At 38.1% G+C, this 72,089-nt stretch overlaps 1 long non-coding RNA gene and 1 pseudogene across 2 annotated transcripts; both read right to left on the reverse strand.

Annotated features, from left to right (window-relative positions):
- Window positions 1-3,590: 3,590 nt before the first annotated feature.
- LOC150027520 (uncharacterized) lies at window positions 3,591-20,361 on the reverse strand (annotated as a pseudogene).
- Window positions 20,362-21,719: 1,358 nt separating this feature from the next.
- LOC137835262 (uncharacterized) lies at window positions 21,720-23,514 on the reverse strand. 2 transcript variants are annotated; one of them, XR_016521082.1, is made up of 3 exons: window positions 23,210-23,489; window positions 22,586-23,104; window positions 21,720-21,938 (listed from the first exon to the last, which is right to left on the reverse strand). It is a non-coding gene; the product is annotated as an uncharacterized LOC137835262 (long non-coding RNA). The 2 variants fall into 2 exon arrangements; XR_011085057.2 differs by lacking the exon at window positions 21,720-21,938 and having other exon boundaries at window positions 22,372-23,104; window positions 23,210-23,514.
- Window positions 23,515-72,089: the final 48,575 nt, after the last annotated feature.

The raw sequence follows: 72,089 nt of genomic DNA on the forward strand, positions 1-72,089 counted from the left end.
TTGATAAAAACAATAACTCTAGGACCTATCAAATAAGATTGAAAAATTTCAAGTATACACTATAGCAAGTAATTATTTTTCTGTCGTAGTGTTATTGCTTGCATAATGTATGACTTGAAAATTATTTCTTTCCTTTTTCCTAACATTGATCCTACTGCATAATCACTAGCATCACACCTTATTTAAAAATTAAATTTTCAATTAGGAATAGTTATGATAGGTGCATTAATGAGTTTTTCTTTCAAAATTTTAAAAGCAGTTAAACAATCATCATCAATTTTTTTAAAAAATATCCTTATTGAGGAGGTTGCACATAGGCTTTACAGTCTTTGAGAAGTCCTTAATAAATCTTCTATAAAATACAACATGCCCTAAGAAACTTCTGATTCCTTTAATATTGATTGGTGGAGGTAGCTTCTCAATGACTTCAACTTTTGCTTTATCTACCTCAATCCCTTTCTAAGAAAATTTATGGCCTAAGATTATTCCTTTTGTGACCAAAAAATGACACTTCTCCCAATTGAACATAAGATTTGTATCCACACATCGCTACGATGTCAAGATTTGCTAAGCAGGAGTCTAAAGAACCCAAACACGAAAAAGTCATCCATGAATACTTCAATGCATTTCTCGATTATATTTGCAAAAATAACAAACATACACCTTTGGAAAGTTTATGGAGCATTACATAACCCAAATGGAATTTTCCGGTAAGAAAAATTCCAAATGGGCAAGTCAATGATGTCTTCTCTTGATCTTCTAGATTCACCACAATTTGAGTATAACCTCAGTAACCATCCAAAAAATAATAGTATGTCTTACCTGCCAATCTTTTGAACATTTATTCCATAAAAGGTAATGGATAATGATCCTTTCGCGTAGCGTGATTTAGTTTTCTATAATCAATACACATTCTCCATCCTGTAACAGTTCTTGTAGGAATTAACAATTTTTTTTCATTATGAATAACTTTCATACCTCCTTTCTTAGGCACCATCTGTACAAGAATAACCCAAGCACTGTCTGAAATGGGATAAATCATCATTGTCTCCAAAAGCTTTTGCACTTCCTTTCTAACAACATCCTTGATAGTAGGATTGAAACGCCTTGGAGGTTGAGCTACAGGTTTAAAATCTTGCTCCATATGAATTTTATTTTAGAATTAGAGGCCTTAACCAACCAATTGTTTATACCAACAGATTTGAAAAACAATGTTAAAACAATTTAATGAGTATAGGGATAGAGAGATTCACACAAGATGTTTATACGTTCACTCTTAACTAAGAACTACATCCATTCCTCAACTAACCACTAAAAATTCACTATGTAATCAAACCTAGATTACAAAATACACACTAAAAGTGATGATCTTGAACCCCTCAAGAACACACACTACTTTTAGCAAACAACAAAGTTTCCAGAAACATCTTCTAAAACTACACCACACTAGAACACACAAAAATACAATGTTCAAGGAAGAAAAGGAACAAAATACATCTGGGTAAATCAAAGCTTAAAGTTTAGAAGTACAAAACCCAATCCTATTCCACACACTTGAGATGATCCAAAGCTTTTGAAATCTTGAAAATTGTTTTTGATTAATATCTCTTTCTTAGTTAATGCAAAGGAGTGTATAACAACCTTTATATGCCTCAATCAAATGGTCAAAGCATATAAGTAAAAAACCAGAACATGTTGGAATCATTTAAAACAAATTAAAACCACTTAATAGAGTTCTGTTACGATTTTCACAAAAAAACAACAAATTGATTTACTGAAACAACTGGTTGAATTTGTTTGACAACAAAGCCAAAACAAAGCTAAGCTTTTCCAAACCATTTTAAAAACCACTAAGTGTCAAACAACAGGTTGAATCGATATTTCAACAGATGAAATTTCACACCCTTTTAGAAAACACATCTTTACAAAAAGATCAAGATTCAAATGAACTTGGATCATCTTAATGAGTGAACTAACAAGTTTCAAACAACTAAACAACACACACACACCCAGTAGAAAGGTCTTCAAGATTTCCCCTTGGATTTGGAGACATCAAAGCTTTTTGTTCAACATTTTATTCATACAATATGATGGGCTTATACCTTTCAAGTCAGTAAAAGTCCATCCTATAGCTTCTTTATTCACTTTCACTACTTTTATTACCTATTGCTCTTCTTTTTCTGATAAAAGATTACTTATGATGATTATTTTCTCCCTATTCTCTGCAATAAAAACATACCTCAGATGAGATGACAATTGTTTCAATTTTATTTTTTTATGAGGATTGGCTTTATTCAACTTTGATTCTTCAAAAACCTCCTGATACATTTTTTTTGCCTTCTCCGGGTATTGTAAGCAATCCTTGACTTCTTTTTCTTCCCAAGCCTCTAAATCTTCATTGTTATCAATGGGTCATCTTCAGATATCTGCTTCTAATTCTCCAAATACAGTTCATCAAATACATGCATTCTAAAACAATCTCTCTGGTCAATTGGATGTTTCATAGCTTCAAATACATAAGACCCAACTTCTTCATCTTGTATATGGACTTTTAACTGTCATTCATCCATATCAATCATAATTTTTGCAATTTTCATGAATGGGCATCCTAGAATGAGAGGCACTTCAACATCTTCCTTTATGTCCATGTTTAAAAAGTCAACTAGAAAATAAAAATTTTCTAACTTCACCAAAGATCTTCAACTATGCCATGTGGATACTTTATTTTTACCAAATCCTTCATAAATTTGGCATACGTGGGCATCTGTTCCAAAGCTTCAGTAAAAGGAATATTGATCTCCAACAACTTAAATTTCACAAAATCTAATAAACTGTTGTTCTATATTCTTCCTTGAGGGAGAATGAGGGTAAGGTAAATCTAGGATTGGAGCATGCTTCTTTATATTATCACTTTTTTCTCCTTTTTTTTTCTTATTGTACACTCTCTTTTTCTATTTCCTCTTCTTTTTCCACCTCACACTCAATTTTTCTTTCCTCTCTTTTTTCCTCCTCACCAACAATCAAATTGTCACCTATCCCCTCTCCTATAACTATTCGACTTCTGGTAGTGACTGACTTACATTGCTCCTTGGATTTTGTCTATGTGTTGCCTATAGATTGACCATTATGATAGTCCTCCATTTATTTTGCAATCGGCTCCATTTGTGTCTCCAAACTTTGAATAGAAGCATCAATATTCTTTTGGTTGGACAGTGTTGCTTGCATAAATTTCTCTAAGGCATCCTCCAATTTGCTTGTTCTCTCCTAAAATGAAGGATATAATGGTTGTTATTATTGAAAGGGCCTTGCTTACTCAATGGATTAGTATCTTATTTCCACCCAACAATTTGATCTTGATTGTTTCTCTAACCTTGAGGATAATAATTATTATTGGAGAACCCATCTTGCCTTCCTTGATTTCCCATATAATGAACCTTTTCTTCAGATAAATTATTTTGAAAAGAACAGAGACCATTTAGATGATGACCTCCACAAAAATCACATTTCATTGATTGAATTTGATTATGATAAGAATGCACAACTTCTAATTGTTGTGGTAGATTAGATATCTATTTCATCAATGCTTTTATCTACTGTGTCAGAATTTTGTTCTGAGCCAAAAGTGCATTTGAAGTATTATGACCCATCATCCCCTTCTTTGGCTCAATTAGTCTATCATTTTGGGCTTGATATTTTGTTGATGTCAATGCATCAGTAATCTTTGTTTCTTGCTCTGGATCAATCGTCATCATTGTATCACCAATTGTAGCGTCTAGAAGCATCTTGATATGAGATATGAGACCATTAAGATATTGATGAAATGTGATATGAGATATGAGATATTGATGAAAGATACTCAATTGAGCAATGTCTTCAAACCCATGAATTGGGAATTTTCTCAGCATCACTTTGAATCTCTGGAAGGATTCATTTGATTATTGTTTGAACATAGAAATATCAGAATTTTTTTGATGTAGCTTTCGATAGTGGAAAAAAATATTTGTAAATTATTTTTCTTCTACATCCTTCCAGTTGGTAAGACTCTGATTTGGATGTGACTTGAGTCATTCCTTAGCTTCTACTTCCAATTAAAAAGGAAACAAACGCAGATAAACAGTTTCAATATCACATGATTGAAAGCCCATTGTTCCCACAAATTCATAAAATGTAGACAAATGTGTATACAGATCCTCATGGTCCATTGTTGTAAATTGATGGGTACTAATCAGACTAAGGAATGCAGGTTTCATTTCCAAGGCCTTGGTCGTAGTAGGTATTGCAATACTAAAAAAAATGTTTTGGCCCTACTGCATAGCATAATCTCTAAGTGTTCTCCTAGGTTGCGGTGGTTGCTCTTCACTACTGCATGCTTTCTTCCTGAAAAATATTAATAGGAAGGGAAAAAGTGGTTGAGGATTCTTCTCTAGTGTCGACTTGTTTTTTTTTCTCTTCGTCTTCTTGTTTCTTCTAGTTGCCTTTTCAATCTGTGATTCAAATAGTAATTGGTCTTTGAGAACTTAAGCACTTAATTTCATATAAGACAACTCACTCAAGGATTAACACAAGGAGTAATTAGCAGTAAAAATAAATTTTTTACAAATTAAAATTGAAAACAAAATTTGAAAATAAAAAAAAAGTAAAAATTAAAAACAATAAAAAAATATTCACAATATTTAGAAATTTGTACTAAAAAATTAAAACTCTTCCCTCGCAACAACGCCAAAACTTGATGACTATTTTATGGCAAGTGTATCGTGTTAGAAGTAATAATTTGTCCGTAATGATGGATACCGAACCCACAAGGAACAATTAAATTCTCAAGTATAATATTCATTAAATAGAAAACAATATGTAAAAGTTGTTGGAAAGTTTGTTGTGTATGATGAAATTGTAAGAATATAAATAATGCAAACTAAAAGATTTGTTTGATTCAGTTGGGAAAATTAGGATTAGGATTCATCTTTTTACTCGTTTGTATTTCTACAAAAGGTTATAATATTCAGTCTTGATTGATATTGATGCACATATAAAAATCATTCATATTGATTCCTCGCATACAAAATTATTAAGAGAGTCTTCCAAATATCGATTCCTCGCATATTTATAAAAATTTCTTATCATTATGAACATATTGTAGAAAGAATTTAACATTTCAAATTTATTCCTTACATTCAAATATGTTAAGCATTATCATTTAGGTCAGAATCTTAGAAACACTTTCCAATCAGATCTAAGGATCAAAATCATGAATACTTCAAGCTTTGAAAATAAAATGATAATACCAATCATCTATCAAGAAATAAAATATTGTAGATAAATATCACCTCAATTCATAATATTTTGAACATATTACTCTCAATCCCAAAGGGAAAAATTAGTCACTCATGTTGGCCATTACAAGAATGGAAAGCCAGAAAAGAAGATCCAAGATGTTTCTCCTTGACAGTTGCCTCCTCTAGGGTATTCTATCTCCTTTTATTCTCCCAATGATCTCAATGATGTCCAGGGTTATGCCTTACGCCTCATATTTAACCTAGTTGGGCTTCAGCTAAGTGACTTCTTGCCTAGGTGAGTTATTATTTGATTGGGCGAGTTTGACGAGAAAAAGCCCAACTTCTCTGGAGTGAACTCGTCTTGGTGAGCCTTGGGCGAGTTTTGAATATTCCAACTTTCCCTTTCCAACTTGTTTATTCTTCTTTAGTTCTTAAATCTCTATTTTCTCCTATAATGTTGAAATTAACACAAATTTGGGAATAAATTGTTCTTATTCATTTTATAATCACAAAATATGTAAAAAGGTGTAAATTAAAAAAATAAGAGTTGAATTATAGTTATTTTATCAATAAATATTGATAAGTGTATGTTATAAAATATTACTGAAATATGACACTTATCACAAATCCATACAATTCTCATCACTCTCAACAACCATTTTCATACAACATACATCCTTTAAACAAAACCACATTCAATTAAATATGCAAATTAATATTTATTTTACATTTAAAATAAACATTAACACACAACCCATTAAAGAGACAAGATTGAGTGAAAATAGTTTAGATTGAGATAAGATTGGTTTGTTTTAGCAAAAAATTTCTCTCTTGAATGAAAATATGGTCAAAAGGGAGAGTAGTAATGCTATTTTTGCTTAGTGATAATTAACTCTCTTAAACAAAAATCCGGCCAAATCAGAGGTTGAGTTATAGTGCTATTTTCACTTTGAGTTAAATATCCTTCGCTTGAGTGAAAATGGCCCGAAAGTATGCTTGGATTTATGTTCTATTTTCGTTTGAACGAAAATCCTTCGCTTGGGCGAAAATATCATAGAATCAAGCTCATGCAACAAAACATATATAATCTTTTACTCATTTCAATTCAACCTTGGTCATTCAAACTCAATACACACACATATTCATCAACATCAAACTCATAAACTAATATATGAAAAACTATAGGAAATTAACTTTACTCATTCAAATATTGGTCTAATAAACTATGTACCTGTCAAAAGTCAAATAACACTCAATTTCAATATTCAAACAAAACACAATTCATGCATATAAACAAAAATCTTATTACCAGTCACCCTTACATCTAGATCATCTATTCTAAAGTTATATATATATATATATATATAAAAACACAAATAGCTCCTCTTACATGAAATTTCTTTCTTCAAAGCAACTTCAAATCCAAACAATAAAATTATTCAAAATTTAAGAACATATAACAAAGTATTCAAACACAACAAAATAAACTTAACTAAATTTAGATGATCAATTTTCTCAACTAACTCCACTAAGATTAATAATAAATTCATTAAAAATTAATTTTTTTAAAAAAAATTAAATAGTAACTTATTATATTTAAAAATATAATTGATTAAGAATAATTTCTAAGTTTCGAAATGTGACCAAATATGAAAGAGATGAAATTAAAGAGAAGTTAGAAGGATAGAAAAGACTTTAGAGTGCAAAAGAAGAAAAAAAGTAAAAGGAAAAGGGAATGAGAGTGAGAATGTTAAAGCTTTCATAAAATGGTATAAATAAATAAAAGTTACTCATTGTATTTTATTTTTATTTTATATCAAATCAATCAAATAATATAATTCAAGGCATTTTCTCTTTATTCTCAATTATTTCCACTTTATCAACTAATGAAATATTTTGTTTCATTTTTTTCAATTTCTTTTTTCTATATTTCCATCTTCTCAACTTGATGCATGAAAGTAAAAATAAAAATGGAATGAAAAGAAATAGGACTAACAGTCCACAACGTCTGGTCAAACACATTTTGTGGAAAGCAAGTGAGGGCCATACGGTAGGTTAGGTGTGCACAATTATAGCTGAAATGGTCCCACCCAACAACACAAATAACGTGGTACCATGGAATTGTGTTTTTCATGGGATATATATCCGTCTCAAGTTACGGGAACTTTATTTGAATTTACGACTTATTAATGTTTTTGACAGTTATTTAAAATATTGTTATAAATTACAATATTCTTTTTTTTATAATAAAATATCATTCATTACAGACATTTTTAATATTATTTTCTAGTTTATCTTTTGAAATTACATTTTCGCATTATTTTTATAATCATTAAAAAGAACAATTGAAAATGTAAAATCAAATAAATTTTTTATTCCACTTTTAACCATCTATATTTAAAATTAATAATAAATACTTCTTAGATAAACTTTAATAGTTAAAAATAATCTTATATAACAATTTATATTATGTACTGTAAATTCAAAAACATGATTCAGATATTTATATTAGTTTGTTGTGAATTTTATTTATAATATAATTTTTATAGTCTATAATATTCGACTATGTGAATTTTAATTATATAAAATTCAATATTAATTTTGTAAAATCTATTTTTTATTGTTTAGTAGTATAATTTTAAGGAAAGGGAAAATTTAAAATAGGTTTAATATGTAAATTGTAACTTTAATTAGTTAGTAATTAATTTTGCAAATCTAGTCGTTTCTCTAATTTTTTTTCATATTATTTCTACCTTATTTCTAAGATTCTAAAATTTCATATGATCTTTTATTCTATCAGAATGCACAACTTAAGAGTCAATAGAGTGTTGGATATTCAATAATCAAATATTTGAGTAAGTTTTCTTTTCCCTTAATTTTTTTTTTCTTTTCATTGATGTTTGCATGTGTGGATTTTTTTTTTCATGTAAGATTTCAGTTAATTAAATTCCTCTATAGTTTATGTATTTAGTAATCAAGTTGATTTTTGAATTAATATTTGAGATTTATATTGGTCGGGGTCGGACGATCTTATAGCTTTGGTATCGAATGTTGGTCGATCGACTTTTGTGAAATGCGTCAAGGTGAAAGTAAAAATGAATAGAAAATAAATTAGGTAACACTATTTTTATGGTTATACACATTAATTACGACCCATAAATAACAAGGTCATTATAACTGTATAAATAAGCACTCAAGACAAAGCAAAGATATGTCATCATTACAGCATAATACTCACTTGAGGGTTGAAGAACCTTTTGTCGGTGCAGTCCGACCAAGAGCTGAAACTCGAACATTACAGTAATGAGAGGAAGGAAAGTGCGATCGAAGGAGAGGAATCAATTGTTCAGTTGGTAGTAGTTACTTACTTAGCCTAGGGAATGAATATCATTGTACCCTTTAGTCCAGGGAAGGGGCAATTCAAGTTTCTTCTGGTGGGTGCTGATTATTTTACAAAGTGGATTGAGGTCGACATATGGAAAAATATAGTATGTCGGTTCGACATCCCACACACAATTGACACAGACAATGCTCAACATTTTATAGACCAAGGAATCGCAAATTTCTACAAAGAACTTGGTATCAAACATATTACCAGTTTGATAGAGCATCCCAAAACCAATGGACAGGCCGAGGCAGCAAACAAGGTCATGCTAATGAGTTAAAGAAACGACTAAGCATCACAAAGAGAAAGTAGACCGAAGAATTTATAGAAGTCTTATGGTGATGAATATCCACTAGGAGAGGATTTTATTAATGAAGGAAGAGGATTTTCACCTACACATTTGAAGTTCTTCCTTCTAGTCTTCTCACAAATTAAAAGAAGTCAAAGAGAAGATCAAGCCTAAAGATAAAGAAGTCTACAAACTCTCAAATAATAGGCTTCATATTAAATATCTCTCTTTATAGTTTCTTTTAAATTGTAAATAATATAGAATAATGTTTAGAAAGGTGCTTAGAGGGAAACATGAGACACCTCTTTTGTAAAAGCATCTTTAGGCTTTAGTTTAGCAAATTCTAGGAGCTTGGGGAGTGAGCTTAGTAAGGGGGGTGTGATCTTAGGAGTTTTTTGGGTAGCTTAGGGAATAAGCTATGTAAATGACCAGCCCTTACTCCTATAAAAGGAGGGCTTAGGTCCTTCACAATGCAGATTGGAATTTTATAGTAGAGAGACTATACTCAATTTGGGAGAGAATTTGTGAGTTTTGAGTCTTCCTCTTCTTTGCCTTATCTTGTGAGCTATGGTGAGCTTCAAGTGGTGGCACTCCATCACTTATCTTGGTTCAAGGTTCCAAGTGGCGTGAATGGCTTCTTCCAATTCTCAAAATCCAGCAAGCATCTTATTCTATAAGTGTTCTTCTTCCCTTTTCTTCAATTTTCCATTCGGTAGTTTTGATTCCTAGAGTTTACTTCTTTTTCTACCATTTATTTTGTGTTTCCAGCATTGTGTTCTTAATTCTGTTTTGGTTCAGTAGCTATCATTTAAATTCTGTCCAGTTTTAATTCTTGTTCTTCTTTCCTTTTGTTTTGATTCAATTTGACAATACATGGACTTCAATATGAGTCTTGGTTGGTGCTTAGTTTTGGTGAGTTCTTGAATTTAGAACATTGATCCAATTCTAAAGTAGAGTGCCTTTTAAATCCAGCTCAAGTTGTTCCTAAGAATGTCAAGAATCATGTGTTCTTGTAGTTACATTCACATCATGTGGTATCAGAGCCTAGGCTTGTTTTTGCTTAATTCTTGAGTTGTATTGCACTTTACTTTCAAGAGCTCTTTAATTCAAGTTGTTTACCATTCTGTTTTAGGATTTATTTTGAGTTTTCTTGCTGTTTTCTTTTGTTACACCATGTGTTTGTGAAAAGGACTCTAGCACTCATTGTTCATATGAGTATGGCTGCTCTTTTGGAATGGCATTCTCCTTCCTAGAGCTGACCTTAAGCTTCCTTTCACTTGTGGTTATACCTTGTTATATGTCTTTTAATTTTGTAATCATGTCAAGTTTTGTCTTAGTCATGTTATTCCATAATTGTCATTACTTCTTGTAGTACTTTTATTGCTTTGATTGTTTCTTGCTTTGGTATTACTTTCTGTTTTTTAGTTTATTGCTTGATCCTTTGTGCATTTTCATTTTTAGATTTGAGTTCATGCTTGTATCTTCATTCTATACAAGTTCTTTTACACAAATTCCATTATGTCTTTGCTAGTTCATCTTACTGTTTTTCTTTCCTGAATAGGATACTCTGTTTTCTTACAAACGTGCTACTGTTTTCAATTTACTGCAATTAATTGGCTCACTGAAAATTTGTGAAAATTTGGATTTACATACTTCAAAGTGTTACAAAAGCATAGAAAAAAGAATCACTCAAAAATTCCAAGTACACAAAAAATGATAAATAAAATACGAAAAGTGTACAATACTGCCGAAAAGAATACGGTAATTGGGCAGCAATTTTAAAAAAATTATTTCTCTCAATTGGCTTACTGTTTTTACCTCATTCCAGTGCCATTTTTGAGTTAAGACATTGAAGTTTCTGTGGTTAATTTTTCACAGTCCAGTTCGCTTTCAATCGGTACAGTTAAATCTGTAAACATAGCACAGTTTGCTTTAAAAAAAAAAACAATACATTTCCAGTAGCTGTTTTCTGTTTTCTTTAATCTACTCTAGCACTTTTCTTTAGGACTCTTTTTGTGTGCCTTCTTTATTCATTGAGTTCCTTATTTTTCTTGATTGTCTTTCATTCATATTCTTTCTAGTTTGTCATACATTACTCTCTGTTTTTGGTTTAGCTTTTATTGTTTACACCTTTTTCTTGCTTGTCTTTTTGTTCTTCTTAAAAGTTGTGTGGAGACTTGTTCTTAAGTAAGTTGGTTTGCTGTAACATATTTCACTTGAAGCTACTCCATTTCACAAGCAAGGCTTGGTTGAGGACAGAATTTTTTCTTGGAGTGGTTTGAGTGCTTTCTTGGGCATTTTTCCAGCAACCTATATCTCACTGTTTTTAATTGTTTAACAAGTTTCTTTCACTGTTTTGTTTTCTGTTTTTGTGTATTTTCTGCTCATGGCTCATTTCTCTAGTGGAGAGTCCTCCAAACCGTGCTCACCACAAAAGGCAGCCCTTTATGAGGACTTAAAGAATGCCAAGCAATCCAATGCTCACTATCTTGAGGTGATAAGGAAGATGGAAGCACGGCTCCAAAGTTTGGAGTTAAACCGAGAGGAAATGCATCAAAACCGTGAGAAAAGAACTCCTCCTCCTAGTCGGCATTCTTCAAGGCACTCCCATGGTTATTATGAAGACAATCCAAGGCCAAGACATCATCACCATGAAGAGAGGCGCCAACATGTGGCTGGCCCTTGTTCTCCAAATGTAAAACTTCCTAGTTTTAGTGGTGATAGTGATCCCAATGTATACTTAGGATGGGAGGCTAAGGTGGACCAAATTTTTGATGTAAATGGGGTTAGGGATGAGCATAGGGTTAAGTTAGCTTCTTTAGAATTTTTGGACTATGCCATGCAATGGTGGCATCAATACCTCATGGACATTGACCTACACAAGAGGCCGCCCGTGGTCTCTTGGAACGATTTGAAAGCATGTTTACGCGCTAGATTCGTACCCCCACACTTTAGGAAAGACCTTATGTTGAAACTCCAACGGTTTCATCAAGGCGCGCTAAGTGTGGATGATTACTTTAAACAACTAGACACGCTTTTAATTCGAGTTAATATGGATGAGAGTGAGGAGGCTAAGATAGCTAGGTTTGTGAGTGGACTTCGAAGGGATATTCAAGACGTGGTAGAGTTACAAGAATATTCTTCTTTGGAAAATGTGGTGCACCTTGCTAGCAAAATTGAAAATCAACTTGCAAGGAAAAATGCTTTCAAAAATTCTTCTAAGGATAACTACTACCACTCTTCTTGGAAAAATAAAAATAAATCTTTTTCAAATATCCCTTCTAAGGACTCTACTTTCAAACCTAGAGAGTCTAAGCCTTCCACTTCCAATTCTAGGCCTAAATCACCACCTAAAACGTCTAGTAAGAAGTGTTTTAAATGTTTAAGCTATGGACATATTGCTTCTAATTGCCCTTCTAAACGAGCTATGTATATGCATGATGGGGTAGATAGTAGTGAGCATAGGTCCGAATCTTCTAGACATTCCTCACCTTCTAGATCCCCAAGTGAGAGTGAAAGTGAAAGCCCACATGAGGGTGACCTATTAGTAATAAGACGCATGCTTGGACAAGTGTTAAAACCTTTTGATGAAACTCAAAGAGAAAATATATTTCATTCAAGGTGTCTTATTAGTGATAGAGTATGCTCTTTGATTGTAGATGGGGGGAGTTGTGCGAATGTGGCAAGCACAAGAGTGGTAGACAAACTTGGATTGCCTACCATCTCTCATGCCAAGCCCTACAAGTTACAATGGTTGAGTGAGGTGGGTGAGATAGTAGTGAACAAACAAGTCCTCATTACATTTTCCATTGGCAAATATAAAGATGAGGTCTTGTGTGATGTTGTTCCAATGGAAGCTACTCATATACTTTTAGGTAGGCCATGGCAATTTGATAGAAAAGTTTTTCATGATGGCTTTACCAACAAAATTTCTTTTCACTTCCATGGGCACAAAGTCACTCTTAAGTCTCTCTCTCCAAAGGAAGTACATGAGGACCAAGTTAAAATGAGAGAAAAAAGAGAGAAAGAAAATGATATAAAAAGTTCCAAGAGAAGCCTTCTCATGTCCACACAACAAGTTAAAAGGGTAATAGTTACTCAAAAGCCTATTTTTTTAGCTATTCCTAGGACTATTGACTGTGAGTCGGCTAAGGATAGTCCCACATGTTTGGACAATTTGGTAAAGGACAATGAAGATGTGATTCAAGATCCTCCTAAAGGCTTACCACCTCTAAGAGGGATTGAACACCAAATAGACTTAATGCCCAGGGTTTCTTTACCACATCGTCTAGCATATAGGACCAATCCCAAAGAAACTCAAAAAGAAAATGAAAAGGAAATTGAAGTACATGATAAACCGAGTCTTAATACCTTCTCAACTCAATCACTTTTGTTGACTCGTGCTACGCCTACAAGGTCTTCTTCTTCTTTGTCATTTTCATTACCTAAGGTTCCTACTTCCACACCATATTGGATAAAGAATGTTAAGGATGGTTTTTTCATATCTCCTATTTTACCAAATAATATCATTCCTAAACAATCTTTTCCAACATGGTCTGTGTATAGACCATCTTTTTTTGAACTCCCACCATTTCAAAGTGCTAAGTCATGTTTGCCCATTTCTTCTTGTCTTCTCTTATATAATAGCAAACTGACTTTGTTTTATGCAGGAGTACTGAATTCGTGGACAAATTCTCTCCAACTCGGGGAGTATGATGAATATCCACTAGGAGAGGATTTTATTAATGAAGGAAGAGGATTTTCACCTACACATTTGAAGTTCTTCCTTCTAGTCTTCTCACAAATTAAAAGAAGTCAAAGAGAAGATCAAGCCTAAAGATAAAGAAGTCTACAAACTCTCAAATAATAGGCTTCATATTAAATATCTCTCTTTATAGTTTCTTTTAAATTGTAAATAATATAGAATAATGTTTAGAAAGGTGCTTAGAGGGAAACATGAGACACCTCTTTTGTAAAAGCATCTTTAGGCTTTAGTTTAGCAAATTCTAGGAGCTTGGGGAGTGAGCTTAGTAAGGGGGGTGTGATCTTAGGAGTTTTTTGGGTAGCTTAGGGAATAAGCTATGTAAATGACCAGCCCTTACTCCTATAAAAGGAGGGCTTAGGTCCTTCACAATGCAGATTGGAATTTTATAGTAGAGAGACTATACTCAATTTGGGAGAGAATTTGTGAGTTTTGAGTCTTCCTCTTCTTTGCCTTATCTTGTGAGCTATGGTGAGCTTCAAGTGGTGGCACTCCATCACTTATCTTGGTTCAAGGTTCCAAGTGGCGTGAATGGCTTCTTCCAATTCTCAAAATCCAGCAAGCATCTTATTCTATAAGTGTTCTTCTTCCCTTTTCTTCAATTTTCCATTCGGTAGTTTTGATTCCTAGAGTTTACTTCTTTTTCTACCATTTATTTTGTGTTTCCAGCATTGTGTTCTTAATTCTGTTTTGGTTCAGTAGCTATCATTTAAATTCTGTCCAGTTTTAATTCTTGTTCTTCTTTCCTTTTGTTTTGATTCAATTTGACAATACATGGACTTCAATATGAGTCTTGGTTGGTGCTTAGTTTTGGTGAGTTCTTGAATTTAGAACATTGATCCAATTCTAAAGTAGAGTGCCTTTTAAATCCAGCTCAAGTTGTTCCTAAGAATGTCAAGAATCATGTGTTCTTGTAGTTACATTCACATCATATGGGCATATCGATGCACCCCACAATCAACCATGGTATCAAGATAATTATTCCAGTGGAAGTAGGGGAACCTTCTCTAAGAAGACAAATGTTCAACATTGATTTAAAGCAAGAAAGCTTGACGGTCGGTCTAGACCTAATTAATGAATTCAGAGACAGTAGTAGGATCATAAAGGAAGCGCGAAAACTAAGGGCAACAAGGAGATATAGTTCCAAGATAAAAACCAATAAGCTTTAAAAAAGGAGACTTAGTGTGGAGAATGCACAATGAAGTCAAGAAGACCAAAGGAAAGTTCTTAGTCATTTGGGAAGGACCCTTCCATATACGAGATGTAACTGCTGGCAGAGCTTACTACTTAGAATTTCTTTTAGGAAAATCTCTATCGAGGATGTCAAATGTCACCCACCTCAAGTATTACTACAGTTATTGAACATGAAACATGCACTATATCCTCGCTCGATTGTTTTATCCCTAAGAATAGTTTTCCATCGTGAAGGTTTTAACAAGGCACTTCTTTATAATTTACTTTACATTATTTCAACTAAGGAAGCTTCATTATGAATATGGTTGAGCATCAAGGTCATAATGATCCATCACGAAACTATCTCTTAGCTCGGCTCGGTCAAGGAAGGTTTGCTTGAAATGACAATTCTCCCAACACCTAAAATTCGCTATCAGCTCGATCAAGGAAGCTTTTCCTTAAATTTAAAATCCCCCTGATGCTCAAAATATCATCGGCTTCGTCAAGGAAGCTATGCGCCAAATGGAAATCCATCCCGACATCTAATTTTACTATCGTCTTAGGAAGTTTTGCCCAAAATGGTAATGCCTCCCAATTACTAAAACACAAAAGAACTTAAGGGTCGGTCGACCCACTCAAAAGAAAAGCAAGAGAAAACCGATCAACAATCTAACAAATTCTTACCAAATTTTGGAAGAACGCTTATTTCAAAGTGGTTATCGTGCAGTCAGCATTAACAAAGTTAAATAGCGCACAATTTGTTACGAATGTTTGGCCGACCATGATCATACTCAATTTTTACTAGAAAATGCAAATAAAAACTTGCACAAAATAAAAGACAAAATCCTTGTATTATATATTCAAAAGGTGGGACCCAAAACTTGGGGCTAGAGCCAGGGACAAGAAAAGAAAAAAGGAACATAAAAATGTCAAAGCTCAGATGCCTCTTCCTCTTCCTCCTCCTCTTCAGCCCGTCCATGACACTAGCTTCCTATCAACGACATCTTTGGTAATGTCAGATAGCTTGGTTGAAGCCTTCTTTGTTAACACGCACACTATAAGAAAATAATGAAATAGAAACTAATTTTAGTGACTAAAGTAATTAGTTATTATTTAACTAAATTAGAGACCATTTTTTTAAACTAAAAAATTATTGGTATATAAAGTAGTTTTTATAATTAATAAAAAATTATAAAATAGTGTCTAAATTGGTATCTAACTATTAAGTACCAAAGTTTTAGCTACTTACTACTTTATATTTTAAATTAATCTCTATTAAAGGGAAAGAAAGAATAGGGTAAATCTCTTATGTATATTGAACTCAAAAGGTTATGTTTATATAGGAAAATAAACATATGAGCTAAGCCCATTACATAAATATGAAATATCTAACAATACCTATAATATCTCATAATATCTAATAACATCTAATTATATCTAACACTCCCCCTTGAGCTGGTGCATATAGATCATATGTTCCTAGCTTGTTACAAATGTAATCAATCTTAGGCCCTCGTTAGGGTTTAGTAAAAGTATATGTTAATTGATTATTTGAATTAACAAACTCAGTCTTGATATCTCCCGATATAATCTTTTCTCGAATGAAATGACAATGAATCTCAATATCTTTGGTTCTTTCATGAAAAACTGGATTTCAGCTAATATGAAGAACAACCTGAGTATCACATATAAGGGTCATTTGAGTGACCTCTCCAAATTGCAATTCTTTAAGTAACTATTTAAGCCAAATAAGCTCACAAGTAGCCAAGGTCATAACTCTATATTCTGCTTCTCCACTAGATCTCGCCATAAGACTTTGTTTCTTCCTCTTCCAAGAGATCAAGTTATCACAAATGGAGACAAAATAACCAGAAGTTGATCTTCTATCAGATGGAGATCCTACCCAATCAACATCTGAATAACAAACGACTTTAGTATGGTTATTATGACCATATAACAAACCTTTTCCAGGAGATCCTTTAATGTACTGCAGTATAAGAATGACTGCATTCTAATGATCTTCACAAGGAGAATTAAGAAGTTGACTCACCACACTGACTGCAAAGGAAATATCAGGACGAGTAACAATGAGATAGTTCAATTTTTCAACTAATCTTTTGTACTTCTCGGGATCTAAAAGAGGCTCCCCCTAATTCGGTAGAAGTTTGACATTGGGATCCATGGGATGGGAGTATAAATTTTTTTTGAATTCATCAACCCAATTTTCTCCAAGATATCCAATGCATATTTTCTTTAAGAGATAACAATACCAGTATTGGATTGTGCACCTCAATCCCCAAGAAATATCTGAGTTTGCCAAGATCTTTGGTCTGAAAGTGTTGACAAAGATGTTGTTTTACTTGTGAGATGCCATGGTGATCACTTCTTGTAAGAACAATGTCATCAACATATACTACAAGATAGATACACCCAACACTCGTGTGACGATAAAAAACTAAATGGTCTGCTTCACTGCGAGTCATACCAAATTGTTGAACAACATTGCTAAATTTTCCAAACCAAGCCCTAGGAGACTGCTTGAGGCCATATAAGGATTTGTGAAGATGACATACCAATCAAGAAGTCTCCCCTTGAGCAAAAAAACTGGAAGGTTGCTCCATATAAATTTCTTCCTGCAAATCCCCATAAGTAAGGCATTTTTTACATCTTATTGATAAAAAGGCCATTGTTGATGAGTATTCATGGCTATGAACAAGCGAACATAAGCCATATTTGCCACTGAAGAAAAAGTATCATCATAGTCTAAATAAAAAATTTGGGTATAACCCTTAGCCATAAGACGAGCTTTGAGATGATCAATAGGACCATCAGGACCAACTTTGATAGCAAAAATCCACCTGCAACCAACAACAGTTTTCCTAAATGGGAAAGGAACAAGTTCTCAAGTTCCATTATTCTGAAGCGCATTCACTTCATCAAGCATGACCTGACGCCAACCAGGATGAGCTAAGGCATCTCCTACAGATTTTGGAATGGATATAGAAGAAATAGATGAAATGTAGGTATAAAAGGGTTGAGATAGTCTATGGTAACTCAACGCATTATAATGTGGAGAGGGATTCTGGGTAGAACGTATACCTTTACGAATAGCAATAGGAAGACCAGGTTGAACTATCGGAGGTTCAACTTTCGGAGCCGAAGGGGGATAAGGTGTTGGCACTAGAAGAGAGTCATCTGATGGACGATGAGACGTTTGACACGATTATACACCTGAAGAGTTGGTGACCGTGGTGAATCTTTAGGTGTACTAGGCACAACAAGAGGAATATTAACTTGATTAGATGAAGACATAGAAGGAGAAGGACAAGATTTAAAGTAAAGGGAAGATTCATTGAAGGTGACATCTACTTAAATAAAATAATGGTTTAAAGAAGGTGAGAAACATTTATATCCATTTTGTGATCTAGTGAACCTTAAAAAGACACATTTGTGTGACTTAGAAGATAATTTATTAAGACCAGAACTAAAATTGTGAACAAAGCATCTGGACACAAAAACTTTGGGAGGTAAAGAGTGTAGAGGGTATTGTGAAAATAAAATAGAATGAGGAATTTTGTCATCTAAAACTAAAGATGGCATGCGAGTAATGAGATAACATGCACTAAGAACAACGTCACCCCAAAAATGTTGAGCAACATCACCATGGATTAAAATAGCACGAGTTGTTTCAACAAGATGTCTATTCTTGCGCTCAACTACCCAATTTTGTTGAGGTGTATAACCACATGAAATTTGATGAAGAATACCATATGAAGCCATAAAATTTTGAAAAGAATGAGAAAGATACTCACGTCCATTATCATTTCGCAAAATCGAATGGAAATTCCAAATTGATTTTTAATTTCATTGTAAAATAATTAAAATATAGAAAACAACTCAACAATTTTTCATTAAAAACAACACCCAAGTACATCTTGAATAATCATCAATAAAATTAACAAAATATTGAAATCCTAAATTAGACTTAATACGACTTGGTCCACAAATGTCATAGTGAACTACGACAAAAGGAGATGAAGCATGTTGTGAGACACTACTAGGAAAAGAACTACAAATGTGCTTCCCTAACTAACATGACTCACACGATAAACTAGATACATTAGACAAACTTGGAACAAGTTGCTGCATCTTGCAAGACTAGGATGACCCAACCGAGCATGAATGAGAGATGGAGAATCCATAATTTCACCAACATGTGCAGAGATCTGTAGTTGATAAAGCCCTTGAGACTCACATCTAGTGCCAATCATCCGTCCCGAACTCCGGTCCTGTAAAGAAACATAATCTTTGGTAAAGAACATAAAGAACATTATCATAGATAAAGAAGGGAAAAGATTAATAGTACCAACACCATGTGATGGTACCCTATATCCATTAGCCATGGTAACCGAAGGTAAATAACCCATAGTAGATAGGGAAGACAAAAAAATATTTATTACCAGTAATGTGATCTATGGCACCTGAATCTAAAACCCAAGGGCCAAGGGAAGTAAAGTGAGTGAGGCCAACAAAAGATGTACCTGAATGTGCAACAGAAGCAGTGGAACCAGGGTTCTAACAATCCTCATACCATTTAAGAAATTCATTGAAAATAGCAGGTTGGCTCGGGTATCAAATGAAGGATGGTCCACAATAGAAGGTTGCACAGGAGCAGTTTTGGCAACCACAACAGATTTAGGAGGACGATTATGTAAGGCATAGCATTTGTCAAATTTTTGGCCAAGTTTCCCACAATGGTCACACTTGTGACGCCCTTTGCCCAACTTGTTAGGGTGAGTACGATCATTATACCGAGAGACTAAAGCAGAAGAGTCATCAACATATCAGTGGTGTGTTTACCTAGCACACGTACAAAGGTAGAACAAGTGGAAGTAAAATTGGGCACGATAAGAAATCCCAAAATTTGATCACGAACATGAGAATAATAATCACGAAGGCCATGTAAACCCAATAATATAAAGAACTTGGATCTTTGTTTTAGTTCTTGAGAAGAAGTAGGGGGCAGGAGGTAATAACTCGTTAAAATTATAAAGAAAAGCATGAAGTTTACCCATATATTTCGCTATTGTACCATCAAGACATTTGGGAGCAACAACTATGAGGAGATTTTGACACAAACCATAAAAACGTTAAGTATCATTGGTGTATAATAATTTTGCTTGTTCCCAAACTTCAGATCATGTATCATAGGTACGAAAAGTTGTTTCAAAGATGAGTGAATGGTAGGTTTGATAACAATGCATAATTGAGCATCAATTTTCAACCAACGGGAATCCTCATTTTCAACAACACTGGCTTGGGTAAGATGATAAACATAACCTTGACTCTTAAGCTATAGTTTAATATCTGAGGCCCAAGTGTCATAATTGATTCCATCCAATTTGTCAATGGAGAGATGAACATTGACATAATTAGTATGAATAGACGAATCCGGGATAATGGCAGCGGAAGCAGCCATAGCTGATAAGGACAAATCCAGTCACTGGTCAATTGGCGGCAACAACAATGATGAAGGCTCCGGCAGCGGTTCCAATAGCGTCTCCGATGGTAGTTCCGATGAGATTCTGACAACGGCTTCGACAAGATTCTGGCGAGGTGGCGACGATGGCGGCTCTGGCGAGGCGGTGGCTGGAAAATTCAGTGAACAGTGAGTTCACTAATAAAAATTGAATCCTAACCCTATGCTCTAGATACCATATTAAAGGGAAAAGAATAAGGTAAATCCCTTGTGTATATTGAACATATAGGGTTATGTTTATATAGGAAAACAAACATATGGGCTATGCCCATTACATAAATATGAAATATCAAAATATATCTATAATATCTCATAATATCTAATAATAGCTAACTGTCTCTATTAGTCTTTTAAAGACTAATTTAAAATATAAATTAGTAAGTAGATAAAACCTTGGTAGTTAATTTAGATAATAATTTAGAAACCAATTTATAAATTTTTATTAATATTAGAAACCACTTTAGATACCAATAATTTTTTAGTCTCTAAAATAGTATCTAATTTAGTCAATATAGTGACTAATTATTTTTTGTCTCCAAATTTTATTTTTATTTAATTATTTTATTGTATTGGCATGAGAAAGGATTGGTAGTTCGCCACTCCTCCTCAACCAACTTTTTCCCGATAGCCAACTCTTCTCAAGTATAAGTCATTTCAATATGACTTTTGATAGTTGCTGTTTTGCTGTCAAATTAAGATGATTCCAGCATAAACATGTCAAATACTAGAGAGATGATAGTATAATTGTGGTCAGATGATCCCAAGTTGTCTCCCAACTAATCCAATAGGGAAATCAGTAAATCAGTGTTTAGAATCTATCTGCACACTACAAAAAAAAGTGTATATTGTGGCGGTTATTTTCGTATAAACTGGCGTTTATAACCGCCACAATATACACTTGTGGCGGTTTCCCAAACCGCCATAGAACTGGCCACCACAAAGTTTAATGTGGCGGTTTTACGCTACCCGCTGCAACACCCGCTACTTTAAACATAGTGTAAGTAGTGACGGTTTTTATATGTAAGTAGTGTCAGTTATAACTGTCGCAATTTACATTCATTGAAGAAGATTCTGGCGCCATAATATATGTAAGTAGTGACATTTTTAACTGACGTAATTTTAATTCTGAATAAATAAAATTTAACCACTTTTTTAATCTATTTTATTTCAATTATAAAATTTAACCACCACTTTTTTATAATCTATTTTATACAATTATAAAATTTAACCACTACTTTTTCATAATAAAATAAAATAATGTATAAAGTTATAATCATCCATGAAAATTAAAGCACACATAATAATGTTCAAAAGTTTATATGTAATTGAAAATTAAAACGCATAAAAAGTTCATACATCCGTAATCAAGTTTAAAGTTACAACACATAATTGTTCAAAAGTTCATACATCCCTAATCAAGGTTAAAATTAAAATAAACATCCCTAATGAATTTTGCTTCCAGCACTTGATCCTATTACTTGATTAGGTGATGGAGCACCACTTCCATAATCCGATGTCTGAAATAAATAAGTTTAAGTTAATGAATTTGTATGTTTATAATTATAAAATAAAAGACATCAATAAATATTTAAATATATTAATACCTCATTGGTGGATGCATAAACCAAATTGTGCTATTTTATTTTAGCAATAAATAAAATGAATTAAAAGGGACTAGGGATGTCGCAATGCTTATAGAACAACTAAAAGATCTTCTTCAGTAATACCCAATCTTAACATTCCAGCACCTCATTAGTCATCTATAAAATTGCTGCTCTGTTATTTACATTATTAGGTTATTTATATATTGTTGTTCTATTATCAGTCTTAATCCTATGAAATTCTCTTTTTAAATATTTAATACAGTGACATATATATACTTACAACTCCGATTCAAGAATTCTATAATCATACTTAAACAACTCTATAACGATTAGTTTACGAGTTCACTGATAAACTAAATCTAACAAGTACATAGATACATACATGTATGAAAAATAGAATGGATAAACACCATAAAATGAGGGCATGGAGATAAATGATAAACTTAGTTTACATTATAGAGGTGGCAAATACTGAAATAAGAAAGAGAAGAGCACGTGATTAGATGAGGGTACTGGCGGAGGAAGAATGGGATACAACTAATGATATGTTGCAAACTTACACTTCTCAAGCTAGGAGTTTGCACCAAGGCTATTGAGCAAATTATCCAAAGTATTCTTTTTCAGCAAATTAAGCTCCCATTGAGCTCGTACTTCTTCCCTTGCAGCCCCAAGCAACAAATTATCATGTGATATAGAAGTCTTGGTACAACTCTATAGCAATATGCTTCCAGTTTCCAGATCAACTCCATAAAGCACCTGGAAATGATAGAAAATTAAATGTAAGCAGAACAACATATAATAAGGGCAACAAATAGTGCCATTATTCACCCCCATTCTGGAGAATCTTCTCCTATTCCTCTTCATATTACCTTGAACCCTTGACATTTTTCTCATTGAATCATGATTTTGAAGTTTGTTAATCCTCTGTACACGTGTAGAAAATTTAGAACCCTCCCATGTACTTTTTCCTTGAGAGGACAAGGGGGTTTCCAAGAAGATGATGGAACGATGCGGCAAATTTCATATGGCTCAGCCCTGGACCGAATTCTTGATATATATTTCAAAGTATCTTGAAACTCCTGGATAAAAATGAGAAGTTAGAGGTGTGATTTTCTGATAAAGCCAACTGAACTAAGCAGAACAATGGTATGGACAGAAGTGAATTCAAATGTACTGCACAAGACCTCTTTAGTAGGGTAGAAATCAGGAGCATCCTCAATATTTGGCCTATGAGCCTTTTCTGGTCACCAACTGGCAATAACTTGTCAGAAACTTCAACTGTCAATTACTCTTCACGCAAGAGAGATACCCAATAACACCTATTTTATAATGAAGTAACTCATATAATATATGATAAAATCATTAATTTAGTCATATAGTTAATGTAAACTAATTACTAATACTCAAATCACAGCTTGAAGTGTCACTACGATTTTGATCGTTTTATTACAATGTTATGTTAATTAGTTATTTGGAAATAAGTATTTAGAAGTAATGATGTGATTCCACTAGCCATATAGAGAATGATTCTTGACATTCTTAGGAATCACCTTGAGTTGGACATTATAGAGGCACTTTTCTTAGAGTTGGATCATTGTTCTAAGACAAGAACTCACCAAAAACTAGTACCAAATCCCAAACTCATTTGGATGTTCCACATATTGTCAAATTGAACCAACAAAAAGATGTAAAACTAAGAAGTACCGAACAGAATTGCATAAGAACACATTTGAACCGAACAAAGTGAAAATTAAAAGGCAAGAACAGAACATAGGTGCTGGAAAAACAGAATAGCCGAACCAAACAACAAGACAACAAGCTTAGACCAAAGAATTAACAAAGAAGAAAGGAAGGAGAGAAGAAATGTTCATGAAGATGGAAGGATGATGGATGATCTCGCCACTAGAAGTGTGGAATGCTCCTAGATGAGAGTGATGCCGCCACTTGAGGACTCCATTGATCCATCAAGATAAGACTAGAGAAGAAGGCTCAAAGCTCTCCAAAGTTCACTCAAAATTTGAGTAGAGTTTTCTTAGATTAATTCCAATTTGAATTTTACAAGGAGAGCACCTCTATTTATAGCCTAAGGTGCTGAAAAACAAAGCTAAGAGAATTCAAAATTCCCTCCTAAAACTATTCAAAATCGGCGCCTAATCCATGCATGAGGAAGGTGTGACTCTTTCCTTCACTTTGGCACCTCCTATTTTACTCCTACACCTATCTACTAATACACCCCCCTAAAGCTCCTAACTAAAGCCTAAAAGATGCTTTAACAATAGAGGTTTCTAATGTTTCCCTCTAAGCACCTTTCTAAACAATATTTATTTAATACTTGGCCTTGCCCTTCATGGGATGGACTTTGGGCTTTTGTGGGCTTTGGCCTTCTTGGGCTTGGGCTTGGGCTTTATCTTTTGCAAAGATTAACAAGAAAAACTTTAAATATGAAGGCGAATGATCTTGTTCTTCATTATAAAAAGCCACCTTTAGTTGATTCTCATCACGAGTGGTAACTAAGCGATACTTTATAAAAGGGGCTTGAGGTCCCAGGTGAAGGTACGCAATTCTGAATACACTTTTTGAATACTGAAACTAGTTGTTTCTTATTCTTTGATATACCCTTACTGACTTGAGCATCGGAGTGCGAACGGTCGTAAGGGCGCCCTTTGTCTCTACAGGTAAGGCCTCAAACAACCAAGAGAAGTGCAGATTCCATAGGAAACAAGCGGAGCCTAAGCTAGTCATCGGAGTCAACCGGTAACCAAGTCAACTGTTAAGAACAACAATTAAGGTAAGATGATGAACAACACGGAATAAGAAAGAACACAATAAAATAAAAGAAGATAAGGCACACTTAGCTCTTGAAGAACAATGGCTCTAGATACCAAATGATGGATTGTGCCTTCATGACCGAATTCTTTGATTCAATTTTGGAGAGGATTGGCGGAAGCTTCAATGCAGGAGGCGTGCAAGGAAGCTCACATAGAGCTTGTGGTTTCCTTGGAGGTGCATGCTAACTATGGAGACTGATAGGTGAGGCCTAATCACTTCAGCTAGGTGGAGAGTTGAAGACTAAAGTGTTTATCTTAAAGAGGCAAGACAAAAGTGAGAATTGGCTCAATATTTTGGCAACAATTTCACTCATTCATTAATCTTATAAAATGAGAGCCAAGCACCTCAATTTATAGGAGAGTGGACTAAACATTTTGGAGCTAAAATTTGAAAATTCAAAATAAAACTCTCCAATGAGAAGGTGACATGTGGAGTCATGCTTTCCATGTTTAGCTCACACCTTCCATGCTATATCCTCTACACTTCTAGGTTTCCTTGTGGACGTCCATGTGCTCCATGCCAAGGTGATTTTCATTCTCCAATATACCCTAGAAGTTTTAGGGTTACATTGGGATCAAAGAAGCCCAATTGTTACCCTAACTAATCACTTTTAACTCTAACTAGTCATATTTTACTATTGACACAAATACAAGCCCAAAAACCTATGCTACTTGGACCAATTATTCAATCCAATTATTTTATGCTACTAGGCCCAATACATAGCCCATGAAATCCTAAACAATTGTATACAATTTATTTAAGCTAAAGCTTGGCCCATAAATAATGTTGATCAATCAACAGAAACTCAGTCTTCTTGTGTTCTTCTGGCCAAAGCTCTAGTTTATGTTTTGATGACTTGGAGGTCTTCTTGGATATGTTTGCACATTCCTTCACCCTAGAGTTTTCCTCTTCATTGGGCCTACAAAAATAAACAAAAGCCCAATTAGACCCATATTTGCAATTAAATCAATAAACAACCTCCAGGTCTTCATCCTCCTTATTATAGGGTTGTGTGTGGCTGGACGATTTCCATCACTAGTAACATATTCCAATCTATCCAATTCCTACATTATTGATTAGCTATCCTAGAGTTATAGAAATTAAGGAAATATGGGGCCCAAGCATGTCTCACATATTCTATGGCAGGCAAATGTAGTGGGCTCTCGTTCGTAAAGAACTGCATTAAAAAATATTATTCACATTAATTAGTGTTAAGATACATATATGTTAAAGAATTATAAAGGATAATTTAAATATTATTATATCTGCTCCTAATCTCATGTAATGCCTGCACTTATAATAGTAATCATCCATTGCATAAAGCAATAGCCACACTCGTAGCCTCTCGGTTGTCTATTACACTATAATTCAATAGAAATTAAAAGTTAATATTGATAAACAATGAAAATAGAAAAACAAAAATTACAAACCTTTAGTGTCAACCACTTCTGATTTTGATAATTTGAATTGGATCGATCATTGAGGATGTTATATCCATGCCATGAACTTATTAATACAAAAAACTACGTAGTAGACGCAATTAAGTTTATAGTGTAATTACGTACACATCAATTATATTCTTCAAATGTGTGGATGGCTTCTTGTGTAGGGAAAAAAACCACACAACAATCTTATCAGCCGTGGATAAGACAAGTAAGTTTCAGTGACCCCTATATCATCCATGAAAAGAGTTAGTAAATATATAAAACATGAAATAGTAATAAGTGATGACTTATAATTGAACTTACTCATTAATATAAGGGCAAAGATATATTTGTTTTCCTCTTTTCCCAAGGTGTTAGTGATGTATGACTAGGTTTCAAATTTTCTTTGCTCTAATCATATTAATATAATAGGGATCCAAGAATCCATAAACATCTTGATTCCCTTCATTGATAGAAACTGCAGACAAATACCTACAAATTATTAGTTAAAGCAAAATCAATAATAATTACACATAAAGTAAATTGAAATATAGGTAAAGATACTTGCATCATAAAAAATTGAATTATATTTATATTGACCTTCTGGTCTCCAGCTACAAATTCTAACAAATCTAACATGTAGTGGCATGTAAGTGTCTCTTTCAAAACACGTATCATCCCACAAAATGTCCATAGGGTTTTGACCAATCTCTTTAGCGGTTGCAGCTAAGGAAGTTATAGGATCGTCAATGGGAACCTCATGCTTCTTTTTAGGACTTGGTTTCCGACGAGGTTTCTACAAAATATAGAACATTTGTATTAAATTAGATGTAATATATAAATATAAATTAATATAATAAAATGAAATTATTATCGGAGGTTCTGGTATAATTCGAATGAGGTGTCTAGGCAGGCTATGAATGTCTAAAATGTATCAGCCACAATTGTTACCTCATTTGAAGGTAGTGGAACATGAGCATCACCTATTTGTACTTTTTCACCGTTACCTTCACCACATCATGGGAGAGAGGAACGTTATGTAAGGTGGTGGCCTCTTGATAAACTTTTCCAATGGCCACCACTTGAGGAAAAATGTCGCCCTCTACCAAAAGCTCACATTGACTTATTTGGCCAATGACATCCCCCCCTGATGTTGTAGGAGTAGTCAACTCCCCTTTGTTCTCTTGGGAGCAAGACTAACATGCGACTCAGCACAATGTTTTTGATATGGAAACTCATGTCATAACTCTAGCTGCACGCGTTCAATCTCTTTTCTCATCTCCTCCATTAATTCTTGACGTATCTTACTCTTCAGTTTTGCTTTGATCTCTGAGGCGACGTAGAAGGATGAGTGTCGTGGTGCAGCTTCGAAATAATATTTAATTCCAACCCCTTTTCCAGCTGCACGTACACGGCCAGTGATACGACCCAAATCCATAAGAAGATGACCATGGATGCCAACCTTGAAGGGTCATCTCAACAAGCAAAAGAAGATACCGTTAATAGAAGGAATGGTCAAGGACCAAAACACTTGAAGTTCTTCCTATTAGTGTTCTTAACATTGAGGCCCAAGCCCAACAAAAGCCCAAACCCAAACTGAGGCCCAAGTCCAACACATAATTTCATAATCCATCATGCCTCAGAAGATTACTAAGAGCAAGGGCACAAGCATTAGTAGATGAGCTTCAATTGATGTCTCTATTTGTAATTTCTTTAGAGTAATTTTAATTAGAACATAAAAGGGAGGTGTAGATAGGAGTTTAGGGCTTATGAGAAGAAGTAGCAAAGTCACACCTTCCATGTGACTCACTTAGGCTCCAATTTCAAAGGCATTTCAATTGAATTTCCCACCCATTTTCATTTTGAAATCCGGCCTCTAAATGCTATAAATAGAGGTGCTTGGTTCATGTAAAAACACATTGAATTTGAAGTAAAGTTACTATACACAATTTGTGTGAGAGTAGTGAGAATTGTTCTCCTAACCTAGTCTTATCTTTTTCTTTTCTTTTTTTCTTTTTTCTTTTTTATCAGCAATAACCTAGTCTTATCTTGTGAGTACTTTGGGAACTCTCAAGTGGAGGCAACATCACTTATCTTGGAGTCTATTCATCTTCCAAGTGGTGTGAACCCCTTCCCTTGCTTCAACCACATAAGTTTTCCTATATCATTCATCTTCTAATTCCATTTCCATTCCATATCAAATTCTAAACATGTCTTGTTCATTTGTTTTTGTTTTCAATTGGTAGAATTGTGTTGTTTCTTGAATCTAATTGGTTGATTTGTGTTGTTTGATGATTTAAATCGGTTCATTGTCCTTTAATTGTGTTTCTATTCGGTTCATATTAATTGTGTTGTATTCTTGAATCCGCACCACTAATTGTCATACATTCATCACCTATACTTGTGTTTTTCCTTTGATCTTTGGAAATGAACCTTCACATATACTTAACACTTATTAAGTTAATGTTTAGTGGGGATTTTCCTTGGATTTCTCACCTTAATTTCTTAAGAATTCAGATCCTAATTCTAAAAAGTGTCACCTAATGAATCAACCTAAAATCAACTCACATCAACCAGGGTGCTTAGGTCGTCCAATTGCTTCAACCAGGATATCTTGACGACCTTGAGGTACAAAATTACCTTGCGAGTTTTGCTCAACATGGGAATTCTGCAAGATACCAAAATCATATAAGTTATTAATATAATTAATGTTTTAAAATAAATTTAAAAGAGGATAAAAATAACTTACAATTTTTTCTGAGACTATCTGTGATTGCTCATAACTATATGCACCCGACTTTTTAATTCAAGCCATCTTCTTTTTTTCGTGGCAGGAGGTGATGGAGGTTCACTAACCCCTGTATCAATCTCAAACGCAGTCCCCTATCTAGATTGCTCATTTTCCATCAGCAATGATTGTTCATTTTCCATCAGCAATGATTGCTCATTTTCCATCAACAATGATTGCTCAAACTTTCGATACCCCGAACGAGACATTAGGTGCGGGGTAACATTCTTTAATATTGTGACTTAAGCTTTCTTCTGACAATCCTGTCATCAATGAAAAAACAAAGTGAATCAAATAATATTAAGTTATTAATGTTATTTTCCATAAATAAAATAGTTAAGCAACTTCACTTACCAACCACACTTCAGATTCATGGTTTTGACAAAAAGACATCATGTATCTTCATCAATATTAATGTACTTTAAACAAGGATTTTGGCCTTTATAGATGCCAAAAACATATTTCATCGTCGGTGTTAACTTAAACTGATGGAAGTTAATGCATATATTAGATATAATCTTTGATCTCAACGGTTCCACATTATGGATCTCAAAATGAGTCTGCAAAATAATATCATGAAATTAAAATTGATCAATTAATATTAAAAAATATGATAATGATAATAATGTAAATCTTACAAGGACATGCTCCTAGAGCATGTTTCGATTGACCTCAGACACATCATCCCATGAATTAATCAATAGGACCAAAAGCCACGACAGTGTTGACGTCAATGTCGACAGGTGTCTTCTCACCACTAGCACGTCTCAATGAGAGACGCTTCAGTATAGTAGGTTCTCTGCTGGCTCGTCTTGAAGGAAGGATGGAAGACATCAAAGTTTGATCGTCAACCATATCTTTGTTAAAAAATTAGGTAACAAACATTAGTTAAATTGCATCGAAAGAAAATCATATAAAACAAATACATAAAGTTCTAAATTTGTATTATAAAAAATATTTCTCAATTTGTTACCATAATGGGTTGAATGTTCATATGTAAATTCCTTCACTGTGGTCTTTACGGGTTGCATATTCATCATCAACTATATCATCATCTTTATTCATTATCATTGGTGTGAATGAACGAGGGTCACCATTTTCAATATCATCAATAACCTTCCTTTGTTTTTTCCCGTGTAAAACGACATACCAATGTTCTGAAGTAAGTTCTTTGAAATAGAAAACCTGAGATGTTTGTTGAACCATTATAAATGGCTCATCTCGACAACCTATCTTTCGAAAGTCCACTAATGTGAATCTTGATTCATCAATTTTAACCTCACTCTTATTTAACCCATTTACACTCATTCTAGACTTAAAATTTTGCGAAAACCCTCTTTAAACCATTCACCCCCCCCTCTAGTTTAAAGCCATACATTCTAACATATACACCCTTCTTGCTTCCCGTCCTCTTGCTCGTCCTTCATCCTATCAACCTTCTTCTTGGCATTTTGTCAAACAGTTTTGCCAAATTTGTCATAAATCTGGTGTCACTACAGACGCATTTTGGCATCAGTATGATCCTCCTCCCACCACCTCCTTCAGTGTTAATGTTTCGGAACATACTCTGATCTTTGATAATGACTCGGCACCCTCCATTCTTGGTTCTCCTTCCACCATCGAAGACCCTTTGTCGTACCCCGGCACTAGTGCAACACACCATGTCACAAAAGACTCCAAGATCTTCATACACAAACAACCTTATCATGGTAATGACACCTCAAGCTAGGTAATGGCCAAGGTATGCATATTTTACATATTGGGTGTGCTTCATACATTGCTCCTCTCTCACACACTGTTTCAAACTTCATAATTTGCTACGTGTTCCGGCTATTACCAAAAATCTCATTAAATGTTGCTCAATTCGCCAAAGACAATAACGTTTTCTTTGAATTCTTTCTAACTTTTGCAACGTTAAACATCAGGTAACTCAACATATTTTACTTCGAGGAGTCATTAAAGATGGCCTTTATGTGTTCCCTCCCTCCACTAATCTCACTGCTTGCACTATTAAATATGCTTCCTACAAACCCACGATTCCTACTTTATAGCTTTGGCACAATAGATTTGGTCATTGTAATTTCTTTGTTGTTAAACACATTTTGAATAACTGTAATGTTGCTTATTCTTCTACCACACGATTTTCTGAACCCTGTATACATGGAAAGATTCATCAACTTCATTTTCATAACTCTGCTTCACAATACACTGCACCGTTACAATTGGTTTTCATTGATATATGGGGTCCTACTCCTGTATGTGCTTCCAATGGTGCTCGCTATTATATTTCCTTTTTAGATGCTCACACTAAATACACATGGTTATTTGAGACAACGCACAGCAACCAGTAGATGACTAAGGACACATCAAGCACTTCACAAAAAGGTCAGTCATCTCAGTATACAAAGTCGGACCCCACCAAACCATGAGAAAGCATCAGCAGAAGAAGAGCAAGCTATAAACTATAATATCAAAAGTTCTTCCTTCTTGTCTTTCCACAAAAGAAAAGTTATGTAAATAAATTGGGCTCACTTTAGGGGTCGAAATAGAAAATAGGCTAAGAATAGGTCCATATAGCATAATAGGGGGTATATTTATCAAATTGGGTCTATGACAAGTCCGTTAGGGTTAGAAGGTAGCCCTAACTTCTAGAAGGTAGGACTAAGGGGCGGCATTGACTTAGTCAATGACCTAGGTCACCCCCTTCTTCAAGACTTTTAAGTCCCTCCCCAACTTGCCCACCAAGACACCCATTCTTATAAATAAGGTGTCTTGCCTCATATATTAACACATTAGAGATTTGAAGAAAAGAAACTCTACTTGAGTGAATTTGTGAGTTTGAGTACTCTCGGTTTTATCCGGGTCTTATCTTGAGTAAGTGATATCTCAAGTGGTGACTCTTGCACCACTCATCTTGGAGTTCATCTGCTCCAAGTGGCGGCTCTTGCACCACTCATCTTGGAGTTCGTCTGCTCCAAGTGGCGTAACATCTTCCATTCCCTAAGTTTCCTTTGTCTCTTCATCTTTTCCGTTTTTAATTCCTTTTGCTTCCTTTTTGCGCCATCTTCATCTCATCTTCATTCTATTATCTTCTTTTAATTTTGGTCCATATCTTGTCATTTTCTTCTTGTTATCTTTTAATTTTTGCCCTCTTTGCATCATCCACACCATATATCTGTGTTTTTCTCTTTGACCTTCTGAAGTGAACCTTCACACTTACTTAACCACTTGGTTAAGTTCGTGTCCAGTGGGAATCTCTTAGGGTTCTCACCTTTAATTTGCTAAATCCCAAAATCATAAACAAAAGTGAAACCTTTAAAATGTGCAATCTAAAATCAACTCACGTCATTATTTCTCTTGCATAATAAATCTCAAGCGCTAAATTCTCTCCTTCGTTTCAAAATGTTTGCGGAAACTCAAACAGGTTTTAAACTTCGTTCTATTCAAATTGATAATGCAAAAGGTATTCATATGTTTTAAACATTTTACCGAAACATATGGTATTCTTCATCAGTTCACTTGTCCTCACACCCATGAGCAAAATGACTCTATCGAACGCAAGCATGGGCACATTTCTAATATGGGCTTAACCCTTTTTGCTTTTGCTTTGTTACCCGTCAATTTTTAGGGTGAAGCCTTCACCACTGCCATGCATATCATTAATATTCTGCCTTCCCCTATTCTACAAAACAAATCTCCATATGAATTGTTATTTCACAAACCTCCTATATATAATACATTAAAAACCTTTGGGTGTGCCTGCTGCTTTAACCCTATAACAAACACAAGTTTGACTACAACCTCCTATATATAATACATTAAAAACCTTTGGGTGTGCCTGCTCCTTTAACCCTATAACAAACACAAGTTTGACTACAAATCTACATGTTGTCTTTTTCTTGGCTACGACATTAATAACAAAGACTATATTTGTCTATCTAACATTGTTAAGGTTTATATCTCTAAGGATGTTAATTTTCATGAAGAATTATTCCCTTATGATCTACCTGAATATAAGTTTCATCCTTTTGTTTATGATAACATTGCTTCTGAATGTTTGACCAAGCTATCAATGTTATTCCCTCCCCTGCTATTAATTCTTCTCCCATTCCCAAACCTAGTCTTGATTCTACTGTGCCTACTAATCCTAATCCTTTTTTTCGCTTTGCTGCTTCCCTTTTCCACTGATGTTGGCACTGTCAATACTCATCGTATGACAACAAGATCCAAGGCAGGTATTTTCAAACCCAAAACTTTTCATACTCACTCTGTTTTACAGTCACCAATTCCAACGTCTGTCGTTGAAGCTCTCTCTTCTCCTTCTTCGTTTCAAGCAATGACTGATGAATACACTTCTCTTCTCAACAATCACACTTGGTCCTTAACACCTCTTCTTGAAGGAGCTAAAGTTGTTGGACGCAAATGGCTTTTTATAAACAAATATCATGCAGATGGTTCCTTTCACCAGCACAAAGCTCGCCTTGTTGCCAAGGGATTCAGTCAAATAAAAGGGTGTGATTACAATGATACATACAGTCATGTGGTTAATCCTTCCACCATTTGGTTCGTCCTATCTCATGCGGTTTCTGCTAATTGGCCTATCCATCAAATTGACGTAAACAATGCCTTTCCAAATGGAGATCTTCAAAAGGATGTCGATATGAATCAGCCACCGGGTTTTGTGTCCAATTCTCCACATCTAGTTTGCAAACTTCACAAAGCTTTATATACTTTAAAACAGGCTTCGCGATCCTGGTTTCAAAAGCTAAGTACCACTCTCTTCAAGCTTTTGGTTTTCACTCTATCAAAAGTCACTCATCTTTATTTGTTCAGCTTCATTCCTCATACATAATCTTTATCCCAATTTATGTTGATGATATTATCATCACAGGCTCTTCCTTACAAGAAGTTCAAAATCTCATATCCAAACTCAGCCTTGTTTCAAACTCAAGGATTTTGGCCCTCTTCATTACTTTCTAGTGTCTAGGTTAATCGTCTTCCTAATGGTGATTTTCACTTGTGTCAGCATAAATATATAAATGATCTCCTTATAGGTACAAACATGCATGTTTCTAAACCTCTACCCGTACCCATGCAAACTAACCTTCACATACGGAAAGATGTGTCATCGGCAATGCATGATCCATCCATGTCTCGATTAGTTGTGGGAGCTCTTCAATATATCCTCGTCACATGTCCAGAGTTGTCCTATGCGGTGAACAAGGTGTGTCAATTTATGCACAACCCACAAGAGCATCATTGGAAGGCAGTAAAACGCATTTTACGTTATCTTGTTGTTACTCGCTCTCATGGCTTGCTTATTCAACATAGCTCCTCCACAGATGTTTGTGTTTTTAGTGATGTTGACTGGGGCAGCGAGATTGACGACAAGAAGTGATGGAGATCAAGCTCAAGTGGACATGGAGGCCAATCATCAAGAGCAAGAAGAGGTTGAGGCTCAAATGGAGGACGCCCATGGAGGTCAAAGCCCACCTCAAAGGCTTACAAGAAGCATGTTCAAAGCTTTAGGAGCTAATGGACGATTATTTTCTCTTTTTGTAATTTCTTTGTGTGAAGGTGCTTAAGAGGGAAACATTAAGAAACCTCTTTTGTTAAAGCATCTTTAGGTCCTTTGTTAGGAGTATTCGGGGTGTGCGTTAGTAGATAGGTGTAGGAGTAACTAGGGAGGTGCCAAAGTGAGAGAGAAGGTCACACCTTCTTCATGACATAGTTGGCGCCACTTGCATTTGAATTTAGGGGGGAATTTTGAATTCATTTAGCTTTGCATTTCAGCACCTCTAGGCTATAAATTAAGGTGCTGCCCTTGTACATTTCAGATTTGAATTTTAATTAGAGAAACTATACTCAATTTTTGAGAGAACATTGGAGAGCTTTGTGCCTTCTTCACTAGTCTTATCTTGATGGTTCAATGGTTACCTCAAGTGGCGGCTTGCACACTTATCTTGGAGTCTCCATCCTCCTAGTGGCGTGATCATCCAACCATTCCTCCATCTTCATGAGCTCTCTCTTCTCCTTCCTTCTTTCTCTTTTCATATTCATGTCTTAGCTTGTGTTCCTTGTCTTTTGGTTCGGCAATCTTAATTTTTCAGCTGGCTGTTCTTCCTTTGTTCTTGATTATGTTCGGTGTTTTTTTAATTTTCCAGCATTTCTATTCAGTATTCTTGCCTTTTGTTTCATTTTGATCGGTTCATTTCAGTTTTATTCCATTTTGTTCGGTGCATTTGCTTTTCTTTCCAATTTAATCGGTTCAATTTGACAATAATTGGAACTTCCAAATGAGTTTGGGTTTTGGTACTAGTTTTGGTGAGTTCTTGTTCATAGAACCTTGATCCAATTCTATGATAAAGTGCCTATCTCATATCCAACTCAAGATGATTCCTAAGAATGTCAAGAATCATTCTAATTGTGCTAGTGGAATCATATCATGTGGTATCATGAGTTTAGGTGTGTTCTTGTTTAAATTTTGAGTTGTGTTGCACTTTAATTTCAAGAGCTCTTTAATTTCTGGCAATTTACGATTCTGTTTTTAGGCTTATTTGAGTTTGCTTGCTGTTTTAATTCTTTTGCCTATCATATGTTTGAGTATTTTCCTTTTTGAATCCATACAAGTTTTGTCTTAGTCTTGTTTTTCCATAATTGTCATCACTTCTTGTAGTCCTTTTATTGATTTTGTTGTTTCTTGCTTTAGTGTCATATAATTTTCTGAGATTGATATTGATCCTTTGTGCATTTTCTGTTTTAGAATTGAGTTCATACTTGTATTCTAGACCTATACAAGTTCATATACATCATTTTCCATTATGTCTTTGCTAGTTCAAAATTCTGTTTTTCATTCCTATTAGGATTCCTCTGTTTTTCTGAAAACGTGCTTACTGTTTTTCCTTATTGCAATTGATTTACTCACTGGAAAATTCTTAAATTCTGGATTTGTGATATTCAAAGTGTTAGAAAAGATTAGAAAAAAGAAGTACTCAAAAATTCAAAGTACACAAAAAATGATAAATAAAATACAAAAAGTGTACATGTCTGCCGAAAAAAATACGGTAATCTGGCAGCGATTTTGAAAAATTTATCTCAATTAATTGGCTTACTGTTTTTGCGTAATTCCAGTGCCATTTTTGAGCTAAGATCTTGAAGTTTCTGTGGTTAAAATTTAATAATCCAGTTCGCTCTATATCATTCCAGTTAAATCAGTGAACATCAAGCACAATTTGCATAAAAAATATTTTCCAGTAGCTAATTTTTTTGTTTTCTTCATCTACTCTAGTGCTTTTCTTTAAGTATTCTTTTGTGTGCCTACTTTCTCATTGAGTTCTTTAATTTTCTTGCTTGTCTTTTGTTCATTAATCTTTGAGTTTGTCAAACATCTAGTTTTCCTTTTGTTCTAGCCTTTCTTTGCTTATACTTTTTCTTGTTTGTCTTTCTTGCTTCATTGGTTTTGTTGTGGTTGGCTTTGAGATTTGTGTGCCTTGCTTTGACATCTTTCATTTGAGGATTCCAAGACCTCAAGATCAGATTGGTGCAAGGACATTATTTCTTTGAGAGTGACCTATTTTTCTGGCCAAATTCACTTCGGCAATTTCATTGCCAAACTCACTGTTTTTGCCAATTTTGTTTCTTGACTTGTTTGTTGTTTTTGTGTGTTTGCTGTTTTTTAATTGCAAATGGCTGGATTTTCAAGTGATGCATCTTACAAGCAACATTCTCCTTCCAAAGCTTCGGTCCTTGGTGAATTACATGAAGCACAACGTACAATTAGGCGTTTGGAAGAGAAATTGCAAAAGATGGAGGTGCAATAAGCTAGGCCATCTCCTTCTATCCATGATGAGCATCATTCACATAGACCTTCAACAAGAGCTTCTTCAAATGATTTTGGCCGTGAAGAAGACCATAGGAGAAGGAGAACTCCACCCCAATTTCATGGACATAGATATCACAACCAATATGGAAATGGCTTCTACCAAGATGCAAAGGCTAGGCTACCTTCGGTCAAGCTTCCTTGTTTTAATGGCTCTAGTGATCCTAATGTATATTTAGATTGGGAGACTAAGTGTGAACAAATATTTGAGATCCATGATGAGCACAAGCTTAAGCTAGCCACCTTAGAGTTTAGTGATTATGCCATGAAATGGTGGCATGGTGTTGTAAAGGACATTATCTATCACAAGGGTCCTCCCGTGGACTCTTGGAACTCTTTAAAGGATCACATGCGCGCTAGATTTGTGCCCCCCACATTTTAGGAAAGACCTCATGTTGAGACTCCAACGGTTTCAACAAGGCACGCTAAATGTGGATGAATATTATAAAGAGCTAGAAACGCTTGTGCTTAAAATTGAATTAGAGGAAAGTGAAGAAGCTATGATTGCTAGGTTTGTGAGTGGTCTAAGGAAGGATATTCAAGATATTGTTGAGTTACAAGAGTATTCATCATTGGGTTCTTTAGTTCATCTTGCAATGAAGGTGGAAGCCCAACTTGCTAAGAAAAATTCTTTAAAAAATGCTCCCAATGATGGTTACTACAACAAGTCTTGGAGGAACAAAAAGTCTTTTTCTAAATTTCCTTCCAAAGATTCTTCTTTCAAACCCAAGGAAACTAAGCCATCTACTTCTAGGCCTAAATCACCCACTAGAACGTCTAATACTAAATGTTTTACATGTATGGGTTATGGTCACATAGCTGCTAATTGCCCTTCTAAACGAAGTATGTACATGAATGAAGGCATTGTAGTGAGTGAGCATGATTCGGATTCTCCTAAGCATTCATTGCATTCTAGTGCATCTAGTGGGGAAGAGATTGAATGTCCACTTGAAGGGGATTTGTTAGTTATGAGAAGACTTCTTGGTCAAGTTTCACAACCTTTTGATGAAAGTCAAAGGGAAAATATTTTCCATACAAGATGTCTTATTCAAAACAACATTTGCTCTTTGATAGTGGATGGGGGTAGTTGTGCTAATGTGGCTACTACAAGAGTAGTAGATAAGCTTGGATTGCCTACTATCTCTCATACAAAGCCCTATAAATTGCAATGGCTTAGTGAAGTAGGAGAAATAGTTGTAAATAAACAAGTCCTCATCCATTTCTCAATTGGAAAATACAAAGATGAGGTATTATGTGATGTTGTGCCCATGGAAGCCACTCATGTTCTTTTGGGAAGGCCTTGGCAATTTGATAGAAAAGTTTTACATGATGGCTTTACCAACAAACTTTCTTTTGAATTCCATGGTCACAAGGTTACTTTAAAATCTCTCTCTCCTAGAGAAGTCCATGAGGACCAAGTCATAATGAAGAAAAAAAGGGAGAGTGAAAAAGATAAAAAAGATAAGAGTTCTAAGCCTACACTCCTTGTGTCTAGGCATGAAATTGAAAGGGAAATAGTGGCTCATCATCCTCTTTTCTTAGCCATCCCTAGAACTCTTAAAGTAGAATCACTTGTTGATAGTCCTCATTGCTTGGAAAATTTGGTAGAAGAGTTTCAAGATGTGTTTCAAGATCCTCCAAAAGGACTTCCACCTTTGAGAGGGATTGAGCACCAAATTGATTTGATACCGGGCTCTTCTTTACCAAACCGTCCAGCATATAGGACCAATCCAAGTGAAACCAAGGAAATTCGCCAACAAGTTGAGGCTTTGATTGAGAAAGGGTGGGTTCAAGATAGCACGAGTCCTTGTGCTATGCCTATCATCTTAGTGCCTAAAAAGGATGGCACAGGGCGAATGTGTTCGAATTGTAGGGCCATCAATAACATTACAATTAAGTATAGGCATCCCATACCTAGACTAGATGATTTGTTGGACGAATTACATGGTTCAAAAATCTTTTCAAATATTGATCTTAAAAGCTGCTACAATCAAATCTGTATCAAACCGGGTGATGAATGGAAGATAGCTTTTAAGACTAACTTTGGTTTATATGAGTGGTTAGTTATGCCCTTTGGTTTAACTAATGCACCAAGTACCTTCATGCGCCTCATGCATCATGTTCTTAGACCTTTCATTGGTAAGTTTGTTGTTGTTTACTTTGATGATATTCTCATTTATAGCTTATCTTTGGAGGACCATAGGTTGCATGTTAGGCAAGTTTTAGAAACCCTTAGGAAGGAACATTTGTATGCTAATCTTGCTAAATGTATGTTTGCTCTTGATCATATAGAATTCCTAGGGTTTGTTGTGCGTTGCAAAGGGGGTCCATGTGATATGATTCCAGTAGCAAAGAAGAGAATGATTCTTGACATTCTTAGGAATCAACTTGAGTTGGACAATAGTTAGGCACTTTTTCTGTGAATTGGATCAATGTTCTAAGTCAAGAACTCACCAAAACTAGCACCAAATCCAAACTCATATGGAAGTTCCACATATTGTCAAATTGAACCACCAAAAAGAGATAAAAAAGCAAAAGCACCGAATAGAATTGAATAAGAACAACTATGAACCGAACAAACTGAATTAAAAGGCAAGAAAACTGAAAAGGAGTGCTGGAAATTAAAAGGCACCGAACCAAACACAAAGAAGAAGAAGAACAGCTGCTGGAAAAAGCAAATAACCGAACCAAAACTCAAGAACACAAGCTTAAAACATGAATAACAAAAGAGAAGGAAGGAAGGAGAGGAGAAAGCTCATGAAGATGGATGTATGGTTGGATGATCACGCCACTAGAAGGATGGATGCTCCTAGATGAGTGTGCAAGCCGCCACTTGAGGTAACCATGGAACCATCAAGATAAGACTAGAGAAGAAGGCTCAAAGCTCTCCAATGCTCTCTTAAAATTTGAGTATAGTTTCTCTAATTAAAATTCAAATCTGAAATGTACAAGGGAAGCACCTATATTTATACCCTAGAGGTGTTGAAAATCAAACTATAAGAATTCAAAATTCCCTCCTAAAAGCTACTAGAACCGGTGCCTAAACCCATGCATGAGGAAGGTGTGACCTTCTCTCTCACTTTGGCACCTCCCTAGTTACTCCTACACCTATCTACTAACGCACCCCCTAATACTCCTAACTAAGGACCTAAAGATGCTTTAACAAAAGAGGTTTCTTAATGTTTCCCTCTTAAGCACCTTCAACCAAAGAAATTACAAAAAGAGAAAATAATCGTCCATTAGCTCCTAAAGCTTTGAACATGCTTCTTGTAAGCCTTTGAGGTGGGCTTTGACCTCCATGGGCGTCCTCCATTTGAGCCTCAACCTCTTCTTGCTCTTGATGATTGGCCTCCATGTCCACTTGAGCTTGATCTCCATCATACTCCTCGAGTTGGAGAGAATTCGACCACGAATTCTGGAGACCTACAGAAAAAGGAGTTAGATCGCTGACATTAAAAGTATGACTACCTAAGAATGTATCAGGCATATCTAACTCATAAGCATTGTCATTAATCCTCTTGAGGATTTGGGAAGGTCCATCCCCACGAGGCATTAGTTTGGACTTCCTTTGAGTAGGAAAATGATCCTTCCTCAAGTGAAGCCAAACCCAATCGCCCTCATCAAACAACAATGCTTTTCTCCTTTTATTGGCAAGTTCAGCATACTTGCCAACCTTCTTCTCAATTCTCTTCTTGATGTCTTTATGCAAAGTTTTCACAAAAGAAGCCTTTTCATCCCCATCTTTGCACAAGACATCTCCAAGAAGGGGAATAGGAAGAAGATCAAAAGGTGTTAAGGGGTTAAACCCATAGACAACCTCAAAAGGAGAATGTGAGGTGGTAGAATTTACTACACGATTATATGCAAACTCAACATGGGGTAGTAAATTCTCCCACACTCTAGGATTCTCCGAAATAAAACATCTCAATAGTTGTCCCAAAGTTCTATTCGCCACCTCGGTTTGACCATCAGTTTGTGGGTGGCAAGTGGTAGAAAATAAAAGCTTAGTCCCAAGCTTGCCCCACAAGGTCTTCCAAAAGTGACTCAAGAACTTGGGATCTCTATCGAACACTATAGATCTAGGGATCCCATGCAAGCGAACCTGATCCTGCCTGTTGACCAGGACGCAAGAGCCTTGCCTCGTCAAATCTTGGATCGACTTTGCGCCGTGTTTGCTTCCGTCCTTCGTCTTGATTCACCTCAAGAACCTGCAAAAAGACAGAACGGCGCCGCTGCGGCCGATCACGCTCCGACGCCCAAGTCAGCGACTGAACCATCAAAATACTAAGAGAAAACTAAGAACTTCAGGAACCGTGCAAAATTCTCTCTCAGCGTACTTAGTTCTCGCAAGCGTAAAAGAAGTATTCTAAAACGCGCGTACCTCAAAAGTTAGTTAGGATTCCTTATATACCTGTGCATTTTCTCTCTCCTGACAGTTACACATCTGGACACGTGGCTCGTATCCAGCTGTACACGTGTCACCATCTGGAGCATCCTTGACTTGGGCGTCACTTCTTACTATTCAGGCTTATTCGACTAAGTTATCCATGCAAGGAGTAACTCGGTGTATAGCTGCCTTGGAGCGCGATCTCTTCTGTGTGGCGAGTATGGGGGTCTTCATACACACCTTCCCTGTGGTCTCGCCGGCCGCAATCATGATCTACTTCACTTGCTTCATCGTGCATGTTCGGGTAAGCTGTTCCCCGATCCCAACCTCTGGCTAGCTAGGGAGTGACCATCTGACGACTTCATCTTCTGCTTCGACAGCCTGGAACAAGCTTCCCTGATCCCTCGGCGATCTCCTCCTTTCGGCGATCTCTGATCACTTCAACACAAACCCGGTGACCGCCGGTTTAGGTGCGCTGGAGATCGGAGCACGCCAACTTAATAACTGGCGACTACACTAGCCCCCCGACTTCCTTCCCTTCTGCCAGTCAGGTGCCCCGTTCAACACGCCTATATAATAGCTTGCTGCCACGTCATCACTTCCAACCACCTGGGCGGTACACTAGCCCCCCAGTCTTAAGCGAAGACTTGTCCTGCGAAAAGACTAAGAGGTCACGTCAACATGATCAAGAGGTGTTAGGGGGTTAAACCCATAGACAACATCAAAAGGAGAATGTGAGGTGGTAGAATTTACTACACGATTATATGCAAACTCAACATGGGGTAGTAAATTCTCCCACACTCTAGGATTCTCCGAAATAAAACATCTCAATAGTTGTCCCAAAGTTCTATTCACCTCCTCGGTTTGACCATCAGTTTGTGGGTGGCAAGTGGTAGAAAATAAAAGCTTAGTCCCAAGCTTGTCCCACAAGGTCTTCCAAAAGTGACTCAAGAACTTGGGATCTCTATCGAACACTATAGATCTAGGGATCCCATGCAAGCGAACCACTTCTTGGAAGAAGAGGTTTGCAATGTGGCATGCATCATTCACTTTGTGGCAAGGAATAAAGTGAGCCATCTTTGAAAAACGATCCACTACCACAAAAATGGAGGCCTTTCCCTTTGATGTCTTGGGTAATCCTAAGATGAAATCCATAGATATATCTACCCAAGGCATTGAAGGGATAGGAAGAGGAGTATATAAACCATGGGGATGCATCTTAGACTTAGCTTTGCAGCAAGCTATGCATTTATCACACAAACTATGAACATGCTTATGCATATGAGGCCAAAAGAAATGTTCATGCAACACATCCAAATTTTAGCAACCCCAAAATGTCCCATTAAACCCCCCTCATGAGCTTCTCTAACAAGAGATAATCTAATAGAGCATTGAGGAACACAAAGACGTTTTCCTTTAAAAAGAAAGCCATCTTGTATAAAAAAATCTTTGTGTCCTCCCTTAAGACACTCTTGATAGATGAAAGAAAAATCAAGGTCATCATGATAGAGTTCCTTAATGTGATCAAAACCAAGATATTGAGAGCTTAAAAGATTTAGCAAAGTGTATCTTCTAGAAAGAGCATCCGCCACAATATTTACTTTGCCTTGCTTGTATTTGATCATATAAGGAAATTGCTCAATGAATTCCACCCACTAAGCATGCCTCTTGTTAAGCTTGTTTTGGCTTTTCAAATATTTAAGAGATTCATGATCACTATGTATCACAAACTCTTTGGGAAAAAGATAGTGTTGCCAAGTAAACAAAGCCCTAACAAGTGCATATAATTCTTTATCATAGGTGGAATAATTGAGATGACTTCCCTTCAATTTCTCACTAAAATAGGCTATGGGGTGGCCCTCTTGAAGGAGAACAGCCCCAATACCTATGCTTGAAGCATCACACTCAATCTCAAAGGTCTTAGTGAAATTAGGAAAGGCCAAGATGGGAGCATTAGTCAATTTTTCTTTCAAAGTTTCAAAAGCTTTTTGTTGTGCTTCTCCCCATTGAAAGACCACATCCTTTTTCACTATGTCATTGAGTGGTGCGGCAATGGTACCAAAGTTTGGGACAAATCTTCTATAGAAAGAAGCAAGTCCATGAAAACTTCGGACCTCATTCAAAGATTTCGGTGTAGGCCAATTTTAAATGGCCATCACCTTTGTTTTGTCCACATGGACCCCTTTGCAACTCACAACAAACCCTAGGAATTCTATATGATCAAGAGCAAACATACATTTAGCAAGATTAGCATACAAATGTTCCTTCCTAAGGGTTTCTAAAACTTGCCTAACATGCATCCTATGGTCATTCAAAGATAAGCTATAAATGAGAATATCATCAAAGTAAACAACAACAAACTTACCAATGAATGGTCTAATAACATGATGCATGAGGCGCATGAAGGTACTTGGTGCATTAGTTAGACCAAAGGGCATAACTAACCACTCATATAAACCAAAGTTGGTCTTAAAAGTCGTCTTCCATTCATCACCCGGTTTGATACGGATTTGATTGTAGCCGCTTTTAAGATCAATCTTTGAAAAGATTTTTGAACCATGTAATTCATCCAACAAATCATCTAGTCTAGGTATGGGATGCCTATACTTAATTGTTATGTTATTGATGGCCCTACAATCCGAACACATTCGCCATGTGCCATCCTTTTTTGGCACTAAGTTGATAGGCATAGCACAAGGACTCATGCTATCTTGCACCCACCCTTTCTCAATCAAAGCGTCAACTTGTTGGCGAATTTCCTTGGTTTCACTTGGATTGGTCCTATATGCTGGACGGTTTGGTAAAGAAGAGCCCGGTATCAAATCAATTTGGTGCTCAATCCCTCTCAAAGGTGGAAGTCCATTTGGAGGATCTTGAAACACATCTTGAAACTCTTCTACCAAATTTTCCAAGCAATGAGGACTATCAACAAGTCATTCTACTCTAAGAGTTCTAGGGATGGCTAAGAAAAGAGGATGATGACCCACTATTTCCCTTTCAATGTCCCGCCTAGACACAAGGAATGTAGGCTTAGAACTCTTATCTTTTTTATCTTTTTTATCTTTTTCACTCTCCCTCTTTTTCTTCATGATAACTTGGTCCTCATGGACTTCTCTTGGAGAGAGAGATTTTAAAGTAACCTTGTGACCATGGAATTCAAAAGAAATTTTGTTGGTAAAGCCATCATGTAAAACTTTTCTATCAATTGCCAAGGCCTTCCCAAAAGAACATGAGTGGCTTCCATGGGCACAACATCACATAATACCTCATCTTTGTATTTTCCAATGGAGAAATGGATGAGGACTTGTTTATTGACAACTATTTCTCCTACTTCACTAAGCCATTGTAATTTGTAAGGCTTAGTATGAGAGATAGTAGGCAATCCAAGCTTATGTACTACTCTTGTACTAGCCACATTTGCACAACTACCCCCATCCACTATCAAAGAGCAAATGTTGTTTTGAATAAGACATCTTGTATGGAAAATATTTTCCCTTTGACTTTCATCAAAAGGTTGTGAAACTTGTCCAAGAAGTCTTCTCATAACTAACAAATCCCCTTCAAGTGGACATTCAATCTCTTCCCCACTAGATGCACTAGAATGCAATGAATGCTTAGGAGAATCCGAATCATGCTCACTCACTACAATGCCTTCATGCATGTACATACTTCGTTTGGAAGGGCAATTAGCAGCTATATGACCATAACCCATGCATTTAAAACATTTAGTATTAGACGTTCTAGTGGGTGATTTAGGCCTAGAGGTAGATGACTTAGTTTTTTTGGGTTTGAAAGAAGAATCTTTGGAAGGAAATTTAGAAAAAGACTTTTTGTTCCTCCAAGACTTGTTGTAGTAACCATCATTGGGAGTATTTTTGAAAGAATTTTTCTTAGCAAGTTGGGCTTCCACCTTCATTGCAAGATGAACTAAAGAACCCAATGATGAATACTCTTGTAACTCAACAATGTCTTAAATATCCTTCCTAAGTCCACTCACAAACCTAGCAATCATAGCTTCCTCACTTTCTTCTAATTCAATTTTAAGCACAAGCGCCTCTAGCTCCTTATAATATTCATCCACATTTAGCGTGCCTTGTTGAAACCGTTGGAGTCTCAACATGAGGTCTTTCCTAAAATGTGGGGGCAAAAATCTAGCGCGCATGTGATCCTTTAAAGAGTTCCAAGAGTCCACGTGAGGACCCTTGTGATAGATAATGTCCTTTACAACACCATGCCACCATTTCATGGCATAATCACTAAACTCTAAGGTGGCTAGCTTAAGCTTATGCTCATCTTGGATCTCATGGATCTCAAAAATTTGTTCACACTTAGCCTCCCAATCTAAATATACATTAGGATCACTAGAACCATTAAAACAAGGAAGCTTGACCGAAGGAAGCCTAGACTTTGCATCTTGATAGAAGCCATTGTCCTAGTGTTGTCTTTCCCCTTGGTGATGATGTCTTTGTCCATGAAATTGGGGTGGATTTCTCCTTCTCCTATGCTCTTCTTCACGGCCAAAATCATTTGAAGAGGCTCTTGTTGAAGGTCTATGTGAATGATGCTCATCATGGATTGAAGGAGATGGTCTAGCTTGTTGCACCTCCATCTTTGGCATTTTCTCTTCCAAGCGTCTAATAGTTCTTTGTGCTTCATGTAATTCACCAAGGATTGAAGCTTTGGAAGGAGAATTCTGCTTGTAGGATGCATCACTTGAAAATCCAGCCATTTGAAATTAAAAACAGCAAACACACAAAACAGCAAACAAGTCAAGAAACAAAATTAGCAAAAACAGTGAGTGTTTCAAGCAAAATGCCGAAGTGAATTTAGGCAGAAAAATTTAGGCCACTCTCAAAGAAATAATGTCCTTGCACCAATCTGATCTTGAGGCCTTGGAATCCTCAAATGAAAGATGTCAAAGCAAGCACACTAATCTCAAAGTCAACCACCACAAAACCAATGAAGCAATAAAGACAAACAAGAAAAAGTATAAGCAAAGAAAGGCTAGAACAAAAGGAAAACTAGGTGTTTAACAAACTCAAAGATTAATGAACAAAAGACAAGCAAGAAAATTAAAGAACTCAATGAGAAAGTAGGCACACAAAAGAATACCTAAAGAAAAGTACTATAGTAGATGAAGAAAACAAAAAAACAAGCTACTGGAAAAAATATTTTTATGCAAATTGTGCTTGATGTTCACTGATTTAACTGGAATGATATAGAGCGAACTTGATGAGAATCAAAAAGATGTTATCAATAGAAGAAATGGACAAGGGCCAAAGCATTTAAAGTTCTTCTTATTAGTCTTTGCAAAAGATGAGGCCCAAGCCCAAAGCCCAAGCCCAAGCCCAAGAAGCCCAAGTCCAAACCATGAGGGGCAAGGCCAAGCATTAAATAAAAGAGCATCATTTGAATGACTCTTGTAGGAGGTGTGGATATTAAATAAATAGGTGTGAATGTATTAGAGAGAGTCACTTTGTCCATGTGACTTAGTAGGGGGGTGTAGGTGTAGTTTTCAATTCTGTCCAGTTTTCAATTTGTGTTCTTCCTTTCTTGTTGTTTGATTCCATTTGACAATATATGGACTTCCATATGAGTTTTGGTTGGTGCAAAGTCTTGGTGAGTTCTTGAATTAGAACATTGATCCAATTCTAAGTAAAGTGCCACTATGACCAGCTCAAGTTGCTCCTAAGAATGTCAAAGAATCATGTATTCTTGTAGTTACATTCACATCAGAACTGGATTATGAAAATTTAACCACAGAAACTTCAAGATGTTAACTCAATAATGGCACTGGAATCACTTAAAAACAGTAAGCCAATTAATTGAGATAAAATTTTTAAAATCGCTGCCAGATTACTGTATTCTTTTCGGCAGAATTGTACACTTTTTTTATTTTATTTATCATTTTTTGTGTACTTTGAATTTTTGAGTACTTCTTTTTTCTATGCTTTTATAACACTTTGAATAACACAAATCGAGAATTTCAGAATTTTCCAGTGAGTAAATCAATTACAATAAGGAAAAACAGTAAGCACGTTTTCAGAAACAGAGGAATCCTAATAGGAATGAAAAAAAAAACAGAATTATGAACTAGCAAAGACATAATGGAAAATGATGTATAGGAACTTGTATAGGTCTAGAATACAAGTATGAACTCAATTCTAAAACAGAAAATGCACAAAGGATCAATATCAAATTCAGAAAATTATGACACTAAAGCAAGAAACAACAAAATCAATAAAAGTACTACAAGAAGTGATGACAATTATGGAAAAACAAGACTAAGACAAAACTTGTATGGATTCAAAAAGGAAAATACTCAAACATATGATAGGCAATATAAAGAAAACAGCAATAAAACTCAAATAAGCCTAAAAACAGAACCGTAAATTGCAAGAAATTAAAGAGCTCTTGAAATTAAAGTGCAACACAACTCAAAATTTAAACAAGAACACACCTAAACTCATGATACCACATGATATGATTCCAATAGCAAATAAGAGAATGATTCTTGACATTCTTAGGAATCAACTTGAGTTGGACAATAGTTAGGCACTTTTTCTTAGAATTGGATCAATGTTCTAAGTCAAGAACTCACCAAAACTAGCACCAAATCCAAACTCATATGGAAGTTCCATATATTGTCAAATTGAACCACCAAAAAGAGATAAAAAGCAAAAGCACCGAATAGAATTGAATAAGAACAACTATGAACCGAACAAACTGAATTAAAAGGCAAGAAAACTGAAAAGGAGTGTTGGAAATTAAAAGGCCCCGAACCAAACACAAAGAAGAAGAAGAACAGCTGCTGGAAAAAGCAAATAACCGAACCAAAACTCAAGAACACGAGCTTAAAACATGAATAACAAAAGAGAAGGAAGGAAGGAGAGGAGAAAGCACATGAAGATGGATGTATGGTTGGATGATCACGCCACTAGAAGGATGGATGCTCCTAGATGAGTGTGCAAGCCGCCACTTGAGGTAACCATGGAACCATCAAGATAAGACTAGAGAAGAAGGCTCAAAGCTCTCCAATGCTCTCTCAAAATTTGAGTATAGTTTCTCTAATTAAAATTCAAATCTGAAATGTACAAGGGAAGCACCTATATTTATACCCTAGAGGTGCTGAAAATCAAACTAAAAGAATTCAAAATTCCCTCCTAAAAGCTACTAGAACCGGCGCCTAAACCCATGCATGAGGAAGATGTGACCTCTTCCTTCACTTTGGCACCTCCTTATTTACTCCTACACCTATCTACTAACGCACCCCCCCTCCTAAAGCTCCTAACTAAAGACTAAAAGATGCTTTAAGAATAGAGGTTTCTAATGTTTCCCTCTAAGCACCTTCAACCAAAGAAATTACAAAAAGAGAAAATAATTGTCCCCTAGCTCCTAAAGCTTTGAACATGTTTCTTGTAATCCTTTGAGGTGGGCTTTGACCTCCATGGGCGTCCTCCATTTGACCCTCTACCTCTTCTTGATCTTGTTGATTGGCCTCTATGTCCACTTGATCCTGATCTCCATCACCATGTGCACAAAACAAAGGTGATGGCCATTCAAAATTGGCCTACACCGAAAACCTTGAATGAGGTCCAAAGTTTTCATGGACTTGCTTCTTTCTATAGAAGATTTGTCCCAAACTTTGGTACCATTGTCGCACCTCTCAATGACATAGTGAAAAAGGATGTGGTCTTTCAATGAGGAGAAGCACAACAAAAAGCTTTTGAAACTTTGAAAGAAAAATTGACTAATGCTCCCATCTTGGCCCTTCCTAATTTCACTAAGCCATTTGAGATTGAGTGTGATGCTTCAAGCATAGGTATTGGGGTTGTTCTTCTTCAAGAAGGCCACCCCAGAGCCTATTTTAGTGAGAAATTGAAGGGAAGTCGTCTCAATTATTCCACTTATGATAAAGAATTCTATGCACTTGTTAGGGCTTTGTTTACTTGGCAACACTATCTTTTTACCAAAGAGTTTGTGATAGATAGTGATCATGAATCTCTTAAGTATTTGAAAAGCCAAAACAAGCTTAACAAGAGGCATGCTAAGTGGGTGGAATTCATTGAGCAATTTCCTTATGTGATCAAACACAAGCAAGGCAAAGTAAACATTGTGGCGGATGCACTTTCTAGAAGATACACTTTGCTAAATCTTTTCAGCTCTCAATATCTTGGTTTTGATCACATTAAGGAACTTTATCATGATGACCTTGATTTTTCTCTTACCTATCAAGAGTGTCTTAAGGGAGGACACAAAGACTTTTTTATACAAGATGGCTTTCTTTTTAAGGGAAAACGTCTTTGTGTTCCTCAATGCTCTATTAGATTATCTCTTGTTAGAGAAGCTCATGAAGGGGGTTTAATGGGACATTTTGGGGTTGCTAAAACTATGGATGTGTTGCATGAACATTTCTTTTGGCCTCATATGCATAAACATGTTCATAGTTTGTGTGATAAATGCATAGCTTGCCGCAAAGCTAAGTCTAAAATTCATCCCCATGGTTTATATACTCCTCTTCCTATCCCTTCAATTCCTTGGATTGATATATCTATGGATTTCATCTTAGGATTACCCAAGACATCAAAGGGAAAGGACTCCATTTTTGTGGTAGTGGATCGTTTTTCAAAGATGGCTCACTTTATTCCTTGCCACAAAGTGGATGATGCATGCCACATTGCAAACCTCTTCTTCCAAGAAGTGGTTCGCTTGCATGGGATCCCTAGATCTATAGTGTTCGATAGAGATCCCAAGTTCTTGAGTCACTTTTGGAAGACCTTGTGGGGCAAGCTTGGGACTAAGCTTTTATTTTCTACCACTTGCCACCCACAAACTGATGGTCAAACCGAGGTGGCGAATAGAACTTTGGGACAACTATTGAGATGTTTTATTTCGGAGAATCCTAGAGTGTGGGAGAATTTACTACCCCATGTTGAGTTTGCATATAATCGTGTAGTAAATTCTACCACCTCACATTCTCCTTTTGAGGTTGTCTATGGGTTTAACCCCTTAACACCTTTTGATCTTCTTCCTATTCCCCTTCTTGGAGATGTCTTGTGCAAAGATGGGGATGAAAAGGCTTCTTTTGTGAAAACTTTGCATAAAGACATCAAGAAGAGAATTGAGAAGAAGGTTGGCAAGTATGCTGAACTTGCCAATAAAAGGAGAAAAGCATTGTTGTTTGATGAGGGCGATTGGGTTTGGCTTCACTTGAGGAAGGATCATTTTCCTACTCAAAGGAAGTCCAAACTAATGCCTCGTGGGGATGGACCTTCCCAAATCCTCAAGAGGATTAATGACAATGCTTATGAGTTAGATATGCCTGATACATTCTTAGGTAGTCATACTTTTAATGTCAGCGATCTAACTCCTTTTTCTGTAGGTCTCCAGAATTCGTGGTCGAATTCTCTCCAACTCGAGGAGTATGATGGAGATCAAGCTCAAGTGGACATGGAGGCCAATCATCAAGAGCAAGAAGAGGTTGAGGCTCAAATGGAGGACGCCCATGGAGGTCAAAGCCCACCTCAAAGGCTTACAAGAAGCATGTTCAAAGCTTTAGGAGCTAATGGACGATTATTTTCTCTTTTTGTAATTTCTTTGGTTGAAGGTGCTTAAGAGGGAAACATTAAGAAACCTCTTTTGTTAAAGCATCTTTAGGTCCTTAGTTAGGAGTATTAGGGGGTGCGTTAGTAGATAGGTGTAGGAGTAACTAGGGAGGTGCCAAAGTGAGAGAGAAGGTCACACCTTCTTCATGACATAGTTGGCGCCACTTGCATTTGAATTTAGGGGGGAATTTTGCATTCATTTAGCTTTGCATTTCAGCACCTCTAGGCTATAAATTAAGGTGCTGCCCTTGTACATTTCATATTTGAATTTTAATTAGAGAAACTATACTCAATTTTTGAGAGAGCATTGGAGAGTTTTGTGCCTTCTTCACTAGTCTTATCTTGATGGTTCAATGGTTACCTCAAGTGGCGGCTTGCACACTTATCTTGGAGTCTCCATCTTCATGAGCTCTCTCTTCTCCTTCCTTCTTTCTCTTTTAATATTCATGTCTTAGCTTGTGTTCCTTGTCTTTTGGTTCGGCAATCTTAATTTTTCAGCTGGCTGTTCTTCCTTTGTTCTTGATTCTGTTCGGTGTTTTTTAATTTTCCAGCATTTCTATTCAGTATTCTTGCCTTTTGTTTCATTTTGATCGGTTCATTTCAGTTTTATTCCATTTTGTTCGGTGCATTTGCTTTTCTTCCAATTTAATCGGTTCAATTTGACAATAATTGGAACTTCCAAATGAGTTTGGGTTTTGGTACTAGTTTTGGTGAGTTCTTGTTCATAGAACCTTGATCCAATTCTATGATAAAGTGCCTATCTCATATCCAACTTAAGATGATTCCTAAGAATGTCAAGAATCATTCTAATTGTGCTAGTGGAATCATATCAAGAAGTCTACCACTAGTTACGGTGTCTATTATGGTCTCAACATCATTGCCTGGTCCTCCCAAAAACAACGTGTTGTATCATGTAGCAGCACCGAAGTTGAATATCGCAGCATTGTTGCAGCTCTTACTGAAGTCATTTGGTTGCAATCTATCCTATACGAATTGCACCTTTCCTCTACTCAACCACATTTATTCTCAGACAACCTGGGAGTTGTTCTTCTCAGTGCCAACCCCATCATGCATTCTCTAACCAAGCATTTTGAAGTAGACTTACATTTTGTTAGAGATTATGTTCAACAAAACAAAATTTGTTTGCTACATCTCCCTGCCAGATTCCAAGTCACTGATACTTTCATTAAACCTATTGTTGGTCCCTTGTTTCTGGATTTTCGACGTAAACTTATGGTTGTTGAACCACCCCGATAAGTTTACAGGGAAGGATATTAAACAATAGACAATATATAGGCAGTTATCCTATTAGTATTCTAGTTAGTTAGTTAGTTCATGTGCTTTCTCTCTGTATATAATCTCTTATGTAGCTTCACCACGGACACAATAATATTTTCTCTCTCATTCTCTTATTTTGTAATATTTATTTCAATATTGTTAAACAATAGATAAAAAAATTTAAAATGATTATTTTAACCCGTGTAAATTGGAGATGTTTTGCAAGTAAACAAATATATCATGACAAGTATAAATCATAAACCAAAAATATATTATAGTTCAAGAGAAAAATATATTTTACATAGATTTTCCATGTAGAAAAGAGAGATCTTCAGATGTTCATATGGAAGCTTTTTTTTGTTGTTGAAATGCTTCAATCAATTATTTAGGGTTTAGGGTAAAAAAATCAACTATTTAAGATTATTATGCATAAACTTTAATTGAAGTTAGTAGCTTTTTAATGTTATGGTATAATATTAAACAATCAAATTATCTTTGCAACGAATGATTTTAGTTCTAACTAATCATTACCTATTAAATTCAATAGCAGATAATTTTCTTTTATATCTTTTGCTATGAAATAAATAAATCCATATGTGGAAATTTATTTATTTACCAATATTTACCTATGAAGAGTTGTATGTTACACTTTCAAGAATTAATAACATAAAAAGACTTTAAATACTTATTTTTAATCATAATGATTTAATTACAACATTAACTATTTTTAGTTTATTATATTTTAAACTTGTATTTATTGTATTTCTTAAATATTTTTATCCTTAGATTATTAATTATGTTAGATTATTAATTATGTTAATATAGTTAATGTACTAGAGGTCCAAGCACTTTGGTATGATTAGCTTGGTTTTTGGGCCAAAATGGACTCAAAGGGTGGGATAGGACCTCGGCCCAACGCTAGTAAGACAGCTCGAAAAAGATAGTTAAGATAGAAGAAATATTTTGTTTATTCATAACACGTGTTAATTTAAATGCAAATAAAATTTGTTGAGAATAGTGTTGTTAGCACCCGAGAAAAATGGTGCACATGTAGACAAAATATTTTCTTGTTGTTAACACCTAAAGATAAGAGGTGCATGTGAACAGGTGGTTTTTCTGTTATGATTATATGTTTATTGTTGAGATTATGTTCTCATTAGTAGAAGTTGTTCAAGGAAATCTATAAAAAGGGGCTTGAGACCTCGGTAAAGGTACGTTGTTTCTGAATACTTGAAACTGAAACTGTTTACTATTTCGTATGCTCTCACTGCCTTGATCATCGAAGTGTGATCAACAGGTAGAGCCCCCTCTGTCCTAGCAAAGCGTTGCTCGAATGCACCAAAAGGAGACAGGCTAGAAGCGGAGCTCTCCATTCAGTCCAACCGTAGGTCAACCGACGAAAACAGTTAATTATTTTACATATGACATTAAAAAATATATCCAGTCTTATTATCTAAGAGGTGTCTAATTGTTCTCTTAAATCTAAAATATTATTAAACAATTTTCCTTTCTAATAATTTCATATGATTTAGAGTATAAATAAAATTAAAATATAAAAATAAAATATTCATATTTTCTTTCATTGATAAAGTTCAATTTAAACACCATAAAATATACATTAAATCAATTAAACTACATTAATTTTAATATCTAAATATAGTAATTGATCCTGCCGGCAACTCGAACGGGGAGGAATCGCTTCGTGGAAACTCTCTGCCCTGTCTACGCGACTGCGTCTTCTGCAGAATCACCCTCAGGACCTTCTCTTGGTGTTCCAAACGTGACCTGCAAAACACACAGACGGCGCCTCTAGCGGCCGTTTGCACTCCGACGATCAAGTTAGTCCAACAGAACCACCAGAAACTGGAAACTAGTAATGTGTGTGTGAAAGAACTCTTGCTCTATTTTTTTTCTCTTCTCCTTTCACTCTCCCCTGATTCTCTCTTTTATCTTTCTTTTTCTGCTTCTGGGCATAACAGAATTCTGTTATGCTTTTCTGGCATGTGTCAGAACCCTGTTATGTTTTTCAGAGAAAGCGTACCTTCAGAATCAGCAGTGGGGAGCGTGAGAGTCTGCGCATGTTTGCGCGTCTCTGCGCTTGGCTGCGCCTGTCTGTACCTTCAGTGGTACGGAGTGCTCTTTTGTCTGGACCGCACCCCCTCAGATGATGACACGTGGAGGCCTGCAACTCACCTCTAACCACACACGTGTCACTCACTGGAAGGGCTCTAGCGCTTCTCTTTGTGTGCCTAAGTTACACCCTTGCGGAGTAACTTAGGATGTTTCTCTTATCTGGGCAAGTCGCATACTCCTAGGAAAACGTCGGGTGCGGCTGGTCTAGGCACACTCACCAAACGTTGCTCTCTGCGTAGGCGACTTACCCTTCACGATGCCACGCACGTAATGGGTTGAGGGAATCGCCAATCACTGATTGGCTTACTAGTTCCCTCAGGCCACCCTCGTGCGTGATTCCCTGAGGTGTGCTCATGCGAGGTCCATGCGTAACGCTCTCGCTGGGAACCTCAGTCCCAGTTTAACTGCGTGTAACACGAGACCCCGATGACTGATCAGTGTTTATTCGCTTATCGCGCTCTGCCTCCGGGCGCGAGTCTGGAAACTGGTCTGCTGGTGGCCACTTGGCTACTGACCACCGATCACCATTCTGGGTGATCTGTCCCCCGACCTCTCTGTCGCCTGATCTGTCGGTGGTAACTTGGTTACTGACCACCGATCACCTCTCTTGGCGATCGTCCCCCCGACCTCTCTGCCACCTGGCCCACGTGTCACCCTTCGAGTGGTCCACGTGGTTCCCTGCTGCTGACGTCATCGACTACCGATGACCGATCGGATCACAAGCCCCCCAGTCTCGAGTCGAGAACTCGTTCTCAGCGAAGAGACTAAGTGGTCGTGCCCTCAGTCCACGTGGCAAGTGGGGCCGCCTCACGTGCCACCTCACGTGCTGCTTCTTTAACGTTTGGACTTCCTCTCTCGATCTCGCGACACGTGGCCCCATCGACGGCTAGCGTTGTGCGTCGCTAGCGCTTCCCTTATTCAAATTGGCGCGCTCCTTTACTGTTCTTTCATCTTCTTCATTCGACTCTCAGACTCTCTGCGAACTTCTCCTCTGCGCACCCATCTTTCTTCAAATTCTCTGCTGCCAAATCTCTTGCGATCACCCAAAGGTATGGTTTTTCTTCTCCCTGGCCCCTTTTTGGTCATCTTTACCGATTGCATTTATCATTCTGGTTATCATGCATTCATCTTCTCTATTTTCCTCTCTCGAACCCGCGCTAGGGTTTTTTCATGCTCTTACTCTGGCTTCTGCTTCTTCTTCTTCTTCTTTTCACCTGGGCATCTCCTTCTCCTTTCCCTTTTCTGTTTTCACTGAAATTCATCATTCCTTCTTCTCCCATTCATTCTGACCTTTTCGTTTTTCCTCCATTTGCAGCTATCTCACGATGGCTCGCTTGAAGCAAACTGCGCGCATCATTGCTTCTTCTTCTGGTGCACAGCCTTCCGCGAGTGCGCCAGCTCCACCACCGCCTGTGGCTACCTCCTACCACGACAATGCCAGGGTCTACCAATGGGCTCCCCTGGCATTGCTCGCTGAAACCTCCACTCTACTGCCTGAGGGCCATCTCAAGTCCCTGCTAAGTCGCAATCCTGACGAGCCTTCCTGCTCCATCGACAGGGAGAACGACTTCAACATTCAAATTCGCATTCCTCCTCGAGGAATGCCCATCTGCGCGGATGACAGGGCCACCAATGGGGTGCCCTTTGTCTTCATCTACTCCGCTATCTTCAAGAGGTTGAAGCTGCGCCTCCCTTTCACCTTCTTCGAAAAGGAGCTGATGATGGAGTTAAACGTCGCGCCTTGTCAGCTCCATCCAAATTCCTGGGCCTTCATCCGGGCGTTTCAAATCCTCTGCAGTCATTTCGGGCACAACGCCTCCGTGGACGTGTTCCTTTACTTCTTCGAAGCGAAGAACCCTGGGGACAGGTCCTGGATTAGCCTGAACGGGGTTGCTGGGCGGGTGCTCCTGGGCCTGTACCAGCAATCCTTCAAAGACTGGAAGGGCAGATTCTACATGATATCTGCTACCCCTCAAAGTCCAAGTCTGCTCGAGGGATACCCCCTCTACTGGGTTCCTGGAGTTGAATTCAAGAAGTCCAGGGACCTCGAAGCTATGGCCCCCTACGAGCGCGAGCTATGTGGGCTGCTCCTGGGGGCCAAGTACAACTCCGCCCGCCTCATCAAAGATGAATTTGATGTGGTGGCTCTGAAGAAATATATAGGTAGCCCTCCTTGCACTTCTTCGGATACCTGCACTTTTTCATGCATACTTTTATGTGTTCTTTAACTTACTTGCATATCTTGGTCATCTAACCCTTCCTTTTTCCATGTATGCAGACTCGATGACGGGGAAAGACAGGAAGCTGGCCCTGCTGGAGCTTGCCAAACGCAGGGGAGCCAAGGGCACTGGTTCCTCTTCTTCTACAACTGAGCCCATTGCGGCCCCTCCACTCTCGGTCGCGCCAGCTGAAGGCCCCGAGCCAGGGAAGAAGAAGAAGAGGCTGGTGAAAGCTTCCGCCTCTTCTGCTGCTGCTGCTGCTGCTTCAACTGAAGAGGAGAGCTCAGGCTCTCTTCTTGTTCACCGCCAAAGGAAAAGAGCAGCGGTTGAGGGGGCCTCATCTCTCCAGCCTGGCGAGGTTGAGGTAGTGGAAGTAGAGGAAGGGTCTTCCCCACCTCTCTGTGCTCATCCTGCCTCAGAGCCCTCCAGTCTTCCTTCTCCAGGCCAGCAGTTGCCTCCAACTTCCCAACTGCCATCTTCCCCCCCAGCAGGCCAATCACCTGGTCCACCTGCTCATCTTGCTGGGGGTCCACCACCACCACTGCCAATCCCCACCGCCACTGCTGAAGGTGGGGGGTCCAGCTTGCGCCCAAGCACTTCTGGGGCCAACCACGAAAACTTCAGCAGGGTCATCACCCTGGTCCGACAACTCATAAGCAACCGGGAGCTTGTCGAGTGGAGTGGTGATGAGGTGGATATGCACCTGGCCAAGCAGGTAGTGCTCTCTCTGGAGTTTTCCACCCAGCATCGCAAGCAACTAGCCCTGGAGAAAAGGGTGAAGGATCTTGAGCACGACAAGGAGTCACTGCGAAGTGACTTCGAAGCTGCCCAAGGATCTGTGGAGTTGATGCGGGGCATGGTGGAGAAAGCTAGGAGGGAGTACCTAGCGCAGGTCCAAGAGACCATCAAGACAGAGATCTTGATGGGGCAAGCTGTTAGCTCCTTGGACTGCACAGTGGTGGAGCTTAAGGCCGAGACTTCCTCCCTGCGCCAACAGAACACTCAGCTATTGGGGGAGCTCGAGTCCGCCAAAGAAGCAGCTGCTGCTGGGGAGAAAAGACTTGAGGAGGTGGTGGGCAAACTGTCTGAGGCTGCCTCCTCCCTTGCTGCCGTCACCACTGAGAGAGATGCTGCGGAGGCTTCAAAGCAAGAACTGGAGGTGGAGAAGGCTGATTTGATGAACGTGGGTGCTGATGCCCTTACAGACGGATTCGAGCTAGCACTCGAGCAAATCAAATGCGTTCTCCCAGACCTGGACCTCTCGCAGTTCAGCATCTACCATGAAGTGGTGGATGGAAAGCTCATCCCCCCTGCCCCTTAAACTTTTCTCTTCTCTGTAAATTTAACTTCTGCACAATTTTCTTATTACTCTGAAATTTGTATAAGACTTTGACTGTGAATACAAACTCTCAATGCTTCTTTTGTTGCATAAGTTTCTTCCCTTGTATTTTCTTTGATCTTCACTTATCTTTATGTGCGCGACTAACTGTTAGCTAGCTTAGGTTCAGCGCGATCTTGGGCTTTACCTTTCCTTTCGCACACGACTAAGTGTTAATCAGCTTAGGCTTAGCGCGATCTTGAGCTTCGTCTTTCACTTTGCGCACGACTAAGTGTTTAACCAGCTTAGGCTTAACGCGATCTGCTTCTCTTATTCTTTCACTTCTACTTGATCACGACTGGCTATTCCCTCAGCTTAGTGTTTAACAGCCTCGTGCGCTGCTTTGCACCACTAGCCAATCACTGACGACTCATCAGTGATCGTTCTTTAGTCTTTACTTGGCTTTCTCTGTCGCTCTAGCGCTAAGTGCATGGAGGACTTTGACATTGATCGCTCGAGGTGATGCCTCGTCTTGGGGAAAGAAAAGTGTTTCTCGCTAACCCCTCTTACTTTCCCCAAGGTCATCACCCTTTGGCGGGTTGAATCGCTCATTCCCTGCCTCACTCCTGGGGTGAGAAGGGTTTCGGACTAAGAGTCTTACTGGGCCAATATTGGTGTATGCCAAGTGGGTAAGGACGTTTTGTCAAAACCTTTCCTTTCCCTCCTTTGGTCTTACTAGCACCCCTGGCTTTTAAACCTTTGACTGCTTGCGCTCACACCTGGGGTGAGGAAGACTTAGATCGGTGCCAGTACTTGCGCCTAGGGCAAGTAGGGTCTAACCAATCACCTGCACTTGCACCTGGGGCAAGGAGGATTTTAACTTTTAATACTTGAGCACACTTTATATGCTGGAAATTTTTCTTTAATTGGGTGGCCCCGTTAAAAACCCTCCTTAGGGAAAAGAGTGCCCCCTTGTCTGTTCAACTGTTTCCACCACATACAAACATGTGTCTTTTAGCGCGAGAACGCCTATTACTGTACAACTTTAACTGAAATAAAATTTTAAATGGGTGGCGTTCCATGTTCTGGGAATTGCTCCTCCTTCCAAAGTCTCTAGGCGATAGGCTCCGTTCTCTAATGTCTCCACCACTCTGTACGGGCCTGTCCACTTTGGGGATAACTTGTTCTGTATGTCATTCTGATGCGCCTTTCTCATCACCAGGTCACCTTCCTGGAAGCGCCTGGGCCTCACTTTAGAGTTGTGCCTCCGCTCTACTCTTCTCTTTACAGCTTCAGCACTGACTCTGGCCTCTTCCCGCACTTCGTCTAGCAGATCCAGATTTACCTTACGCTCTTCATTGGACTCTTCAGCAACGAAGTTCAAGAATCTGGGGGAGCTCTCCTGTATTTCCACAGGAATCATGGCGTCTGTCCCATAGACAAGACTGAAGGGTGTCTCATGGGTGCTGGACTGTGGGGTGGTGTGATAAGACCATACAATCCTGGGGACCTCCTCTGCCCAGCCTCCTTTGGCCTTGTCTAGTCTTCGCTTCAGCCCCCTGAGCAGCACTCGATTTGCTGACTCCACCTGCCCATTTGTTTGTGGGTGCTCCACTGAAGCGAAAACCTGTTGTATCTTTAACTCTTCACACATCTTTCTCAGCTGATGACTTGTGAACTGGGTGCCATTGTCGGAAACCAGCCTCTTGGGTATTCCGAAGCGGCAGACAATGTTCTTCCAGACGAAGTGTTCGACTTTCTATGCGGTGATGTGTGCAACTGGCTCTGCCTCCACCCACTTGGTGAAATATTCAATGGCCACAATGAGGAACTTCATCTGCCTTGTCGCCAGGGGAAAGGGTCCTAGGATGTCAATCCCCCATGTATGGAATGGCCACGGGCTATGGATGGACCTCAACTCCTCAGGGGGTGCCTTGTGCCAATCTGCATGCAGTTAACATTGTTTGCATCGCTGGGCAAACCTTATGCAGTCTTCCCTCAGTTTTGGTCAGTAGTACCCCGCGCGGAGTACTCTACTTGCCAAAGCGCGACCACCTACGTGGCTTCCGCACACCCCCTCGTGCAGCTCAGACATGAGCCTGGTGCATTGCTCGCCGTGTACACAGATCTGCACAGGGTGAGAGAATCCAAATCTAAATAGGCTTCCATCTATAAGAGTAAACTTACTTGAACCCCTCTTTATTCTTTTTGCCTCTGCCAGACCGAGCGGGAGTACACCATCTTCTAAGTATAGCTGGTATGGCGTCATCCAGGTGTCGGGTTCCTTCTCCGCATGGACCTCCATCGACTCATCGGTCTTTGAGGGTCGCGATCTCACCCTCGGTGCTCTTAGCGTTTCTTGGGTCAACGACCGATGACCGATCGTTAGACGCTCCATTGACTTGTATACATGAAGGACCTGGTTGTCTGATACGAACGCGCGCGGCACCTTCAGGGTCTCCTGAATGACAGTCCTCTGCTTCCCCCCCTTGCCTGAGCTGGCCAGCTTAGCAAGCAGGTCTGCTCGGGCATTTTGCTCTCTTGGCACGTGCACTAACTCAAACTCGGCGAAGGACGTCTTCAGGAGCTGCACATACTCCAGGTAGGCTGCCATCTGGGGATCCTTTGCTTGGAACTCCCCCGTAACCTGCCCGGTGACCAGTAACGAATCGCTCTTGGCCAGCAGATTTCTTGCTCCCATTTCTCTTGCTAGCAACATTCCTGCGATCAGGGCCTCATACTCCGCCTGATTGTTGCTAGCTTTGAAGGCAAAGCGGAGGGACTGCTCGATCAGTACCCCATTTGGTCCTTCCAGGATGACTCCCGCGCCGCTTCCCTGCTGATTAGAGGAGCCATCCACCGATAACACCCATCGGAAATTTAGCCCTTCTGTAGGTGTCGCGATTGATGATAGCTCGACTACGAAGTCCGCGAACACCTGCCCCTTGATCGGTCCTCGGGGCTCGTACTGAATATCAAATTCTGACAATTCTACTGCCCATTTGACCATCCTGCCTGCTACATCAGGTTTCTTCAATACGTTCTGGATAGGCAGATCAGTCATCACGACCACTGTGAAGCTGTGGAAGTAATGCCTGAGTCTTCTGGCTGAAAACACCACCGCCAGAGCAGCCTTCTCGAGGGCCTGGTACCTTGTTTCAGGGCCTTGCAGCACCTTACTCACGAAGTAAACAGGCCTCTGGGTCTGGTCCTGCTCTTGCACCAGGACTGAACTGACTGCTCTCTCCGTAACAGCAAAGTATAGACGAAGAGGGATGCCTACCTGGGGCTTTCGCAAGACTGGTGGGCTCGCCAAGTACCCCTTTAACTTGATGAAAGCCTCCTCGCACTCCTGTGTCCAGAGAAATCTGCTGTTGCGTTTGAGACACTGGAAGTATGGGTGACCTTTCTCCCCTCCAGCGGACATAAACCGGGATAGAGCTGCCAAGCGACCGGTGAGCTGCTGCACCTCCTTCACCGTCGTTGGGCTCCTCATTGCCACGTTCGCCGCACACTTCTCCGGGTTAGCTTCGATTCCCCGCTCTGTCAAGAGGAAACCCAAGAACTTCCCAGCCTCCACACCGAAAATGCATTTCTCAGGGTTGAGCTTCAGCCTGTACTCGGCAATGGTGGTGAATAGCTCTTCCAGATCAGCTGCATGATGCTTCTTCTCTTGGGACGTAACCACCATGTCATCTACATAGGCGTGTACGTTCCTTCCCAGCATGGGCGAGAGCACCCTATCCATGAGCCGCTGGTAGGTAGCCCCCGCATTCTTTAACCCAAATGGCATGACCTTGTAGCAATAGCAAGACCGTTCCGTCATAAATGCAGTCTTGTATTCATCCATTGGGTGCATCCTGATCTGGTTATACCCCGAGAAAGCGTCCAAGAAGCTGAGTAGCCTTCCCCCCGATGCGCTATCGACTAGAGCGTCTATACTAGGTAGGGGGTAAGAATCCTTGGGACACGCCTTGTTGAGGTCAGTGAAGTCCACGCACATTCTCCACTTGTCGCTTGCCTTCTGAACCAGTACCACATTCGCTAGCCACTCGGGGTACTGGATTTCTCTGATATGCCCTGCGGCAAGGAGCTTCTGCGCTTCGTCGTGGATCACCTTCCTCTTCTCCTCGTTGAACTTCCTTCGCCTCTGACGCACAGGTCGAACCATGGGGTCCATCGACAGACGATGGCAGAGAAATCGGGGTCGATTCCTGGCATGTCGGATGCTGACCATGCGAAGGCATTCATGTGCTTCTCAATCACACCCATGATCAGCATCCGCTCTTCTTCAGCGAGGGATCCCCCTAACTTGAACTTTCTTCCCGCGACGTCCACTTCGACCCAACCTTCAGCTGGGTGGGGCCTTCTCTCACTGGCGATGACCGCCCTCGCGATCCCTGACTCGCGAGGAGTGATCGCGCCTTCCTCTCCTTCTTCAACTTGGGCTACCTGGGAGCCCCCCACCGCAGCGTCCTCCATCCTCTGAGCGCCTTGTGTCTCCCTGACCGCCAATCGCTCTTCGCGCACGCCTGGTGGTGGTTTTGTGGTGACGTGGCACACACTTCTCTTTTGCTTCAAGCTGTTCTCATAACAGCGTCTCGCCTCAGCCTGATCCGACTTGATGGTTATCACGGTCCCCTCCATCGACGGCAGCTTCAACTTCATATGCCTCGTCGATGGTATTGCGCCCAGTCTATTGAGTGTGGGCCTACCCAACAAAACGTTGTGTGCAGAAGGGGCATTCACCACTAGGTACTTTATCTTCTCAGTGCGGGCTGTTGTTCCGTCAGTGAACGTGGTCCTCAGCTCGATGTATCCCCGCACCTCTACCTGATCCCCTGCAAAACCGTAGAGACAACCAGTATACGGTCTTAACTGATCAGGGGACAACTGTAGCTTGTTGAATGTTGGCCAGAACATGACATCCGCCGAGCTTCCTTGATCTACGAGTACTCTATGCACCCGTCTTCCTGCTGTGATGAGAGAAATGACCACAGGGTCGTTGTCGTGCGGGACAACGTCCCGTAGGTCAGCTTTCCTGAAGATAATGTCCACCTCAGGGTAATGACTCTCATTCACTGCATCTACCGCCATCACCGATCGAGTGTATCTCCTTCTTTGTGAAGCTGTGCATCCCCCACCAGAGAAGCCTCCAGCGATCGTCTGCACTTCCCCATGCACAGGGACTTCATGCTGTTGCTCTCCAGTTTGGGATCCTGACGCGCGATCACCCTGCGGCTCACGCAGGTAATCTGCTAGAAAACCAGACTTCACCAACTCTGCCAGTTGGTGTCCCAGCGCCAAACAGGAGTGAAGTGTATGGCCAAAGGCCTGATGAAACTCACACCATTCATTCTTCTTCCTTCCAAGTACCTTATCTGTCTTCTCTGGTACTCGTAGTCTTGCTGCTACGGCAGGAAGGGCGATGAGATCCGCCAATCCCACCATGAAGTTGTATCTCGGGGGTGCGTTATTCTCCCTTGCACGCCCCTTGCTCTGGTCTTTGCCTGGTGCATAGGGGCGAGGTTTTTCCCGCACCTTCTTCCCCTCCTTGGCCTCATGCACCCTTGCTTGTTGTGGCTTTCCTTGCCCTCCACGCGGTCTGGGTGGTGCAGCACATCCCCTCTTCTCGGAAACCTCTGTTTCTGCCACTATGTGCGCCACCGCACGTCGTCGAATCTCTGCAAAGGTGCTGGGATGGCTCCTGATGAGAGACTCGCTAGGCAGCACACCCTTCTTAAACGCGTGCACCAGCATATCTTCATCTTTGCTGGGCAGTCTAACCACTTGTGCTCCAAAGCGGTTGAGGTAGTCTTTCAGCGACTCACCTTGGTACTGGCGCACGTCGAACAGGTCGTAGGACACCACTGCAGGTGCCTTGTTGACGATGTATTGCTCAGTGAAGAGCTTCGAGAACTGAGAGAAAGACGTGATGTGTCCTTCTGGTAGGCTTACGAACCACTCCATGGCGATTCCGCTGAGCGTACTCATAAACATTTTGCAATAGACAGCGTCTGAACCCCCAGTCAACATCATCTGGGTGTGGAACGCCGTCAGATGCGCTTCCGGGTCTTCTACCCCCTTGAACGATGCCTTGACCCCCACCAGGTTGGGAGGCACCATGGTTCCCATGATCTCAGGGGAGAATGGCATGGGGAACGCTCTTGGAGGTGAGGGCATCCTAGACACCCTTTCGTCAACCACGTGTTCCCTCTGCGCTTGCAGCGTCCTTCTCAACTCCTCATTGACACGATTCAGCTCATCGTTCCTGCTCTGCGACGCTGCTAACTCCGTCTGCATCCTCTCTTGTTCAACCTTTGACGCGGCGGCATTATCCTGCAGCGTGCGCACCATTTCCAGGACCTGCGCCATTGTCACAGCTCCTTCGTCAACGGATGGCGCAGGTGATGGCTGTCTGTTTCTAGGCATCTTTCTCTATCAAGGAAACTGGCAAAACTCTGGTAAGCTTTAAAACTATGGTATATATGGGACAACGATTCACTCGGGCCCCACGGTGAGCGCCAAATGATCCTATCGGCAACTCGAACGGGGAGGAATCGCTTCGTGGAAACTCTCTGCCCTGTCTACGCGACTGCGTCTTCTGCAGAATCACCCTCAGGACCTTCTCTTGGTGTTCCAAACGTGACCTGCAAAACACACAGACGGCGCCTCTAGCGGCCGTTTGCACTCCGACGATCAAGTTAGTCCAACAGAACCACCAGAAACTGGAAACTAGTAATGTGTGTGTGAAAGAACTCTTGCTCTGTTTTTTTTCTCTTCTCCTTTCACTCTCCCCTGATTCTCTCTTTTATCTTTCTTTTTCTGCTTCTGGGCATAACAGAATTCTGTTATGCTTTTCTGGCATGTGTCAGAACCCTGTTATGCTTTTCAGAGAAAGCGTACCTTCAGAATCAGCAGTGGGGAGCGTGAGAGTCTGCGCATGTTTGCGCGTCTCTGCGCTTGGCTGCGCCTGTCTGTACCTTCAGTGGTACGGAGTGCTCTTTTGTCTGGACCGCACCCCTCTCAGATGATGACACGTGGAGGCCTGCAACTCACATCTAACCACACACGTGTCACTCACTGGAAGGGCTCTAGCGCTTCTCTTTGTGTGCCTAAGTTACACCCTTGCGGAGTAACTTAGGATGTTTCTCTTATCTGGGCAAGTCGCATACTCCTAGGAAAATGTCGGGTGCGGCTGGTCTAGGCACACTCACCAAACGTTGCTCTCTGCGTAGGCGACTTACCCTTCACGATGCCACGCACGTAATGGGTTGAGGGAATCGCCAATCACTGATTGGCTTACTAGTTCCCTCAGGCCACCCTCGTGCGTGATTCCCTGAGGTGTGCTCATGCGAGGTCCATGCGTAACGCTCTCGCTGGGAACCTCAGTCCCAGTTTAACTGCGTGTAACACGAGACCCCGATGACTGATCAGTGTTTATTCGCTTATCGCGCTCTGCCTCCGGGCGCGAGTCTAGGAACTGGTCTGCTGGTGGCCACTTGGCTACTGACCACCGATCACCATTCTGGGTGATCTGTCCCCCGACCTCTCTGTCGCCTGATCTGTCGGTGGTAACTTGGTTACTGACCACCGATCACCTCTCTTGGCGATCGTCCCCCCGACCTCTCTGCCACCTGGCCCACGTGTCACCCTTCGAGTGGTCCACGTGGTTCCCTGCTGCTGATGTCATCGACTACCGATGACCGATCGGATCAGTAATGTTCAATAACTTCAATAAAACTCACATGATTTATAACACATCATTCTCATATTTCTTAGTAATTATTTTTATCAATAAAAGTTAAGAATAATATATATAATATTAGTATATATTATTTACTATATGTTTTGTTTGAAAATAAATTTACTTAATATATTGTATATAAAATATTTTAAAAAATATTGTTATTTAAAATTTTCTTATATAATAAATATATAATTTTACTATTTATTAACTTTAAATTAGAATAATAATAATATGGTTATTGTTAATTAATTAATTTAAATAATTTAACTTATATATATATATATACATGTTCTTGCCGGTTGACCTGGTCGTCTGTTGACTTCAAAGACAAACGGTGGCTTCGTCTATCTCTGGTGGATTATGTTCTTCCCTTTGGATGTTGGAACGCGACTCCGTTGAAACAGAGGGGGTCCTACCTGTTGATTGCACTCTGACGATCAAGTCAGTACAGGGCTTATAGATATAAGAAGTAAGTAAGTAGTTTCAGTCTTAGAAATAGCGTACCTTTACCGGGGATCTCAAGTCCTTTTTATAGACTACCTCTAGGTTACCTCTGGTAACAACCTTCTCTCACGAGAACCTTATATCGAGTGAAAGTTATGTTTAATGGGAGAAGAGTTTGTTACAATGTGCACAATCTTAGCACTGCCACTGCACAGAATCTTATCTCCTTGGATGCAGAAAATCTTAAAAAAATAACCACTAAGGTACCAACTCATGTACCAACATCAAGGGTCCAATCTGTCCCTTGGAGGCATATAAGCCTCCATGTACCATGCATGCAACCTGCTCCCCTAAACCCTAGCGCTCTTAGGCTCGAGCCTATGGATAATGTTTTACTTGTACTAGACCTCAATGCACTAAACGCACCCCTAGGCCCAATAACACTTTTCGCTAACCGACCAGGCCTTATACACGAAGGAATTATATTAAGTATATGAATGAAAGTCAATACACACATACCTGGGACCCACCTGTGTGGCCCGTCAGTCTTGACTCGACGACCGAGCTGACCTGTCTAATACAAACGCTGATATCCGACCACTAAGTTCTATGTGCTCTAGTCCAGTACAATACACACATCATTTATCTCTTAAGTAAACTAATGAAAAGTTTATTTATTTTTCTAGTGGTTCACTATAAAATAGTTTAATTTTCATTGAGCACACATATTTAATATTTTTAATATATGGTTTTTTATAAACTTTGTGTAGTGACAAAAAAAGTATTTACTGTTAAAGTGAATTATATCAATTGCGATCAATTAAACTGACAGATTTTTTTTTGTACTTAATCAAATTTGGCCGCTTATTATAGGAAAATTACATCGGTTACAACACATAGAGACTGAAATTACATCGATTACAACATTGTTTTTACAATTTTGATCATTATATCTATGGTAAGTATTGGTATAAAAAATATTAAACGAAAACAACAATGGAAATAGCGACCAATTATTTTCTTACCACTACTATTGGTCTTTAAATCTATTCTTACCTAAGTGTTTTTTTAGTGAAAAACATATTTGATCACAAAATTAGTCAAGATGAAATTTAGTTGCTTATTTCAATAACTATGTTACCTTTTATAGTAGTCTGGTTGGTCTCAAATTAATATCTTCCTACATATATTTAAAAATAATAATAATTAATGAATTATTCTTACTCAGAAGAGTTGTCTGTTCTTTCGAGGTATTGACAAAAGAGTATAATGAAATTTTTTAGTTGTTCAATCGAGTGGTGGGATGTCTGCAGAAAATTCTTTGATGCTCAAGTCAGTAAGAATATAAAGAAAATATGTGAGTAAGTAAATGAGTATGAGATTAGAGTGTACATCCAGAGGGAATGACGATATTTATAGGCTTTTGGACCTAGATAGGAGCCAAATAAGGTAGCTACTTTATTGTAACCATTAGTCCTTGTTTTACAACGGGTGTCCTAGCTTTAAGGCTATTTTTTGGGTATTTGGCAATTAATATCGAGCTATAGGGCAACATGAGCAGTCTATACTGAGCTATAAGGTGAACTATCACAACTAGAAACAATTTTATCCACTAAAGCATAATGAATATTTAAATATAATAAATATATAGCAAATACATATATCTTAGGTACTAGGTAGTACATAAGTCCTCCAAACTTAAAAGTTGAGTACTCAAATTTCGAGTTTTATGAGAGAAACCAGTTAAGATGTTTAACTTGGTATAAGAGAGTATAAACTCCTTCATTTGGTACCCATGGAAGCCTATCATATCTTATTGGTAAGATCATGGGAATTTGACAAAAAAACTACCCATAATTGTCTTACCAACGAGATAACTTTTACCCATAGGGAAAAAGAGTTTGTATTCTATCCTTTAACACCCTCACAAGTGGTAAAGGACAAATTACAAATGAAACAAAAAAAGAGAAAATGAAAAAAAAATGAAAGTCAAATGAAAGTCCTTAGGGACAATGCTGAGGCGTGGGAGAAGAGTGTTCCTTCCCACAAAGTCATTCAGATAGAACAAAAAGTTGAAAAAAACTTATATTAATAAAATACTTCTATTTGAACAACCTTCAGGTCTCCTTTTGTGTAAAGAAACACTTTCATGCACTGCCACACTTTCTGAAGTTAGTGAGCTACCTCCTAGAGTAAAAAATCTTTTAAAAGAATTTGGTGATGCATTCCCTAAGGAATGACCCATTGAACTTTCACCGGTATAGAACACCAAATAGATTTAGTTCCGGGAGCTAGTCTACCAAATAGACCGGCTTATAGAACTAATCCTTATGAGACTAAGGAGATAAAATTACAAGTTCAGGAATTGTTGGAGAAGGGATGAGTTCAAAAGAGTCTAAGTCCTTGTGTTGTACCTATTTTGTAGGTGTTAAAGAAAGATGGCAAGTGGAGAATGTTTTGTGATTGTAGAGCTATCAATAACATCACCATCAAATATAGGCATTCAATTCCTAGACTTGATGATATGATTGATGAATTGCATGGGACCACTATATTTTCCAAGATTGATCTCAAAAGCGAATATCACCAATTAAGAATCAAAGAAGGTGATGAGTGGAATACTGCTTTTAAGACCAAGTTTGGACTATATGAGTGGTTAAACTCACTAACCAAGTCTAAAACTACCTTTTAGACTCACTAATGCACATAACACTTTCATGAGGCTTGTGAATCATGTCCTTAGGGATTACATAGGTAAATATGTAGTAGTTTATTTTGATGATATCTTAGTATATAATAAAATTCTAGAACAAGAGAGGAAAAACTTAGAAAAGAAAATTATGTACTCCTCTCTAATGAAATCTTATGAAAAGTTGCCAAAAAGAGTAGAAAAACAAGAGGAATGACAACTTAATAAGATTGATTTTTATACAACTATCGAAACTAACTCATTTGATTTGTTTGATGACTCCAACAAATGGCCATTTGATCCTGGAGGACGAGAATAGTTTTCAAATCAGGAATAAGGTTGTTGTTCAAGATCAACCCTGTAGATATGAGGACAGATCCTCTCAAGAATGAGGGCCGGATAATAGCAGAGTCCCCAGCCACACACAACCACATAGTAAGGGGGATGGAGACCTAAAGGTTTTTATGAATTTATTTGCAAATATGGGTCTAATTAGGCTTTTGTTTATTTTTGTAGGCCCAATCAAGAGGAAAACTTTAGGATGAAGGAATGTACAAACATATCCAAGAAGACCTCCAACTCATCAAAACATAAACTATAGTTTTGGTCAGAAGAACACAAGAAGACTGAGTTTCGGCTAACTAGTCAACATTATTTTTGGGCCAAGCTTTAGCTTAAATAAATTGTATTAAGTTGTTTAGGATTTCATGGGCCATGTATTGGTCCTAGTAGCATAAAAAAATTGGACCAAATATTTGGGCCAACTAGCATAGGTTTTTGGGCTTGTATTTTTAACAATAGTAAAATAGGTCTAGTTAGAGTTAAAAGTGACTAGTTAGGGTAACAATTGGACTTCTTTTAGCCCAATGTAACCTTAAAATTTCTAGGGTATATTACATGATGAAAATTACCTTGGCATGGAGCACATGGACGATCACATGGAAGCCAAGGAGTGAAGAGAATTTAGCATGGAATGTGTGACCTTAACATGGAAAGCATGACTCCACATGGCACTTTCTCATTGGAGAGTTTTATTTTGAATTTTCAAATTTTGGCTCCAAAATGTTCAGTCCTCTCTCCTATAAATTGAGGTATTTGGCTCATGAATTACTAAGATCAATATATGAGTGAATTGTTGCCCAAGTTTGCAAGCTTTCTCACTCCCTTATATAGACTCTCTAGGATAGACACCTTGATCTTCTTCTTCACCTCTCCAAGTGATATGGCCCAAACAATCACTCTATGTACTCTTCATGCACCTTCAAGAAACCCATAGCTCCATTGGAGCCCTCCTTGTTCCATCTCCTTCATCAAGCTTTCACCAACTCCAACAAAAATTCAAGGAAATCCAATCGGCCATGAAGGCAACACCATCACATTCTCTTACATTTATGCATCATACATCGTTACATTCATGCATTATCTTACATCCATATTATAAAAATGTTATTTTTTATATTTGACTCTTTAGCACTTTTATAAAACTTGTGCTCAATATAGAATTATGGGTGAATTGAAACGAGCTCGAAGGAAGGCAGGGAATGCCATGAATTTATTAAAGGAACAAATGTATAATATTTTGGAGACTTTGAAGTCTCTAATAAAAAAAGGACTTTGGTACTACTTTAGTAACAAATGAACAAACACTCATGAACCCACTCACATACTAGTGTATACTTAAGCATTCGGAATGACTTCTTTGCTAAACCCTTAAGTTATTGTCTAACCAAAATGTTCACATTTAATGAAAGAGTAGTATTCTTAAGAGAAACACTCGGCTCACGTTGTGATGCAAGGGATGGGAGTAGAAAATATTGGAGTAAGGGACAAATTAAAGATCTTAAAGGAAAAGTTGAAAACATGGAAGGAAGAGGAAGTTATGGTTTTGGTGATGTTGCAGGATTATGCCTAGTCCAAGATGTGATGATACCTCCAAATTTCAAGGTGTTAGTTTGATCAATACCACGAGGTTACTTTCCTAAAGAACCACTAGACAATGTGTTGTAAACATATGGTATTATAACCTTGAGATGACAAATACAGAAAATGATTACCATATAGGATTTTTTTTTAAAAATCTTATGGAGAAACTCTCATAGTTGATCATGCTCTCTACATGAGGTTTTCAAAGGATCTAGACTAGGGAAATTCCTAAGTCATCCTCATGTTTTTATCTTCTCAAGTACATTTTGGGCATGCCTTTTATCATTTCATTCTTATGCTTATGTCTTCAACTAGGGCAACTTCGTATTTTCCATTTCATCATTTGCTATATTTGCAAACCACCTGATGAAAATCTATGGGAGGATTGTGTAGGTTAGGAGGGTCTTTCAACTCAAACTTCAAGGAAAAACTCTTAGATGAATTCTTGAAACAATTCTTTGAAGGATTCTTGGATTAAATGTGATCTTGAAATTGGTGGAAGCCATGAAAAAGAAAAGAGATTCAAGAATTTATAAAAAAATGAAGATAGGATTAGGAATTGGAACAACACCTTGCACCTCTCAAAGTCCATAAGATATACAAAATGGTTATTCGTCACTTGTGATCAAACCCACAAAATAAGAATCAATGATACTAGGAATTTGAGAATAACATTGCACCACTTAACTCTTTAAGATAAACAAATATGGAGAATAGCCACTTGTGACTAGTTCACAAGATAAGAAACCTTAAGAGATAAAATTCTCTACTTCCCGAACACCAATCAACCCTAATGCACCACTCTAAGATAAACAAAGGAGGAAGTGACTTGTAAATTGAGATATAATATACTCAGGTAAGAACTCGCACATTTTTATTCAACCAAAGTTTTCAAAATGAGTATAATAGTTCCATTAGAGAGTATGGTGGGAAGAGATTAGGCAAACACTTCGCTTTCGTAGCCTTATGTCCAAACAAAGTACAAATATACTAATACTAGAGATAAATAGTTTATTCTTGCTAAGCTTAAAACAAAACAAAAAATACATTTTTTTATTTGGTCTTTTTTTTGAATTACATCCCAATCCATGTGCCATTCCAACCTCGCTTTATCCTCCAATTGGGCAAATATTTCATTTTATTTTTCTCCAATCCTAAATTAGGGCAATCACGTCATTTATAAATTCAATTTTAAATGAGATGGACAAAAACTGATAGCATGCATTTTATCCCCATATACCCAATTTTTCTTACCTTTCAATTTTTTTTTATAATAATGGGTATTGATATGGTACAATGGAAATTTCAAAGTTATGGGAGGTGATAAACCTTGTTAATGTATTGAACAGTTGGTAATTCAACATGATAACTTTAGATAATGTTATTTTATTTTATTTT

The sequence above is a fragment of the Phaseolus vulgaris genome, chromosome 5 (genome assembly GCF_051622355.1).
Source record: "Phaseolus vulgaris cultivar YP4 chromosome 5, ASM5162235v1, whole genome shotgun sequence".
NCBI lineage: Eukaryota > Viridiplantae > Streptophyta > Magnoliopsida > Fabales > Fabaceae > Phaseolus > Phaseolus vulgaris.